The sequence below is a fragment of the Triticum urartu genome, chromosome 6A, assembly GCF_056163025.1.
Source record: "Triticum urartu cultivar PI428250 chromosome 6A, HENAU_Tu73, whole genome shotgun sequence".
In the NCBI taxonomy this organism is placed as follows: Eukaryota; Viridiplantae; Streptophyta; class Magnoliopsida; order Poales; family Poaceae; genus Triticum; species Triticum urartu.
Window position 1 is genome coordinate 410,376,458 of NC_141878.1, and position 72,089 is coordinate 410,448,546.

Consider the following 72,089-nt stretch of genomic DNA (forward strand, 5'->3'; position numbering starts at 1 on the left):
TGATGTATGTTTTGGTGATCAACTTGCGGGTTCCGCCCATGAACCTATGCATAGGGGTTGGCACACGTTTTCATCTTGACTCTTTGGTAGAAACTTTGGAGCACTCTTTGAAGTACTTTGTGTTGGTTTGAATAGATGAATCTGAGATTGTGTGATGCATATCGTATAATCATACCCACGGATACTTGGGGTGAAATTAGAGTATCTAGGTGACATTACGGTTTTGGTTGATTTGTGTCTTAAGGTGTTATTCTAGTACGAACTCTAGGGCTGTTTGTGACACTTATAGGAATAGCCCAACGGATTGATTAGAAAGAATAACTTTGAGGTGGTTTCGTACCCTACCATAATCTCTTCGTTTGTTCTCCGCTATTAGTGACTTTGGAGTGACTCTTTGTTGCATGTTGAGGGATAGTTATATGATCCAATTATGTTATTATTGTTGAGGGAACTTGCACTGGTGAAAGTATGAACCCTAGGCCTTGTTTCAATGCATTGCAATACCGTTTGTGCTCACTTTTATCATTAGTTACCTTGCTGTTTTTATATTTTTAGATTACAAAAACCATTATCTACCATCCATATACCACTTGTATGACCATCTCTTCGCCGAACTAGTGCACCTATACAATTTACCATTGTATTGGGTGCGTTGGGGGCACAAGAGACTCTTTGTTATTTGGTTGCAGGGTTGCTTGAGAGAGACCATCTTCATCCTACGCCTCCCATGGATTGATAAGCCTTAGGTCATCCACTTGAGGGAAATTTGCTACTGTCCTACAAACCTCTACACTTGGAGGCCCAACAACGTCTACAATAAGAAGGTTGTGTAGTAGACATCACGCCGCCAAGCCCTAATCTCTCTCGGGAGGGCTGATCTGGAGCCCGTTCGGGGCTCCGGAGAGGGGAATCCATCGCCATCATCAACATCAACCTTCCTCCATCACCAATTTCATGATGCTCACCGCCGTGCGTCAGTAATTCCATCATAGGCTTGCTGGACGGTGATGGGTTAGATGAGATTTATCATGTAATCGAGTTAGTTTTGTTAGGGTTTGATCCCTAGTATCCACTATGTTCTGAGATTGATGTTGCTATGACTTTGCTATGCTTAATGCTTGTCACTAGGGCCCGAGTGCCATGATTTCAGATCTGGACCTATTATGTTTTCATGAATATATGTGAGTTCTTGATCCTATCTTGCAAGTCAATAGTCACCTATTATGTGTTATGATCCGTTAACCCCGAAGTGACAATAATCGGGATACTTACCGGTGATGACCTTAGTTTGAGGAGTTCATGTATTCACCAAGTATTAATGCTTTGGTCCGGTAATATATTCAAAGGAGGCCTTAATATCCCTTAGTTTCCAATAGGATCCCGCTGCCACGGGAGGGTAGGACAAAAGATGTCATGCAAGTTCTTTTCCATAAGCACGTATGACTATATTCGGAATACATGCCTACATTACATTGATGAACTGGAGCTAGTTCTGTGTCACCCTATGTTATAACTATTGCATGAGGAATCGCATCCGACATAATTATCCATCACTTATCCATTGCCTACGAGCTTCACATATTTTGATTGCATGTGATGTTTATCTTTTATGCATCTTATTTTGCTTAGTACGACGGTAGCATTATAAGATGATCCCTCACTAAATTTCAAGGTATAAGTGTTCTCCCTAAGTATGCACCATTGCGACAGTTCGTAGTGCTGAGACACCACGTGATGATCGAGTGTGATAAGCTCTACGTTCATATACAACGGGTGCAAGATAGTTTTGCACGTGCAATATACTCGGGTTAAACTTGATGAGCCTAGCATGTACAGACATGGCCTCGGAACACTGAGACTGAAAGGTCGAACGTGAATCATATAGTCGATATGATCAACATAGAGATGTTCACCATTGAAAACAACTCCATCTCACATGATGATTGGACATGGTTTAGTTGATATGGATTACGTGATCATTTAGATGACTCGAGGGATGTCTATCTAAGTGGGAGTTCTTAAGTAATATGATTAATTGAACTTAAATTTATCATCAACTTAGTCCTGATAGTTTTTTGCATATCTATGTTGTAGATCAATGGCCCGTGCTACCGTTCCCTTGAATTTTAATGCGTTCCTAGAGAAAGCTAAGTTGATAGATGATGGTAGCAACTACATGGACTGGGTCCGTAACTTGAGGATTATCCTCATTATTGCACAGAAGAATTACGTCCTTGATGCATCACTAGGTGCAAGGCCTGCTGCAGGAGCAACTCCGAACGTTATGAACGTCTGGCAAGCTAAATCCGATGACTACTCGATAGTTCAGTGTACCATGCTTTACGACTTAGAATCGGGACTTCAAAGACGTTTTGAACGTCATGGAGCATATGAGATGTTCCAGGAGTTGAAGTTAATATTTCAAGCAAATGCTCCAGTTGAGAGATATGAAGTCTCCAACAAGTACTATAGCTGCAAGATGGAGGAGAATAGTTCTGTCAGTGAACACATACTCAGAATGTCTGAGTACCATAACCACTTGACTCAGTTGGGAGTTAATCTTCCTGACGATAGTGTCATTGAAAGATTTCTTCAATCACCGCCACCAAGCTATAAAGGCTTCGTGATGAACTATAATATGCAAGGGATGAACAAGACAATTCCCGAGCTCTTCGCAATGCTCAAGGCTGCGGAGGTAGAAATCAAGAAGGAGCATCAAGTGTTGATGGTTAACAAGACCACTAGTTTCAAGAAAAAGGGCAAAGGGAAGAAGGGGAACTTCAAGAAGAATACCAAGAAAGTTGCTGCTCCCAGGAAGAAGCCCAAGTCTGGACCTAAGCCTGAAACTGAGTGCTTCTACTGCAAAGGGACTGGTCACTGGAAGCGGAACTGCCCCAAGTATTTGGCGGATAAGAAGGATGCCAAAGTGAAAGGTATATTTGGTATACATGTTATTGATGTGTACCTTACTAATGCTCGTAGTAGCGCTTGGATATTTGATACTGGTTTTGTTGCTCATATTTGCAACTCGAAACAGGGGCTACAGATTAAATGAAGATTGGCTAAGGACGAGGTGACGATGCGCGTCAAAAATGGTTCCAAGGTCGATGTGATCGCCGTCGGCACGCTACCTATTCATCTACCTTCGGGATTAGTTTTAGACCTGAATAATTGTTATTTGGTGCCAGTGTTGAGCATGAACATTATATCTGGATCTTGTTTGATGCGATACGGTTATTCATTTAAATCAGAGAATAATGGTTGTTCTATTTATATGAGTAATATCTTTTATGGTCATGCACCCTTGATGAGTGGTCTATTTTTGTTGAATCTCGATCATAGTTATACACATATTCATAATATTGATGCCAAAAGATGGAAAGTTAATAATGATAGTGCAACTTATTTATGGCACTGCCGTTTAGGTCATATTGGTGTAAAGCGCACGAAGAAACTCCATGCAGATGGGCTTTTGGAATCACTTGATTATGTATCACTTGATGCTTGCGAACCATGCCTCATGGGCAAGATGACTAAGACTCCGTTCTCCAGAACAATGGAACAAGCCACTGACTTATTGGAAATAATACATACTGATGTATGTGGTCCGATGAGTGTTGAGGCTCGCGGCGGGTATTGTTATTTTCTGACCTTCACAGATGATTTGAGCAGATATGGGTATATCTACTTAATGAAACATAAATCTGAAACATTTGAAAATTTCAAAGAATTTCAGAGTGGAGTGGAAAATTATCGCAACAAGAAAATAAAGTTTCTACGATCTGATCGCGGAGGCGAATATTTGAGTTACGAGTTGAAGGAAATATGCCCTAGAGGCAATAATAAAGTTGTTATTTATATCTCCTTATATCATGATAAATGTTTATTATTCATGCTAGAATTGTATTAACCGGAAACTTAGTACATGTGTGAATACATAGACAAACAGAGTGTCCCTAGTATGCCTCTACATGACTAGCTCGTTAATCAAAGATGGTTAAGTTTCCTAGCCATGGACATGTGTTGTCATTTGATGAACGGGATCACATCATTAGAGAATGATGTGATGGACAAGACCCATCTGTTAGCTTAGCATACTGATCGTTCAGTTTTATTGCTACTGCTTTCTTCATGACTTATACATGTTCCTCTGGCTATGAGATTATGCAACTCCCGAATACCGGAGGAACACCTTGTATGCTATCAAACGTCACAACGTAATTGGGTGATTATAAAGATGCTCTACAGGTGTCTGCAATGGTGTTTGTTGAGTTGGCATAAATCGAGATTAGGATTTGTCACTCCGTCTATCGGAGAGGTATCTCTGGGCCCTCTCGGTAATGCACATCACTATAAGCCTTGCAAGCAATGTGACTAATGAGTTAGTTGCGAGATGATGCATTACGGAATGAGTAAAGAGACTTGATGGTAACGAGATTGAACTAGGTATTGAGATACCGACGATCGAATCTCGGGCAAGTAACATACCGATAACAAAGGGAACAACGTATGTTGTTATGCGGTTTGACCGATAAAGATCTTCGTAGAATATGTAGGAACCAATATGAGCATCCAGATTACGCTATTGGTTATTGGCCGGAGATGAGTCTCGGTCATGTCTACATAGTTCTCGAACCCGTAGGGTTCGCACGCTTAACGTTCGGTGACGATCGTATTATGAGTTTATGTGTTTTGATGTACCGAAGGTAGTTCGGAGTCCTGGATATGATCACGGACATGACGAGGAGTCTCGAAATGGTTGAGACATAAAGATCAATATATTGGACGACTATATTTGGACATCGGAATGGTTCCGGGTGAGATCGGGCATTTACTGATGTACCGGGAGGTTACCGGAACCCCACGGGAGGTATATGGGCCTTATTGGGCCATAGTGGGAGAGAGGAGAAGGGAGCAAAGGAGGGGGCATGCCCCCCCCAAGCCCAATCCGAATTGAGAGGGGTGCCGGCCCCCCTTTCCTTCCTCCTTCCTCCCCCTTACTTTTCTCCTAATTCAACTAGGGGGGGTCCTACTCCCGGTGGGAGTAGGACTCCCCTTGGGGCGCGCCTAGGAGGCCGGCCCCCTTCCCCTCCTCCACTCCTTTATATACGGGAAGGGGGGCACCCCATAGAGACACAAGTTGATCATTGATCTCTTAGCTGTGTGCGGTGCCCCCCTCCACCATAATCCACCTCGGTCATATCATAGCGGTGCCCCCTGTTTCGGTAGCATCATCATCACCGTCATCACGCCGTTGTGCTGACGAAGCTCTTTCCCGGCACTCTACTGGATCTTGAGTTTGTGGGACGTCACCGAGCCGAACGTGTGCAGATCGCGGAGGTGTCATACCTTCGGTGCTAGGATCGGTCGATCGTGAAGACGTACGACTACATCAACCGCGTTGTCATAACGCCTCCGTTTACGGTCTACGAGGGTACGTAGACAACACTCTTCCCTCTCGTTGCTATGCATCACCATGATTTTGCGTGTGCGTAGGAATTTTTTTGAAATTACTACGTTCCCCAATAGTGGCATCCGAGCTAGGTTTATGTGTAGATGTTATATGCATGAGTAGAGCACAAAGGAGTTGTGGGCGTGGGTATATACATATTGCTTGCCGTCACTAGTTGTTTCTTGATTCGGCGGTATTGTTGGATGAAGCGGCTCAGATCCGGGTGCGCCCCCCTTTCCGCGCCCCTTGGCCGGCCTCCTCCCTCTCCTCCTTTATATACGGGGGCAAGGGGGCACCCCAAAGCAGAACGGTTGTTTCTTACCCGTGTGTTGCCCTCCTCCAAAGTTTACTCCTTCGGTCATATTGTCGTAGTGCTTAGGCGAAGCCCTGCGCGGATCACATCACCATCACCGTCACCACGCCGTCGTGCTAACGAAACTCTCCCTCGACCCTTTGCTGGATCAAGAGTTCGAGGGACGTCATCGAGCTGAACGTGTGCAAAACTCGGAGGTGCCGTACATTCGGTGCTTGATCGGTTGGATCACGAGGACGTTCGACTACATCAACCGCGTTAAGCTAACGCTTCCGCTTTCAGTCCACGAGGGTACGTGGACACACTCTCCCCTTCATTATTTTGTTTCATTTTTCTGAATAGTTTTTTAATTAAAAATATTTTTGAATTTTATAAATTCCTGTTTTAGAAAATGAGAATCAATTTTCACACTCACAAATTTCCCAATTTCTTGATTATTTATAAAATTCGCAAAAGTTTTTAAAAATTATGAACTTATTTTTAAATTCCTGAAAGTTTTTCAACTTCATGAACATTTTTTAATATGTGAACTATTTTACAAATTCATGAACATTTTTTCCAATCCGTGAACTTTTTTCAAAACCATAATTTTTTCCCAAATAAATGAATAATTTTTCAAATGCATAATTGTTTTCAAATGGGTGAACACTTTTTTGAATTCGTAAATTTTATATAAATCCACGAAATTCTTTCAAATTTGTGAATTTTTTAAATTTTGGGAAGTTTTTAAAAATTTACATTTTTTTGAATTCACGAATATTTCATCAAACCTATGACCATTTTACAATTTTGCAAACATTCTTTTCAAATTCATGAACATTTTTTTATTCGTGATGATTTTAAAGTCTGTTTTTAAGTTCACTTTTTGCTAATTCATGTTAAATTTTCTGAATGTATCTTTAATATAGAACATCATATTCTGGTTTTTTCCAACCGTAAACAACAGCTGCTAAAAGCCCAGAAAAGAAATGAGCATTCAAACATACGAAATCAGCTGTAGTCATCGTTCGAGCACACTACTGGGTCGTGAGCGCCATAGCGACTTTTTGGCACCTGAAGCGCCAATTAGGAGCTCTCGTGTACTATATCCCTCAAAACTCATGAAGTGGTATATAGATCAATGAGAAATAGGAGGGCCACATGAGATGATCATCAAAGAAATTAGAACTCGTATAGCTAATTTTGATCTTTGTAATTATGTTGAGAGTGGGAGCTAGAACTATGAAAACTAAGTTTCCGATATCATTAGCTCAGGGTAGACATGTTTGGCTTTAGAGCCTCGTGATTCTTCCATCATCCCTGTATATCTTATCTTTGAGTAATAAAAAATCCCTAAAAATAGTGAGGTCTACTTGTCTCGAAAAAAGTGAGGTTATATTCTCCCGCATGTCTTCTTCTTTGTCATGCCGCTCTCTTCTGCCTTCTTTCTCCTCCCCCCCCCCCCATCAACATGTTTGTCACCATTGGCTGCCCATCTTGTCCAAGCCACTTGTTTCGTTGAGGTGCTATTGTCCTGACCATCCCTCTCCATCCCCCTTCTCAAGCGTTATGACCGTTCCGACACCCACACATGTAAATCTCATGTCTCGCCTTCATGGGTGATGCCACGACCTCCGCATCTGAGGCTCGGGGTTGCATAGTATTCGAAACAATTGAATTAAAGAAAAAATGTTGCATTACGAATAACAAAACCGAAAGGTAAATGTACGTGTCCAAAAAAAGTTATACACATGGACCATTGAAACGGAAGATGTCAGGGAGGCTCTTTGGGATGATGCGTGGATTGGGAAGATTGACACATGTGATGCCTTTACCATGGAGCATATTTGTCAATATGTTGACCTCTTGACCCTTTCGAGACATGTCAAGCTTCACGGGGAGATCGAGGATGATATCACTTGAGTTGGTTGGCAAACCAAGAGTACTCAACGGCTTAGACAAGAGATGTTGGGAGAATCGTCGGTTGTGCACCCTGTGCAGGAGAGCTAGTGAGATTGCGCCCCACTTGTTTTCAAGTGTCGTTACACTCAAAGTTTGGGGAACGATAAGGACTAGCTCAGGTTGACGATGTTGGACCCCTATAGTTCTTTTTTTATAGATTGGACCTCTCTAGGCGGGCGAGCCACGGGTCGGTCTATGTCTATTGGATGCCATGTCGGGTCCCAACGCGGCGAACCGGAAGGCGGTGGCCTCATTCACTATGCTTGTGAGCTGGGTGTGTGAAACCAGAAGAACATTGTGTCTTCCAGAAGAAATCTACACCGCCATACTATAGTTTGAAGTTCATCCAAGACGAGGCAAAGATTTAGATCAACGTGGGGATTAAGCATTTGTGTTCCATTATGCTGTCGGAGTTTTTTTAGAAATGGAGAAGGACCCCCGGCCTCTACATCTCGACGATGCATGCAGCTACTTTATTAATTATTCACATAAGACCTTACAAAGTCATACACCAGCAAGACTAAAGCCACCGTCTAGGCAACATCTGTCGCTACTCCTATCTAGTTGATGAAGGAATGATGATAGTCTGGACCTAATACCAAACAGACCTCGCAGCCAAACCTAACATCTAAGACCTGAGGTGTTGGGGAACGTAGCATGCAATTTCAAAAAAAAATCCTACGATCACGCAAGATCTATTTAGGAGATGCATAGCAACGAGAGGGGGGAGGGGGGAATATGCCCGAAAATACCGAGAAAAGACCATCTAAAAAAAGGACTGGAATGTTCTCAAATCCGGGCAGGAAGCTTCGAAAAAACAGGTAGCAAAAGGAAAGTAGTACGCTTAGAAGGGTCGGGCGTTTGAACATACGCTCGAGTCTGGTGTGCGATGTATACGGTGAAGGAACCAAAGAGAGCAACTAACTGGAGGTCACCCCTTCTGGGGACCTCCAAGGATCATTTTTTATGGTCCGGAGCACATCAAGTGGTGGGTTCAGCCAATGACACATGTCGAGTGATGGGTGCTTTCTTTGGATTTTATTTATTTATCTGTAAGCATTTTCAAGTTTTAGCTGAGTTTTTTTGGGTTTTTGGCCTTTTAGTCTTCGCCCAGTTTTCTCTAGGTTTTGGAGGGAAAAATGCCCGAAATCTTTTTAGCCAAAAAACAATTATGCTTCCACGAAAAGCACAAATTAACTTCTAATGAAGGAACATATTTGCTTCTGCGAGAAGCACAATTGTTTAGGTTAAGGGGAAAAAGAACGATGCTCCATGAGAAGCACCTATTTGCTTCTTATGGAGACATATATTTGCTTTTGCGAGGAAAATCTTATCTGAAAAAAGAATCACATATTTGCTTCTCGTGGAAGCACATGTTTACTTTTACGAGAAGCATAAAAATATGGACTTCTACGAGAATCACAGACTTGATGTCATGGTGGTGCGAATTTACTTTCTCAAGAAGCACAATATTATCATTTTTATTGTTTTTCGTTTCCGGTTTTTCTTTTGTTCTTGAAAAAAGTTTTTGAAAACCTAGTAGGATCTTGTTTCACAGATCTACGCTTGTGAACAGACATATTTTACCGGGAAAGCCCAAAATAAGGCTAGCCCATCAGAGCATCTACGGTGTAGTCTTTTTTCGCCTCTAAGCTTGCCTCTAAGGTCTTGGAGGCTGATGCTATGCATTGCAGTCCTCGCCTCTAACATAAAAATCGTTGATGTCGCCTCTAAGGTAAGAGACAACTACCCGTCAAAAAAAAGGTAAGGGGCAGCCTCCATTCACTTAAAAAATTCAAAAGAATCAACTCTTTGCATGGCTGGGTTCTCTCACGCATGTGAACAGCTCTAAACTCATGGAGGAATTACTTATTTACTTGTTGACTGGGACCTAGCTTAGACACTCCGTGATTTTCAGCTCAGCGCCTCAGCTTAGAGGTTTCACGTGGGTCCCAGCTTAGAGGCAGCATCGCCTCCAACACACTGCTGATGCCCTCAGTGACATGAATGAACGAGCTCTAAAAAAAAACTCTAGAGGCCCTTCACCAAAACGGGAGCGGAAAGAAACAAACAATGTCGCCTTCTCTATTCGCGCCCGCGCTCTCATGGTCCTCCCTAAAACACGCCATGGTCATCGAGATGCCGCTTGTCCATTGCCACTGCCCCTCGTCCTTCCCACGCGCACGCCCATGCATGCGCATCTGGCCAATCCTATCCCCGAATTGGAAAAGTAAAATGCAGCAAAAACGATTAATCCACAGCGTTGCATGACATGCGCACCAGCTCCATGGGCACCTCGGTCGCGGTCACCCTCGCCTTCGCGGTCGTCCTCTTCCTTGCGCGGGCAACCCATGCCGAGATCAGGACAACGCTCATCGTGTCGGACGCGCGGCCCCTGATCCTCTTCGAGCAGTTTGGCTTCGCGCGAGGCGGCAAGGCCGCCCTCTCCATCCGCCGCTCGGCATGGAACCTCCGGCCAGGGTCACGCCTCAACGGAGTCGACCCCACCCTCATGGGATTCGTCCTCATCTCGGGAGCGCAGTTCCCGAAGATCAACAACGCGTCCCAGTACGCCGCCGCCGACCCCGGAGGCGGCAGCTTCTGCGTGCTCACGAGCGGGTTCGCTGTCCCGATGATCCGGCTGAGCGACGTGCCGCCTGGAGGCGCCACCAGCATCCTGAGCATCGACGACCCCGACGAGTACGCGGTGGTGTTCAACAACTGCCAGGAGGGCGCGGAGGTGACCATGGACGTGCGCACCGAGATGTACAACGTGCGGGGCGGCGTCCCCGACGGGCTGAGGGACTACCTCCCCGTGGGGCTCCAGCCGCTGCCCAACATCTACACCGTGGTGTCGGTGGTCTACTTCGTGTTCCTGGCGGTGTGGGTGTGGACGTGCCTGCGGAAGCGCGCGGCGGCGGAGCGGATCCACGTGGTGATGGGCGCGCTGCTGCTGTTCAAGGCGCTCAAGATGGCGTGCGCGGCGGAGGACACGTGGTACGTGGAGTCCACGGGCACGCCGCACGGCTGGGACGTCGCCTTCTACGTCTTCGGCTTCTTCAAGGGCGTCCTGCTCTTCACCGTCATCGTGCTCATCGGCACCGGCTGGTCCTTTCTCAAGCCCTACCTCCAGGTCACTGATTTTTGGAATTCAACACCGATCATCTTTTCAATTCTCAATCACGCAATGCAGCATCGTTCATCTTTGAAATCTGATGATTCGTGAATTGGCATGCAGGAGCGGGAGAAGAACGTGCTGATGATAGTGATCCCGCTGCAAGTGATCGAGAACCTGGTGCTGGTGGTGATCGGGGAGACAGGGCCGACGGGGCGGGACTGGGTGGTGTGGAACCACGTGTTCCTGCTGGTGGACGTCATCTGCTGCTGCGCCGTCTTCTTCCCCATCATCTGGTCCATCCGGGGCCTGCGCGAGGCCTCCAAGACCGACGGCAAGGCGGCGCGCAACCTCCACAAGCTCACCCTCTTCAAGCGCTTCTACATCGTCGTCGTCGGCTACCTCTACTTCACCCGGATCATCGTCTCCGCCTTCCTCGCCGTGCTCAACTACAAGTACCAGTGGGGCGTCAATGTCGCCGTCGAGGCCGCCAGCTTCGCCTTCTATGTCTTCGTCTTCTACAACTTCCATCCGGTGGAGAAGAACCCGTACCTGTACGTTGGCGACGACGAGGAGGAGTCCGCCAGTGGACAGCTCGAGATGGACGAGCGTGCTTTCTAAGCTTTAGTTCATACTGTAGCAGTACTACGAAGCATGCACGTTTCCAAGTGTTGTACTATTAGCTAGCCTCCTGTATTGTATACAGTTAATCCGTTTCTTGCTCAGATGCTTGCGCATCATCATACATAATGCCGTCGTAGAGGCACATCTATTAGACCATATAGAGTAAATAGCATAAAACTACTAGTTTACAGACTAGGGTTACAAAAAACTATCACTTTTTAATTTTTCTTAGAAAGCTACCAGTTGCGTGGTTCGCTGTTTCAAAAAACCCAAAACGCCTGTGACTAGCGATTTAACCGTTTTTCTGACCGCCCGGACCCACATGTCAGGCCACCTGGCCACGCGCGCTCACGGCACGGCCATTGACGGCCGTTAGCCCGTGCGGTCCGGTCGGAACGAGAGGAGCTGGTCGGGCCGCACTCTCTCTCAGTCTCCCCCTCCTCTCCCCTCTCCCCCGCAGTGACCTAGGTTGGCGATGGCGGCGGCGCAGCCAAATGCCGTCGGCGGCGAGCTATTGAGCCAAGGCGTCACCAGCCAGGAGGGCGGTGGACATCCAGAGGTGGCCCCAGGGCGAGGCAGCTCGAGCTTCCCGGCGCAGCGGTTGTAGCAGCCATCACCGCCCGCGGCTGAGGTCGATCCGGCGTGCTCAGATCCGGCAGTCCGCGCGGCTAGGGCAGTGGCGAAGTCCATCCACGCGGATCCAGAAGGCGGCCACACTTGGGCTTCATCCTTTGGTGGAGTGAGGTAAGAAATTTCTGGCACTTCATACTTTTAGTTCAAATTACAAATTTCTGGGTCCTTTAGTTCAATTTAGAACTAGGGTTAGTAATTGTTTGTTCTTGGCATGATACATTGTTTTATTGGTTAAGTGAGTTCAGAAGAAAGTGCATTTGGTTAGTTCATTTGGTCAGTGCATTCACTGTAATTAGAAGAAAGTTCAGTAATGTTCAGTACATTTGGTCATTGTTTAAAGTTTTAGTGAGTTAAAAATTAATTGTTTGTCAATTTAATCCTACAGCTTAGATGATGAGATTTGGGACATGAGGCTACATTTTCAAGGAACAGATAACATGGAGAGAAAGTATTCAGTTTCTTCAAACATTAGTTATCTGACCATATTAGCATTGGCTGAGTTGGAGGGTTATGGAATGGATGCTTGTCTGACTTATGTAAAGGAAGAGGGAAAAGGCTTGGAGGGGGTGGAGGTCCTGGATAGTGAGGAGGCATTAGAGGACATGCTTGACTGGTTTGTTGATAAGAAGATCCTGAACATCACTGTCAGAAAGCCTACTAATCCAAGCCCAGTCGATGTTAACATGGATCACATCATGCTTGAGGAGCAGATCCCCATTGATCATGTTGGTGAACCTGTTGTGTATAGTGTTTCCCAACAAGGGGTCCTGTATCCACTCCCTAATGCAACTTTGGCAGCAGCAATCCCTGAGGAGCCCTATCTTAACACACAACAGAGTTGTAATTTCAACAAGGGGGAAAATGTTGTGGAAGAAGAAGAAGATGTAGAAGTAGAACATGATGAAGATGAAGATGAAGATGAAGATGAGATGGACAAATCCTCTTCAGATTTTGAGTTTTTTAGGAGTGATTACAAAGGGCAGAATATATCATACAAGTCTTGGTGTAGGGGTGAAGATGAGGCAGGCACAGGGACAAGCCATAAGACTAGGGGAGAGGAAGAACCTGCAGATCACTATTGTGGAGCAAACTCAGAACCTTCTGAGTTTTGGGAGGAAGACCAAATCCTTTCTGAACATGAAGAACCCTCAGTTGTACCAGAGAAAGGAGCAAAGAAGCTTAATCCTGTCAGAAATCCAGGCCCAACTAGCAAGTCACACAGTGAGCCTGAACACAACAAGTTTGAAGATTGGGTGCCTGAACCTGATGAATACTGCTTTCCAGGTGATTTTGGTCTTAGTGATGAAGAAGAAGTTCCAAGGTTGCCTTCTGGTAGGAAGAGAAGGTTGAAGAAGAGGAAGGAGAGGAGGTGGTATGATCCATCAGTCCCTGATGCACATGAGCAGCTTGCATTGCATTTGTGCTTCCTAAATGTTGTGGAGTTCAGAGAAGCACTAAGAAATTTCCATGTCGAGACACTTAGGAATTTTGAGTATCACAGAAATGAACCAACTAGGGTTATTGCTTGGTGCTCTGATAGAAAGCAAGGTTGTCAGTTTTATATAGTGGCCTCTAGAATAGCAAATGAGTCTACTTTCAGCATCAAGAAGATGAATTTGGATCACACTTGTGGAGCAAGTGGAGAGAGCACCAAAGTTACAGTAAACTGGGTTGCCAAGGTTTGTGAGGATACCATTAGATCAAACCCTGGAGCTGGTGTTGAGACAATTATGTCATACACAAAGAAAACATTTGGTGTTCATGTGCCTAAAAGCTTGGCATATAGGGCAAGGAGGCAAGCAGTTGAAGTTGTGCAAGGAGATCACAGACTCCAATATCACAGACTAAGGGACTATCTACAGTGTGTGTTAGATACTAATCCAGGCAGTAGATGCATAGTGACAACCAAAGAGGACCTAAAAAATCCAGCTCCTACCCCTAGGTTCCACTACATGTTCTACTGCCTTTTTGCATGCAAAGAGGGCTTTCTCAATGGATGCAGGCCATTTATAGGTACCTGATCCTTACACATATATCTAAGATGGTTGCATTCATGTTATTTACAACTAATGTGATCATATTTTCAGGTTTAGATGGTTGCTTCATCAAGCTCAGCACTGGACAGCAAATATTGGCAACTACTGGCAGGGATGGGAACAACAACATCTTCCCCATTGCATTTGGTGTTGTTGACAAGGAAGACACAGACAGCTGGACATGGTTTCTCACACAGCTGAGAACTGTTATTGGATGTGGGAACAAGTTTGGCAAATACACAATTATGTCTGACAGGCAAAAGGTATGTTGAATGCAATCAATGATGTATTCCCTGACTATCATACTTATCCATCATTCTAAGCCATCATTAATTCATAATTAACAGGGATTGTTGAATGCAATCAATGATGTATTCCCTGACTCCCCACAGAGGTTCTGTCTTAGACATATATATGCCAACTTTCAATCTGCTGGTTTTAGAGGGGAGGAACTCAAGAAACACTTAGATCAGGCTGCCTATTCCTTCACTAAGAGTGGTCATGAAAAAGGGATGGAAAATTTGAAGAAAGAAAGTTTTGAAGCTTGGCAGTGGTTGTCACAGATACCACACCATACATGGGCAAGATATAAAATGGATACTGTTTGCAAAACTGACCTGGTTGTTAACAACCTCAGTGAAGTCTTCAACAGAATGATATTGGATGTTAGGAACAAGCCAATCAGGACTATGCTGGAGGGCATAAGAACAAAGTTGATGATCAAGTTTCAGAAAACCAGAGAGAAAACAGAGTCATGTAGATGGGAGATTACACCAACCTACTCAGAAATTTTAGAAGAAGGCAAGAAGTGGGCTAAGTATTGTGATGCATACATGGCAGGTCCAGGCATCTGGCAGGTGACTAGTAGCTCTGAGAACACATATTGTGTTAACTTGAACAACCATACATGTGACTGTAGGAGGTGGGACATGACTGCTGTGCCTTGCAGTCATTCCATTGCTGCAATGCAGAAAGTGAAGCTACATCCTGAAGACTTTGTCAATGACTTTTTCAAAAAGCCCATGTACTGTGAAACATACAAGCATATAATTTTCCCAGTTCCAGGACCTGACCACTGGCCTCAAACACCTGGACATGACATATCTCCACCAGTGTTCAAAGAAAAGAAGGGCAAAAAGCAAACTGCCAGGAAGAAAGGTGTATTTGAGGTGCCAGCAAAAAAGGATACCTCAAGAATTGGTACTGTCACATGTAGCAACTGCAAGAAGTAAGGGCATAGGTTCAGCAACTGTGGTGACCCTTTGAAACCTAAGTTTCAGATGAGGATGAACAAGCACCAGGTCATTTGAGGCCATGTCTCATTTCATTGTCTCTTTTCATTGTTCATTTTCTTACAATGTTTCTTAATTGTGCAGGAAAATAGAGCAAATTACTCTCAAGCTGGTTCTTCTATGGCTACAAATGCTCAGAGGCCTCCAAGAGTACCTGCTGCTACTACACCTGAAGCAAGACCAGCTACAGCAAGAGCTACACCTTCTGCACCTTCACCAGCTCCAGTTGCTAATTCTAGGCCTAGGGCAAGAAAAATGGCTGCTTCAACTATTCCAGCAGCTACAGCACAAGCACAACCAGCTAAGAGGACCAGATCATCTACTTCTTCTCCTGCTAAGAACACCAGATCATCTACATCTTCTCTAGCAAAGAACACCAGATCTTCAAGTGCCCAGAGAAGAACTTTCATTGCACCAAGGCAATCAAATTCAACTGTTGTCCAGGAGGGGTCAAAGAGGATCAGGAAGCCAAGTGGGAGGCTGAAAGACTATTTTTATGCAAGTGGTAACTAGCTCTTGGATTTGGTTAACTTGAGTTCATTTGGCATGGTTCATTTGGCATGGTTCTGTTTGTTGAACTACCATGGTTTGTAACTTGAGCTCTTGGATGGATTTGGGTCTACTATGGTCTGTAATAACTACTATGGTTTGTAACTTTATTTTGTTTCAGAGATATTCAGTCAGTTGAACTACCATGGTTTGTAATAACTACTATGCAGTCTGTTCATTCAGACAAAGATTCCTTTGTTGAATCAGTCAGTACATTTCAGTGAGTGTATCTTCTGTCAGTGAATTCAGTCAATACATTTCATTGAGAGTAGCATAAATTCATTAAGAGTAGCATAAATACATAGATAGATTGGTTCAGAGTAGCATCAAACACCACTTATTACATAGAATAGATCTTACATAGTACACCAACATAGAAAGATAGATAGATAGGTATATAGATGGATGAGATGAGATTGACATATCAGTCATATTGCTCGAAGAAACGGACCCACTTGGCCCTAGTTACTGGATGAGGAGCCATGACTGCCCTCATCCTTGCCCACCTAATGATCTCCATGAACGACCTTCCCCTGCCACCAGTGAAAACCAGCTCCAGTTCTTCGTCATTGCACTTCTCCAGTACCTTGTCGGAGAGTCGGCGGTTGAACTCCTCTTGCCTGCACCTCCTCCTCCTTTGTGCCGCCTCTAGTGCCCTCTGCCTGCGCCTCCTCCTCTGTGCTGCTGTTGTCCTAACATCCACAGCCTCCCCCTCCTCCTCTGTGACATCTCCCATGTCAGGATCCATCTGTAGGGTTTCTTTTGGGTGGCGGCTGGTGGAGTGACTGCGAAAAGGTGGGGGTGGGGAGGGGTTTATATTGACAGATGGATGGGGTTGGGTTTAGTAGGCCTAGGGTTGCATTTGGTCAGAGAATAGTGGGCCACTAAGCCCAATTACCCATAGAAATAATATATGTAGGCTAACAAATAACATCTAAAAGATAGAAGATCAAGTTGAACACTTAATAGCATACAAGATCCATTTCCACAACTTAGTAGCATAAGAGATCCATTTTCCACTACATAATAGCATAGGAGATCCATTACAGCACTTAATAGCATAGATGATCCATTACAACTTAACAACATAGTAAATAAGGTTCTTACACTAGGTTAAACTTCACATTCCCCCAAAATGTACACCCATAATCACTTGCAGTCATGCCAGGCCACATCCTTATATAAAGGCCTTTGGATGTACTTACTTCACCAACATATCAAAGCCACTTCAAGACTCAAGGATGGCATTGATTTGCTCTAACTTCTCCTTGCTGCCATACCCTTCTTTCAGCAGCTCAGCAACAACAAGCTCAAGCTTTGCCTTCTCCTTCTTAAGAACATCTCTGTCAACTTGAACATCCTTCATAGCCTTCCTGGTGTTCTTGATGATATCAGCTTGGCTCTGCAAAATGCACCTCTGCTCTTTTGTAAGTTTGAGCTTTTCCATCTGCACCTCCAACATAGCTTTCTCCTCTAGCTCCTTCTTCTTCTTCTCAAGTTCTTCCTCCTCCACTTGTTTCTGGTGCACCTTCTTGTCCACCCTACCATCCTGCCAATCAAACATCTTGGATACATCATCAACAAGCTTGGTGTACTCAATGCAAAGCTTATCATTTTCAGTCCTAAGCTTGGCCAACTCCCTTTCATGTTCACTCTTAAGCTTGGCCAACTCCTTCTCAAACTTCTCCTTGTCCTGTACCCTTCCAAAGTTCTGCTCATGGAACATCTCCCATAGCTTGCACAAACATCTCTAAAGAACAGTTGGCCAAGGCCCATCAACCCACTCTACAACACCACAATTCACACCATTTTCCTGCATTTATAAATGTGATAAGTTATTACAAATGGACTAGGAGCTTATTTCAGTTCCATGATTAACTTGTATATACTTGATAATTTCTAACAATGAATAACATAAATGAGATATGATAAGTTATTATAATGCCATGATTAAGTTTCCAAAGTAACAAAAATACATAGCAGAAAAATGTTTATTGGCATCATATCAAACAAAGTGCTGCATCATATCAATCATCAGTGACCATACATAGCAGAAAAGTTTATTGCCATCTAACCTGGACTGGGCAGCCATAGAAACGCCTTCCTATTAAAGGCCCTTCAAAAGCAACACGCTTAATATGCCTCATTTGATGCAGAATGCACTTGGGATGAGCAAGCTCAAGTTGGCCACAGAAAAGGGGCTCCACAGTGGTGTCTGGTTCCTCCTGCAACCAAAATAACTAGCAAACACTAGTTTCAATCTGCACTCAACACCAGAATATACTTGCACGCTTCATTAAAAATGAACACTAAAAAAAAATCCCCAACTCAGCATGAACCCTAACACTGTACTGAGATGAACCCTAGCTTACATCAATCCTACAATCAAACCCCAGCCTCACTATTGAACAAGAATCCTACAACACCAACACTACATTTAGCAAGATCCATGGCGGTAGCCTAGGCCTACTAGCACCTAACCCTAACCCTAGGTGGCAAAGAACTTACCATAAGTCCCATGTCCACGCTGACGACCTCGCAGTCCTCCTCCGAGCTAGTTTCCTCGTCGTTCCAGGAAGGCATGATGGCAAGGAGGTCAACGGCGAGCCACCTCAAAGACGGCGAGCGGCGGCGAGCTCGTACTGGAGCAGGGGAGTGAGAGCAGGGGAGTGAGCGAGCAAGGAGAGGGTGAGTGAGCGAGCAGGGGAGTGAGCGCCCGCCCGACCGAGGGGGTTTATTTACCCCCGTTCCGACCGGGCCGCACGGGCTAACGGCCGTCAACGGCCGCGCCGTGAGCGCGCGTGGCCAGGTGGCCTGGCATGTGGGTCCGGGCGGTCAGAAAAACAGTTCAATCGCTAGTCACGGGCGTTTTGGGTTTTTTGAAACAGCGAACCACACGACCGGTAGCTTTCTGAGAAAAATTAAAAAGTGGTAGTTTTTTGGAACCATAGCCTGTAAACTAGTAGTTTTATGCTATTTACTCGACCATATACAATGAAAGATGCTTATAGAGATGCTCGTAAAAATAAACCAGCTTTTGTCTAACCACCAATGATTATTTTCATAGTAAGAGCAACTTTCCAATGCGCCGACCCAAATTATCCGCGTGTGTCCGTTTGGGTCGAAACAAACGAAAACGCTGGCCCAACGTGCCGATGCAAACCCAAAATCCGTCTGCTCCCTCTCTGTTTGAACACATCCTCAGTCCATATTTGCACCGGATTTGCGTCCACACGGACACGAGACGGACTCTCCGTGCGTCTGCTCGGTGTCCGCCTCTGCCTGCATGTCGGCCGACCAACTACCCACACGGTTGTAGTCAATGCGTCTATCTACCTTGGGTATGACAACGTCTGGAAGCCTCCGAAGTCCATGTTTAACCAGTGCATCAAGTTGCCTCTTCTGGGACATGTTTAACCACCGCACCAACCATTGAGTGACCAATTTTGAAGGCCGAGGAACTGCTCTAGTACTATCCAGCACCAACACAGGGGAGACCTTGATTTTGCCAGTAGCATCCACAAGTGGCAAGCCCAGAGCAGGAACAACATTAGGTCCCAAGTGTCTTTTCAGTTGACTCACATGAAAGACATTGTGTATCTGTACATTGGCAGGAAGTAGTAGTTTGTATGAGTTACCAATCTTCTGTAGTATTCTATATGGTCCATAGAATTTAGTGGCCAATTTGAGTCATGCCCTTATGCCAAAAGCTGCTAATCTGTAATGTTGCATTTTTAAGTATATCATTTCTCCTGTTTGTCCTATTTTTGTGTGCATATTTCTTCTTCCTCTGTTGAGCTACAAGTAAGTTGTGTTTCAACAGTTGATGTATTTGCACTTCCTGTTGTAGGAATGATAGTGCCTCTGTGTCAATGGGGCCAGGTATAGAAACCTCACCAATTTGGGGAGGAGAAAAGCCATACAAACACTGGAAAGGGGTGAATTTAGTAGCAGTGTGATAGGAGGTGTTAAACCACCATTCAGCCACATCCAGCCATGAACACCACTTCTTGAGTTCATTAAAAGCCATAGTCCTGAGATAAACCTTCAAACACTGATTCACTCTCTCAGTTTGGCCATCAAAGAACAACAGTTAGCCTTCACTCAATGGACTAATGGTAGTAACCTGAACAATACTATGCAGGAAACCGCACGAGTTGCAAATTCAGGAGGTGATAAAACATCAATGTACGGATTAATTCAGCCAAAACAGCTGGATGAAAACTATGCATTTTGTGAGTGGCGTACTACACACTTCATGACATGTCAAATACTCCGTATGTAGTCTCTTATTGGAATCTCTAAAAAGACTTATATTTACCGAAAAAGGCTTTCGCCCCGTTTTATAAATAAAGCAAACTGCCACAGAGCAACCATACAAGGACTAGTCCACAACTCACACACCCAAGTCTCACGACAAGAAGTACAAAAAGTTCTGCTGAGGGCACAGCTCAACAAGCCCAAACAAAAGAAAAAGAACGGCCGGGGGAGGCCGGAGAACGTGCCCAGCCCCTATCCGGCTCGGGGGGTGGCAGAGGAGGCGGCGGCGACAAACGAACAGCCATAGAGCGGAGGTCGGCGATGGAGGCAGAGATGGCATCCCGGTCCTGGGGGCGGCTAAGCGGTCGCCAAAGCTGCAAGTAACCAGACAGCGGGAGTAAGAGGGAGTAATTGCTAAATCTAAGTTCCAAAACTGAATTGCTTTATAAGAAGATCTCGGATGAATGATTATCATGGTACCTGCGAAGATGTGTACTATTAGCTAAAATCATTTGTATCAGGCAAAAAGACAAGCACCTTATTAAATAGAGCACACAACTTACTTGTAATTAAACAACAAGAATCCATGCAATGTTTTGGAAGTAATTAGAACTGAAATGGGAATAGAGAAGCATTGCATGACCTCACGGCAGATCAAAACCTCCATTATCTTCCTTACAGCCTTGCTTGGATTAGTATCTAGTTCAACGCCTACAGGGTTACACACTGCACTACTTTTGCAGATGAATGAAATTTACTTTTAGAGGCAAAATTAAGAGTTTATAGTACAGTCCCAGTAATAAATCTGCTGTTCAGAACAGCCCGAAACAATTGATCTCTTATCACAATCCGGAGTCAGTACTGGCTAAAGAAAATTGAAAAAAAGGCTTCCTTGATGAACATGGTTGGACCAAAATTTGAGTTACGTAAAATAACAATTTCATTTACAGTTAACATCAAGAAAGTGATAATTCCAGACTGCGGTAGTTAACAAATGGTTGGACCAAAATTCGTGTATAGATTATACCTATATAAGTTAGCCAAGGAAACGATAATTCCAGACTGATAGATGATATAAAAATTAAAGATGCAGGTGGAGAGGATTGAAAACCCAAACTACTGGCTCATAAATATAACAAAAGAGATTTGTTGCTTCCAAATCTTTGAGCTTCCTTGTTCCGATGGTACAGATGTTGCAATATTGACAAGACAAAATTTGCAAATTTATGCTTCTAAATATGCACACAGCTAGAAACATCAAGAAAGCATAGCTAATCCTCACAAGTCATGGTTTCCCCGATTAAAAGAACCATATTATGTGATCGGATCTTGCGTTATCATTGTCAAGAATGTGCTATTCTCTAAAATCCAGCACAATTTTTGCCTCACTCAAAGGAAATGACATACTGCTGCGCTTAATTGGCTAGAATTGTTCTTGATTTACACAACCTTTTTTGGCACACTGTGACTCACGTCAAGCACGGAGAGACAACACGCCGTAAGGGCCAAACTATGGTGAGAGGACGGATCCCCCTTTGTCATCCTGCTGCACTTTGAGGGGATGTCATGACTGGTGTGGACAAAGGTCAAAAGTGTGGCGGTCATCTTGGATGGCACCGGTCCTAGGGATGCCGATGCAAACAGCGTCGCGTTGTCATGGGAGATAAAGATCAGCAGAAAAAGAACATATGAATCAAACTATATAAACTAAACTGAAGATGACAGTCGATGCTAACATATCTAAACCAGCTGCATGGCTGGAAATACAGCACAGCTTTGTCTCTAGTTGTCGGATTTATCAAGACCATCTCTCCAAAGGAGTCTACCCATGTGCACCCAAATATCAAGTTGTTGATCTTGGCCAGCGGTGGTACCAGTTCTAGCACGACACCGGATTTGGCAAGTGTCACTCTAGTCCTGTGATGAAGAAACACGTTCAGGAGTTAGATAAACATAAATGGTTTCTATAGAACCTTGAAAACAATTTTATTTTGACCATCAGCTTTTACAGCAGCTTTCAGACACAAATATACCCATACAAATAATTACATCTCAATCAATAACCTTCCAAGATACACTGCCACATAGTTTTCCAAGAACTTTGTCTTCAACTTTGATGTGATGTCGTAAGTAAATGGATCGTTCTCACAGTGAGCTACACCCATCGGAGGATGTGGCTTACCTATGAAAATAAAATTGATGAAAAAAAAGACTAAAAGAAATACAGTAAACAAAATGCAGAATTAACATGGCTGATTAACAAAAAGGTAATAAGAGTGAGATGGTGCATCTGTACGTAAACCATACACTTGTTCATTGGTGGGCAGTGAAAAGGTAGCAACTGCAGATACAAAACACTTCCTAGTATGATGACCATCCCCAAAGTTAATTCAGCTTGTTTTTGCAATTGCAATCATCACTAACCTGCACAGCGATAAATGTAATACCCTGGTGTTTAACCATCTCATACGTCTCTTCAAGGATGGAATTGAAAGGCTTCCCCGTACGGTGGTAGGCTAAGTAGGCTGACAAGGCCCATGTAGCTGAAAAGTAGGGCTCAAAGCTCAGTCAGCCAGAATATTGCATTAGAGTAGAGTTGCAGGTGAGGAAAGGGACTTACAAGCATATACCATACACATGTGTGGATCCTCACATTCATCTGCTTTGTCTAACAGGTCGCAATATTCCATCAACTGCATTCAGTATAAACAGCTGAAATATTAGTAAATAATCGTTGTAAAGATGCAGAAAAGTTATTGCATGTAGACTCCATGTGATGCTTAGGCAAGAACGGGAAGAAATGGGAGAAAAATCAAAGAACGATTGACTATTACAGCTCTCCATGACAACTATCAATGGAATCTCACAAGACGATTTAGCTGCTGATTTTCAGTATTTAACCTACCACACTACAGAGACCAAACTCGCACAGTCAAACACCAAAATATATACACATTATGCAGTCTTGTCACTCTCCGTGGGGCTTCGACCTTGCTTGGTGGATCAATTGTTGCATTTTCACACTGCCCTGGTCACTGTTTCTGTGTGCTACAGCAACTAAGATGTACAGACATTGAGAGCTTTAAATCTGAACTTAACTCACTGGTGGGGAAAACAATGCAGACACAGGCTACTCTATACAGTTTGACGTGATATGTAGTGATATTTATGCAGACAAAGAATATAACTTAGCAATCTTATTTCCTTTCGTCCCCGGTGGGAAACATCATACCTCAAGAAGAACAGAGCTCCTCCTCCTTGCTAAGATTTACTGGTCAATGGTCAGCTCTGGTATCTGCTCTATTGGCCTCCTCCTTGCAATTCTTCATAGACTAAAGAGCCAAAAAAAAATGAGAGATTCGGAGCAGACTAAATGTGGGCAATGAATTATATATCAAACATTAAGCTTAGCAAGCGTGTACTTGTCCTCAACTGGACACTGCTTATGAGTAGCTAAAGATTGGGCTAATGCGTGCATTGGAGACCTTATATTGCCTAGTACGATCACAAATACAAAGTATCAAGGCTTGCCAAGGCTCCATCAAGAGAAAAGAAATCAGAATAAGAAACTGAGGCTCCATCAAGAAGAAACATCCCAAATCAGTTTCTTATGGATACCTTCTATCTATCTGCATATCATCAAATAGATAGTGTGCACTGAGCTCATCCTTCCTGGCCAGCTTCTTGCTCCAAATCCTATTCCTGTGACTATTATCAAATCCATATCCAAGTGGCAGGGAAAGGATAAGGAAGAGGGGAGGTCTCTCTCGTGGGTCGGTAGGCGAGGTCGGAGGTCGGGGGAGACTAGAGGCAGCACCGCATGGGGCGAGATGAGTCGCGGTGGGCGTGGCCGCACGAGGTCGCGGTTGGAGGAGAGGCGGCACCGCACGGAGCGATGTGAAGGGTCGCCGTAGGTACCGCCGCACGAGGCCGGGGTCGGAGGTGAGGTGGCGCCGCCGCCACGCCATGCGCCATTGCCATAATCTGTGGTAATACAACTCTTTTTTTTTTGGAGAAACTCACGTTGTACAACTGGACTGGGCGCCTTCTCTCGAGTAATCCTCGTGGGCAAGCAAAAAGGCCCAAGCAACCAGAGAGCTCAGTTGGGCCGAGAAATTTAACGCGTGGTGGAGGTCGGAAAAAACAGGCAGATCTGACCCACAAATGCACAGATTTTCTAGCACGCAGATCGTGCCGATAGATCGTTCATACAGGAGCTGAATCCGAGTAGAAGAGGGATCGCGCAGATGTCCGATCCGGTTCCCAATCAGACTTCGCCCCGGAGAGGGAAACCGCCAATCGCCCAATAACATACCAAATGACCGTGCGTTGCAACGGGAGAAAAAAATAAGCATGTTCATCAAAATATCCACCAGCATGGCACAATAACATACAAACGCTCCACTTGATGTCGGAACACACCAAGGTCTAGTAGAAATGCATATCAGTCATACATTAAGAACCATGTTGCACATATGATGTCCTTTTTGTATGATTTTCATATGTCAGTTATGATCCTATCATTCATGAATAAATCAACGTGCAGAAGAACCAGATTGAGTACTTCATCCGTCCGTTTTCAAAGGGCCTAACTTTGAAATCTTCTGGCATTATTTGAATTTGGGAGCAATTTTTGGAATTCGCACTGGGCTGTCAAAACAACTTAAAGGACGGACAAAACTAATCTGGAAAGAAAATGTTTAATAGAAGCATCTCTTGACACATAATCCTTTTGTTTTTCTAATCTAAAAACACAAGCATTTCTACCATAGAATCACAACTGAGCATTAAGGTCCACCAATCTTCCTAGGAGGCAGATTGAAGGAGTGATACGCAAGGCAGGGGCATAAAACAAATGAGACAGGATTCCACACACCAGGCGAGAAACAAAAACTTGCGAGCAAGGAAAGAGTTAGTTTGAAAAGAAATGATGCAAAGTCTACACAAAAACTGAAGGCGTCAAAAGATGGCTTGCATCACTCTCGAAAATTATAATTTGCATCGACTATACTCCCGATCAATATTAATTGAAGGTGAACCCAGAGACTCAATCCGTGCTTTATTATTAGGGAGATTAATATGGATCGGAGGGAGTACCGTTGTTGAAGCACCCTTGAGAACCCCTGAGCTTTACTAATCTTGGGTTCTCGATTTTAAAAAAATGCTTAGTAGTTTATCATGTATATAATTTTATTGTGTCACCTTTTCATCAAATAAAATGGAAGCATTAAATAGCTCTTCCAGATAAATAACACAGTACAACAGCGCATTATGTGAGGCATACACAGACACAAAGCTCAAAGATGCAAAACTGATAAGGTGGACTGTCCTATACGGTACAGTGAACAAGCAACAAATAAGTCCACACTTTACATGAACAAACAACTCAACTAAGTGTGAGAAATCTACTTGTCAGATTTAATTTCAGTGTTGAGAGTTCAATATATTTATGAAATCAGAAGAAAGTCTGACCTCAAATAACCTTGAGTCGCAGGATTCATGGATGGAAAAATTCAGCAGCAGCGACAATTGGATAAACCATGGCATAAAAAGTCAAAAGGAGTGATATATGTTATCTTTCATGTGCAGCAGTGACGAAACTAATCAAATATGTACTTATTGTTCCATGTGGGATAGAAAGAATATAAAATGCAGAATACCATGTTTCTGTCTAAATTTTGTTGTCTGCTATGCTCAAGTTCACATGCATTAAGTAGCTTATATTGGTGTACTTCTAAATATGCTAAGTGTTACCTGTCAATATTGAACACCAGTAGCAATTTGCACCATTCTATTGGGATGCAGATACTCCAGTTGCTAGCTAGCGAGCCGGGAGGATGGCGTTTTGAGCGTCGCCAACGCCGGCCATCCCGACCGGGTGGTGAGAGCAAGAATGACCTGCAGTGGCCATGTAATTCACAAACCTCACCGCTGGTATGCCTTTGCTTTGAGGCATTCGACAGCCTGAGACCCTTCCACTACACCATGCCCGCCAGCCTGATCCCATTGATTGTCCATGCCCAACTACAACCAAAGAGCAGTGAGTGTCTCAAGCAACTTCGATACACCATCGCGTAAAAAAATGCAATGAGCAGTGGGTGCAGAACTTGTCGCGGCAGCCGGCCCAATTGGCCAAACTGGCCGGCCCAGCTTCCCCGTTAACGCTTGGAGCCGCCTACTCGATCCCCACGCGCGCACCCGCCGCCGCCACGGCAGCGCGCCTCCTTTGCCCTATGCACACACACAGGAGCGCCCACCTCGCTTGATCTTCGTCCATCGGCGCCCATGGCTGGCCATCATCGTGTCGGCGACCTCCGTCTCCACAGCAGCACTTCGCCCCTTTGTACCTCCCCTCTGGCCACGGTGATCTCCGTCTCCGGCAACACTCCCGTCCTTTTTTACCTCCTCCTCCGGCCACGGCGATCTCCGTCTCCAACAGGACTCGTCCTTGCTTCATGGCGTCAATTCGTTCCATTTGCTTCGGCTCCTTTCCCACTTTTGGATTTTAATTCCTCCTTCACTCTATTTCCTTTCCTTTGATGCCTTCTCGTTTGGAAGGAAATTAATTTTTAATGCGGCTTGGTGATCCTCATGATACTCTGGAACATTATAAACCGGTGAAAATTGATGTAACTCATCGAGGCGGGACTAATATTGGTACGTGAATTTGGGATCGGAGAGAGACCTGTCTACGTGGCAAGGCCCAATACCAGCTGAATATAGGATACAGCGCCCACCAGCGAAGGCGGAACAAACGAACGAATCGTTATCTATAAAATAGCCACTTTAAAAAAAGGAGTGCGGGTTTAATATAAAAAGACGTAAGGATGTTTTTGCAAAAACGCCGCGACGTGAATCTAGAGACTCAATCCATGCTTTATTACGAGGGTGTGTCTAGGGCACATCTAGATGTGCTCTAGTTATTACACATCTAAGTGAATGAATCAAGCATAAAGAGAAAAAATTAAAAAAAATAAAATATTCATATAAATCTCAATGTTAGATCAATGACATAAGACTTAGATGTGCAATACTTATGGCACATCTAGATGTGCTTTAGCAAAACTGTTATTATTACGGACATATATATATCTGATCCGGTGCCTCTTCCGGATCCCCAAAACACACCCGGCGGGCGGCGTGAAGACAGTCGAAGGCCCCGGCCAGCGGCGACGCCAAGTCCCCGGCGGCGAGGCAAGGCCCGGTTTCCAACTAGATGGCTAAAGGCGGCAAGGCCAAAAAAGGCCCGGCGAGCGGCGGTCAGCCACCGCGTCAGATCAGCCACCTTGTTCTGTTTCAAGGTGAGGCCTACGAGCTCCTGTCAAGCTACACAACAACGCATCCTGCCCGTGTAGACACCGACCAACCGGTCGGCCAGTCGGCAGTCCCCGCCAAGGAACCAGAGCAGCTCGGCCCCTCGACACGCCGCCTCGTCTTTTCTCTGGCGGATGCTCTAGACGACCTGGTCAACTCCGCCATCTGCTTAGAGAAGCTCGAGGACACTCAAGTCGCCGTCACGCCCGATGGCCGGATAAAGTTTGTCAACGCCGTTTTCGTGGAGAGAAAGGATCTAAGTGAGTTCAAGATCATGGTGGCAGAGAATTACAACGACCTCGCCGGCATAATCACCCGCTACTTGTCTCCCGTGTCGCATTGCATCCCGGCGGAGGTCACGCATCTGCTCTACCTGATGAGGAACAGAGCGTGGGAGATGAGGTATCTGATCACCTACCACTCTGCCACAGTGCCTCTGGGGAACCGGTCGGACCTCTTTCTCATAATACATAGCTATGTGCGGGAGGTGCTCAGGAAGACTGACCCTGGGGGGTATGAGTATGTCATGGCAAGTCTTGAGTATGATCCTGATTGGAGGAATGCGGTCGTTAACAACGAGCATCTGCAGAAGTACTATGCAGGCGGAGGCGCGTTGTATGAGAGCAATGCGCAGCTGCGGGGAAGCGTGCGCGGCGCCATGGACGAGCATCGCCAAGTGATGAGGTTCAATCATGATGGCCAGAGTCACCCTCTCGAGCATGCCGCCGACTCATCAGCACCAAACGGGATGCGTTACAATCTGATGCAATTGGGCCACATGTATCACGCCAACTTCGCACGGCTTGCGTACTCGATGCAAGCAGCCCTGCATGCCATTGATCGCCTCAGGTGTGTTGGGATCAAGTCTCTCTTCTTCTCGAACAATTCAGAAAAGGAGTATCAAGAGATACGGTAGAGGGTGTCGAGCTGATGATGGATGGAGGTGCTACATCGTTTCGTCTGTAGCAAGTAACTCTCACAGTCTGTAATGTTGTGATGCTCTTGGTTTTAGTTTGTCAATTGCTACTGGTACGGATGTTGGCGACTGTCCTTTATTAACTAATTTGGTTGGCTTTTACTCTCGGAGTGCGTCCATTTCTGCTGCCTTGAAATGCTTATTTAATCTTGTAATGATGGGCTTGAATTGCTAGTTCTTTGGGTCTAAGAATGATGTGCGTTGATGGTTGTGACGTCTGATTAGCCTTAATGCGTTTGCTGGCGAATAGTTTCCTTTTTCATATGGTTGGCTTTTAGTTCAAACTCACTACAAAATGACAAGATGATCTGCTAACAGTCAAATCCAGAGATGAAGGTCCTCTGAAATGCCATGCTGGTTATCTGAACTCAATATTTCCAGGAATTACTTGACGACAGATATTTTTTCCATGGTTATGTGAATACAGACAGATCAGGCTAAAAATCAACCAACCCACTGATAATCTTGGCGGACATGACAAAATATTAATCCCTCTGTCTCAAAATTCTTGTCTTAAATTTGTGTAGATACGGATGTATCCAACACTAAAACGTAACTAGATACATCAGTATTTAGATAAGTCTAAGACAAGAATTTTGGGACAAAAGGAGTAAGTTAACAACTCTGCAATGTTAGTATACTAGAAGAACACCCGTGCGTTACAACGGGGCCACATTAATTTTAAGAGTTCAATATCAGTCATGTTAATATTACATTTAATATTCTCATACATATCAAGTGACATTGGCGATATTTTTTTGTTGAGGAACATAGTAATTTCAAAATTTTCCTACGCACACGCAAGATCATGGTGATGCATAGCAACGAGAGGGGAGAGTGTGTCCACGTACCCTCATAGACCGAAAGCGGAAGCATTAGCACAACGCGGTTGATGTAGTCGTACGTCTTCACGATCCGACCGATCAAGTACCGAACGCACGGCACCTTCGAGTTCTGCACACGTTCAACTCGATGACGTCCCTCGAACTCCGATCCAGCCGAGCTTTGAGGGAGAGTTCCATCAGCATGATGGCGTGGTGGCGATGATGATGTTCTACCGACGCAGGGCTTCACCTAAGCACCGCTACGATATGACCGAGGTGAATTATGGTGGAGGGGGGCACCGCACACGGCTAAGAGATCAAGAGAACAATTGTTGTGTCTTTGGGGTGCCCCTGCCCCCGTATATAAAAGAGTGGAGGAGGGGGAGGGCCGGCCCTCTCTATGGCGCGCCCTAGGGCGGTGGGAGTAGGATTCCCCCTTTCCTAGTAGAATTAGGAGCCCTTCCAAGTAGTAGGAGTAGGAGGGAAGGAAAGGGAAGGGAAAAGGAGAAGGAAGGGGCGCCCCCCCTCCCTAGTCCAATTCGGACCAGCCCATGGGGAGGGGTGCGGCCACCCTTTGAGGCCTCTCTCTCCTTTCCCGTATGGCCCATTAAGGCCCAATACGAATTCCCGTAACTCTCCGGTACTCCCGAAAATACCCGAATCACTCGGAACATTTCCGATGTCCGAATATAGTCGTCCAATATATCGATCTTTACGTCTCGACCATTTCGAGACTCCTCGTCATGTCCCTGGTCTCATCCGGGACTCCGAACTCCTTTGGTACATCAAAACACATAAACACATAATATAACCGTCATCGAACTTTAAGCGTGCGGACCCTACGGGTTCGAGAACTATGTAGACATGACCGAGACACGTCTCTGGTCAATAACCAATAGCGGAACCTGGATGCTCATATTGGCTCCTACATATTCTACGAAGATCTTTATCAGTCAAACCGCATAACAACATACGTTGTTCCCTTTGTCATCGGTATGTTACTTGCCCGAGATTCGATCGTCAGTATCTCAATACCTAGTTCAATCTCGTTACCGGCAAGTCTCTTTACTCGTTCCGTAACACATCATCCCGCAACTAACTCATTAGTTGCAATGCTTGCAAGGCTTAAGTGATGTGTATTACCGAGAGGGCCCAGAGATACCTCTCCGACAATCGGAGTGACAAATCCTAATCTCGAAATACGCCAACCCAACAAGTACCTTCGGAGACACCTGTAGAGCACCTTTATAATCACCCAGTTACGTTGTGATGTTTGGTGGCACACAAAGTGTTCCTCCGGTAAACGGGAGTTGCATAATCTCATAGTCATAGGAACATGTATAAGTCATGAAGAAAGCAATAGCAACAAACTAAACGATCAAGTGCTAAGCTAACGGAATGGGTCAAGTCAACCACGTCATTCTCCTAATGATGTGATCCCGTTAATTAAATGACAACTCATGTCTATGGTTAGGAAACATAATCATCTTTGATCAACGAGCTAGTCAAGTAAAGGCATACTAGTGACACTCTGTTTGTCTATGTATTCACATATGTATTATGTTTCCGGTTAATACAATTCTAGCATGAATAATAAACATTTATCATGATATAAGGAAATAAATAATAACTTTATTATTGCCTCTAGGGCATATTTCCTTCATTTTTACCATCAAATTCTCACACACACTCTCTCTCCCTCCCTCTTCCTCACTCTCTCTCTAACACACACACATATCCATCTTATTGGGTATGGGATCATAATCCATCTATTTCACACCCACACACGCTAGTGCATAACAATATGGATTATGTGTATTATATTTGCCACCACAACTTATATTTCCCCGAGGCGCGTCGCTACAGAGCCGAGCTCCCGCCCGACCACCTCGCCGGCATCGAAGGGGAATGGATAAGGGTGACGCCCTGCCTCCCCTGCCCCCATGGCCTCACTCCTCGATTCCCCCTCCCAGATCCACTTCTCCTCCTCACTCGCTCGATCCCGTCGATCTGGACGAAGTCAGACGCCACGGCCACCATGACTGACCCCGTCCACATAGCCACTGCCCTCCCTGCAGGCTAGGAGCTTGTCGAGGAGCTCTGAACTCCTCCGCTACTTCGTCTATGCCAACGAGATCAAGTCCAGCACCCCTGCATCGACGTCGCTGCCGTCTTCCTCAACCTTCAGCCACCGTAACATTGCCGTTCGATCCACGCCGCCCCGAGCTCCCCTGTCTTCCCCTAGGGCGCCATTGACACCGCTGTGATCGCCTCTTGACTCCCCCCCCGAGCTCCCCTGTCTTCCCCTAGGGCGCCATTGACACCGCCGTGATCGCCTGTTGACTTTCCCCTATTTCCCCTCTCGTTTGCTCTCGTTAGGTATTTCGCCGTGGCCGAGAACCGCCGTCCGCCATGGCCATTGCAGGGGTAGCCACCGAGCTCCTCGGATTGACCCTGTGGCACATGCCCGCTCCTATGCGCACCCATGCCCGAGCCCGCTGCTCTTCTTTCGCGCCCGCGGGGCCACTCCCTCTCCATGCCCACGCCTGTGCCACACCACGTCGATCGCGCCCGCCACTGTCGTCACGCTCGCCACAGCCACCGCACCACTGTGACCCGCGCGACGCACACCCTGGCCACGCACCACACTCTCGCTAGTTGCGCTCGCTCCGTCTGCTGCCGCCTATCCCTTCGCTCGCCCCACAGTTGCGCCCCTGCCTCGTGCCCCCTCCTGTCACGGCCATCTTCTGCTAGTCGCCCCCTCAGCCACGTCGGCCGCTTGCCTCACCTGCTGCGTGCTGCTTCCTGCTGCTATGCGCTGCTCTACCGCTGGTATGCTGCTGCGCCATGTCCTTTGAAACCGCCGTGGACAAACATGGCGAAGGGATTGTCAATGGAGTATGAGGAGGAGGTGGCGGAGAAGGTGTGGAGAGGCAGGAGGTCTGGGGTGGCGTCAGGTGGCTGTGGTGGAGGTGTTTATGCGAGAAGGAGCCGAAGCGGAAGGAGAGGTCACAATTGAAAAGAATCGCAAAAAAATCATAACCTGGAGATCTCATTCCAAAAAATGCTAATATCGATGGAGGGGGATTTCCTTCTATAGGTGGAGAACATAGGAAATATTGGTTGTTATCAAGGAAAGGTAAAAATTTAGGAAAGTTAGGATTTTGAACTGATTTCTATGCAAATGGGGTTTTATTGTTTGGTAACGTGATATCAGTACCTGCCCGTTTGTGACGTGTCTGTTATTTGTTTCCTAAAACAAATTTCACTAATGAGATAAATCGATTGATTTAGATAAGTTAGGAAAGTTAGATTAAAATATATTATTTGTTTCCTGAAAATCTGTTATTTGTTTCCTAAGACAAATTGAATCAATAAAATGAATCGATTGATTTGCATAATTTAAGAAAGTTAGATCCATGATTTGTTATACGTTAGGAAAGTTTTGGTTGTAATAAAGAGTGGAGAGAAAAATAAACCGATGGACCAGGGTGGGAGGAGAGACGAAAAAACCCAGCGAAAAAAACCCAGCAAAAATAAACCGTGGAAACTATTCACCAACTGCTCCATTAGAAGTAGAGATACCTATTACAAAAGAACTATAGTTACCATTTCCCCAGTTCACGGCGACAGTTTGCATGCTAAGTACAATAATAAAATCAATTACTCGATGTGCCAGTGTCCATGGCACCTAGATTTAACTCTTCATCAAAATCAATTATGTCTTCGAAACCATAATAAGGATGCGCGTGCACATAGAAAACTTAGTTCATTTATTTCCCATATACCCCTAAAGAGTACCATACTAAACTGTGTTGAAGATATTTTTAAGAAGAATGGTTCATCTTACATTAGAATCAAAATACTATTCAAGGCATAAACTTTGCAAGATTAGGAACGAACATATATCAGGAGTGGCAAAATCAGGTGGATTGAAACTATATATATATATATATATATATATATATATATATATATATATATATATATATATATATATACATACATATATATAGTGATACTATTCATCACCCAGGGTGCGTAATAAGTTATTCTTCATGCGAGGTAATCTTACGATCATTTCATAATTAAATTACGTTTGGAATTCAAATATTTACATTTCTATTGATTCATAACGTAAAATTTGGCACACAAAAATAAAAATATAGGTCACAAGACAAGAAAATTTACAGTTTATGTGTATTTTACACTATGTTTTTACGTTGTAATTTTACATAACATAAAATATTTTTTACGACGATTATATATTTTTTTACGGTCTCTTTTTACGTCGGAAATAAGACAAAACTTACGAAACATAAAATTATGATGCATTGATGGTAAAATAGAGGGGGGTGAAGAATAAATATTCCTTACCCAGGATGACGAATAGCGCGATATATATATATATATATATATATATATATATATATATATATATATATATATATATATGACTCCTTTTCTGTACTCTTGGAAGTATGTACTCCCATCCTCAATATACCTCATATACGCATTAATAATACCTCTTTATTATTCTCAATATACTTTATTAAATATTCTAAGATACCCCAATATGAGTTTAGTTAAAAAAATATCATCTGCGACGTACTTTTTGTAATATACCTTTTCACGTACAAACACATCAGTATATACGTAAATATTTAAAAATATATAGACTCACATGAATTTTTTCATGAAACTCATTTTGGGGTATCTAATAATTACTAATGAAGTATATTAAAAATAATAAAAAGGTATAAAAGATTCATCTATATGGTATATGAGGAGCGGGAGTACGTATTCCCAGGAGTACACAACCATTATATATATATATATATATGAATATATATATATATATATATATATATATATATATATATATATATACTCCAGAATTGTTGTAACGGTCCTCTAAAGCCTATACCGTAATCAGATATTGACTGTTAGATTGTACAAAATCTTTTCTGAGAATACTGAGTCAAACAAAACACAAAGTACAACTTTACATTAGTTGTAAAGTTAATCATTTAGAAAGGATCCACTTATGAAACTTGTATCAAAGAACAAAAGGGTTGTATATAATCTTCTCAGGAAATAAATTAATAAGGACGTTAGAGATTCTTGGTGTCCATTGGAAGGCGTGTGAGACATGATGGCCAAAAGAAGAATAAGTCTTCACTCCTACAGAGTATGAGTTTTAGGGGCAGTTTAGTTCGCTTCCACAGCTCTGGACACCTGGCTTGGGAGCCTTCCTCAGAGTTGCCTCGTTCGTGTTTGGTGCATGTCCGCAACATGGTGGCGTCGGCTTAGCCTGGATAATGGGACAAAGTGGTTAGTCTGGCTTGCAACACGTGGCACGTGGTTAGCCTGGTCCAGGCAATCGATTCTGGATGCCTGGTGCTACTTCTTGAGCTTGCATTGGTTTTTTCCTTGAAGAAAAAAGGGTGATGCAACAAAATAGAGATAAGTATTTCTCTCAGTTTGAGAATCAAGGTATCAATCCAGTAGGAGACAACACACAAATCACCGAATACCTGCACAAACAATCAAACAACTTGCACCCAACTTGATAAAGGAGTTGTCAATCCCTTCACGGTTACTTTCAAAAATGAGATCTAATAGAGATAGATAAACGATAAAGTAATTTTTTTTGATATTTTTGGTTTATAGATCGGAAAGTAAAAGATTGCAAAATAGTATATCGGAAACTTATATGATGGAAAATAGAAACTTATATGATGGAAAATATACCCGGGGGCCATATGTTTCACTAGAGGCTTCTCTCAACATAGCAAATAATATGGTGGGTGAACAAATTATTGTCGAGCAATTGATAGAAAAACGGAAAGTAAAAGAACATGCGATGCCCCATGTTTGGTTTTGGTAATTGATGACAATCTCTATGGACTAATGGTTGACTTGAGTCATATTTGAAGGTTTTGTCCATAGGATTTTCTTGGAGTACATGTGTTGGTTTCAACTTTCAAGGAGAGTTTGTGTCGACCAAGGTGCTATTCAAGGAATTACCTAAAGATTGGTCTTGTGAGAGGTTGATCAAGACTAAGTCAAAGAGTGATCAAGTTGATCAACCCACAAAGCGTAGAAGATGTACCGAGAGGGATCAAGTGATCCCATGGTATGGTAAGCACTGTCAATTACACTTTGTGTACTAACCCATGGTCTTCGTGAGAGTTCTTTGTGGGGTTAGGTTGCGGTGTGCAAGTTCAAGTGGAGCATCATGAAGAGACCAAATGCTTGAAGCTTGCCGTCCATTGTGGTAACAATGGATTTATGAAGATGTGCGGAAGAGTGGCTCACCCATAGTGGAGTATGGGGAGCAATCAACTAGTCTTCATCGAGCCAACGCAATCAAGAAAGGCGGTCCAACTTGAGGGAGTAAAGATCATCATCATCTAGCTCAAGTGGACCATGTGCAAGCCAAAGGTTTGCCCTTCATAGGTTTTCTATTTTTCTGGTCTCATGGTGGTAGTTGGGAGATCGAGTTATAGGATCGATTGTCGTACTATCAAGGAGGGCTCTCAATGAGTAGCTTGATCGTATCGTCCGTAGAGAGCTCAAACCATTGCATCCTTGCATCATCCTTCTTGTTTCTTCTTTGGTTCTCTTTGTCAGTTTTGGAGCTTATGGACATCTTGATGACAAGCTCGAGTTCATCGAAAACAGAGTTCACTTGCATCTTCTATGATGTTTTCAATGTTGGAGGTTATGCCCGTTCTTCTCTGTTGGAGGTTATGCCCGTTCTTCGCTGTTTTGATGCTACTCGTCGTCTTGTTTCCAACAAGCTTGAGTTTGCTCAATTCAGAGCTCACTTGCAGAAGTTATGGCAGTTCTGATTTTTCGTGGATTATACTTGTTTTCATGGAAGTGGCATATGTTTGGTGCCAGCGGTAGTACCGCGGGGCCAGAGCGGCAGTACCGCGTATCGCCACAAGCGGTAGTACCGCTGTCTCACAACGGTAGTACCGCCTATGGCCATAAGCGGTAGTACGACTCTGGTTCCGCGCTGGTACCGCCTCGACTCGAGACGTGGTCATGTCGGGTTCAGCGCCAGTAGTAGCGGCAGTAGGAGCAGTTGTGCCGCTCGTGTGTGGTAGTACCACTGGGCCAAGTGGCAGTACTGCCGCTGCCAATGGTAGTACCGCTGGCCCCAGCGGTAGTGCCGCTCATACGGCTCTGCCTCGCCCTCTATTTTGCTCCGCTCTCTGTGTTCTACCGCCTGGGCGGTAGTACCGCTCCCCTGAGCGGTAGTACCGCTCGTGCGTGGACTGAGCACATAACAGTTGGATTCGGGAGCTCCTATAAAAGGGGGTCTTCTTCCCCATTGAACCTTATCTCTTGAGCTCGTGTTCTTCCCCCATTGTTGACCTTCTTGCTAGTTTTTGAGGGAAAAGAGAGAGGAGATCTAGATCCACATTTCCACCAATCACTTTCTCCTCTATGTGAGGGGAACCCCTTGGATCTAGATCTTGGAGTTCTTTGTGTTCTCCTTCTTATTCTTCCTCTCATTTTCCTCCCTAGCATTAGTTGCTTCGGTGGGATTTGAGAGAGAAGGACTTGGGCACTCCGTGTGCCCTTGCCATTGCATTTGGTGCATCAGTTTGAGTTCTCCACGTGATACGTGGAAGTTACAAGTTGAGAAGCTTATTACTCTTGGGTGCTTGGTACCCTTGAGCTTGTTCCTCTTGGGTGCTTGGGCGCTCTAAACGGTTGGTGGTGTTTGGAGCTCAATCATTGTGGTGTAAAGCTCCAGACAAGCGTCGGGGTCTCCAATTAGGTTGTGGAGATCGCCCCAAGAAATTTGACGGGTTTCGGTGACCGCCCCCAAGGGTTGCCAAAGTGTACGGGTTCGGTGACCGCCCCCAAGGGTTGCCATTTGTACGGGTTCGGTGACCACCCTCAAGGGTCCCTTAGTGGAATCACGACATCTTGCATTGTGCGAGGGCGTGAGGAGATTACGGTGGCCCTAGTGGCTTATTGGGGAGAATTGTGCCTCCACACCGCTCCAAACGGAGATTAGCATCCGCAAGGGTGTGAACTTCGGGATACATCGTCGTCTCCGCGTGCCTCGGTTATCTCTTACCCGAGCCCTTTACTTATGCACATTTCTTTGTGATAGCCATATTGGTTCTTGTCATATATCTTGCTATCACCTAGTAGTTTATCTTGCTTAGCATAGGTTGTTGGTGCACATAGGTGAGCCTAGTTGTTGTAGGTTTTGTGCTTGACAAATTAACCGCTAGGTTTATTCCGCATTTGTTCAAGCCTAAACCGTAATTATTTTAAAGCGCCTATTCACCCCCACCCCTCTAGGCGACATCCATGATCTTTCAGAAAGTTATGACGATATCTAAGGCAATGATCATGAATATAGACATCACGTACGTGTCAAGTAGACCGAAACGATTCTGCATCTACTACTATTACTCCACACATCGACCGACTCCTGCCTGCATCTGAAGTATTAAGTTCATGAAGAATAGAGAAACGCATAAAGTAAGATGACATAATGTAGAGGAAATAACTCAAGCAATATAATGAAACCACATCTTTTTATCCTCGATGGCAACAATACAATACGTGTTTTGCTGCCCCTACTGTCACTGGGAAAAGACATCGCAAGGTTGAACCCAAAGCTAAGCACTTCTCCCATTGCAAGAAAAACCAATCTAGTTGGCCAAACCAAACCAATAGTTCGAAGAGAATTACAAATATATCAAATCATGCATAAAAGAATTCAGAGAAGATTTGAAAGGATCGAGAAGAGGTGTCTAGAGGGGGGGGTGAATAGACTCTAATCAAGAAAAGTTGCAGTTTTTAATTCTTTAGGTTCATGTGGAGTATTAGCACAAGTTTAAACATTCACAAAACATATCAAGCAAGCATGCAAGCATACAAAGAGTATATGAGTAGCGGAAAGTAAAGCATGCAAGTTGCAAGAATGTAAAGGGAAGGGATTGGAGTGTGCAAACGCAATTTGGAGACACAGAGATTTTTGGCGTGGTTCCGATAGGTGGTGCTATCGTACATCCACTTTGATGGAGACTTCAACCCACGAAGGGTAACGGTTGCGCGAGTCCACGGAGGGCTCCACCCATGAAGGGTCCATGAAGAAGCAACCTTGTCTATCCCACCATGGCCGTCGCCCATGAAGGACTTGCCTCACTAGGGTAAATCTTCACGAAGTAGGCGGTCTCCTTGCCCTTACAAACTCCTTGGTTCAACTCCACAATCTTGTCAGAGGCTCCCAAGTGACACCTAGCCAATCTAGGAGACACCACTCTCGAAGAAGTAACAAATGGTGTGTTGGTGATGAACTCCTTTCTCTTGTGCTTCAAATGATAGTCTCCCCAACACTCAACTCTCTCTCAGAGGATTGGATTTGGTAGAAAGAAGATTTGAGTGGAAAGCAACTTGGGGAAGGCCAGAGATCAAGATTTATGTGGTTGAAATGGAATATCTTGACCTCAACACAAGTGTAGGTGGTTCTCTCTCAGAAAATATGTATTGGAAGTGTAGGCATGTTCTGATGGCTCTCTTCACGAATGAAGAGTGGGTGGAGGGGTATTTATAGCCTCCACACAAATTCTAACCGTTACACACAAATCACCAAACTCGGTGGGACCGATCCAGAGAACTCGGTCAGACCGATTTGGTTCATAATGTGACCGTTAGGTGTTTCGGTGGGACCGACTGGATCAACTCAGTGGGACCGATGTGCTAGGGTTAGGGTAAATCCAAAACTCGTTTTGACCGATTACTCAAACTCGGTGGGACCGATTTGGGTAATAAGCAAAACAGAGAGTTGGCCAAGCAAACTCGGTGGGGGCCGATTGTATATCTTGGTGGGACCGAAAATATTGCAATAGGTAATAGAGAGTTTGCAAGCCCATCTTGGTGAGATCGAGATCCTATCGGTGAGATCAAGCTGATTAGAGTTTCTGGCACTGGCTATGTCAACTGAACTCGGTGGCACCGGATAGAAAGAATCGGCGGGGCCGAGTTGGATATTTGGTGTGGGACATATTTGGAAGTGAGAAAGTGGTTAAGGGCTTTGGAGCATATCACTAAGCACTTTGAGCAAGCAAGCCATTAAGCAACACCTCATCCCTTCTTAATAGTATTGGCTTTCCTATGGACTCAATGTGATCTTGGATCACTAAAAAGAAAGTGTAGTGTCGTGAGCTTTGAGCTTGAGCCAATTCTTTGTCCTTAACATATTGAAGGGGTTCCACATCCTCTAGTCCATGCCACTCCATTGTTGAACTTGTCTGAAACATACTAGGTAGAAACATTAGTCCAACAAGAGATATGTTGACATTAATTACCAAAATCACCCAGGAAGCACTTGTGCTTTCAATCTCCCCCTTTTTGGTAATTGATGACAACATACATCAAAGCTTTAGATAAAGACATAGAGAACAACAAGTAAAGCTTTGGAAAGACATGTAACATGCAAAGGCTCCCCCTATATGTATGCAATCATATAAATATGAAACATAGGAGCATGTGAAAGCATAAGCATGACAGAGTAAGCCATGTGTCACATGTATCTTGGCTATATGCATCAGAGTGAAAGATGTAAATATAGGAAATGTGCCTTCATGCTCATGAGTCCTTCTTGCAAACAATATGTACATTAGCAAGAAATCCTCATGCACATGACTGTGATGCATATACTTACTTTGTGGTCTTGAGTTGGCTTAGAAGGCAATGGACCTGAGTAAACAAGGTTAGATAACACAGATACATCTACTAGCCAGAGCAAACAAAAGAACCACAAAGGTACCAAGACTGGGATGACATGTAGAGCGTGAGTACTAAGTACTCTATTGGATATAGACATGTCCCCAAAGGTAAAGATGTGTAATAGAAACAGAGATTTCCTCCCCTTAGATTTCTTGCTCCCCCTGAATCTTGAATGGGATATTGGGAGAAGATAGGGACCAGAAAATCAGAGCAAAATAAAAGACAACAGAGCTAATGCAAGCAGTCAAATATGATCAAATATGAACATGTATTTCCCCTCTTAAAGACATGTAACTTCTCTCCTCTTGAACACCACGCATCTGGGTTTTCTTACTCTCTTCCCCTTAAGTGTTCTCTCCCCCTATAGAGAAATGATTAAGCATAGAGCTTTGATGTGATCTCTCTCTCCCACTTTGACATTAATTTCCAAGAAGGGCTCTTCTGGATTTTTGTTTTATTGCAGAAGGGTTTGGTCATTGAGTCACAAAGCAAGTCGAATACGATGCTGGTAGAGGACAAGAGTCATTGAGTGGAGCTGGAGCAAAAATGAATGCAGGAATAAGTGGCAAGTTGTCTTTCCTGTAGTGAAATCGGTAGCACCGAGTTGTTTGGTTCGGTGGCACCGTGCGAATTCGGTTGGGCCGAAGGAAACAAACCGGTGTAACCGAGTCCATCACAGAGAAAACACTTATTTCCTCAACTCACTAGGCACTTACGATCTCACAAGGATTTTCAAGGAATTTTCTGAAAGATTTGCAATGAATTGGATGCAGAAAATGCAGAAAGACAAGAAAGAAAAGAAATAAAAGGATCTAGATGAAGTTTTTTGAAAGGGGAAAACACATATGCATGAGACAAATGCAAGAGGAAACATAAGAGAACTTCATCTAGAATTGGGCGGTGACAAAGTCACCTATGTTAGAGTATATTGACTTAGGAGTCAAGTGAGGTCACTTGATCTTTGATCATACTCATTGTTTAAGCTTGAAAATGGGGTTACCATTTTTCGTTTAAGCATCTTGATATATTCACATCTTGTTGAGTTGCTTTAACCCATGACTTGGAGTAAAGCTTCTCTAAGATGGAATGACATGTCTTGGGTGGTGGTGTTGATCTTGATCATGTAGTTGAACTTGTGTGGGTTGCTCAAGGTTGATGTAGCTCATCAAGAGTTGGGAGCACCACCTTGGAATTTTGAGTTCATCTTCCTATATGGGTTAGCTTTGCAAGGAAGAGCACTTGTGTATCCAAAATGACAATCATAAATCTTAATGTAGAGTGTGTCAAAGGATATGTTTGAAGAGTTTTGTGCTTCCCTGTCTTCAACCACTATTATGTAGAGACTTGATAATGTAGAGATTGCTCAAGATATGAGTGAGTTGCAATCTCATGGATTTAGATTCATCCAAGTACCTACAAGGGTTAGATAGCATGCAAGGGTGCAAAAATATCCAAGACATATAAATAGCATCGTGAAAGAAATATCAAGGATTATCAAAGGCTCATGCCTTGCATGTATTCAAATGGAGTTCCTACTCCAAGTTTGAAGCATCAATGATGTTCAATTCACCTCTCAAACGGAAAAATACTTTCTCATCAAGCGGTTTGGTAAATATATCCGCGAATTGCTTATCGGTGCGAACATGCTTAAGATCAATGTCCCCTTTGGCAACATGATCTCGAATGAAATGATGATGAACTTCAATATGCTTAGTTCGAGAATGTTGCACGGGATTGTGAGCAATCTTAATAGCACTTTCATTGTCACAAAGCAATGGAACATATTTCACATATATCCCATAATCTTTAAGAGTTTGGGCATCCAAAGTAGTTGAGCACAACATGATCTAGCAGCAATGTATTCCGCTTCGGCGGTGGATAAGGATACCGAGTTTTTTTTTTGGAGGACCAAGACACAAGAGATCTACCAAGAAATTGACAAGTACCCGAAGTGGACTTTCTATCAACCTTGTCTCCGGCATAGTCCGAATCGGAGTAACCAACAAGATTGAAAGAAGACCTCTTAGGATACCAAATGCCAAAATTTGGTGTGTGTATTAAGTATCTCACTATCCTTTTCACGGCCTTAAGATGACATTCTTTAGGGGCCGCTTGATATCGTGCACACATGCACACACTCAGCATAATATCAGGACGAGAGGCACATAGATATAACAATGAAGCAATCATAGAGCGGTAAACTTTTTGATCAACCGGTTCACCATCTTTGGTCAAATCAAGATGTCCACTAGTAGGCATTGGTGTAGACATACCTTTGCATTCTTGCATATTGAACTTCTTGAATAAGTCCTTGGTGTACTTTGTTTGAGAGACAAAGGTACCTTCCTTAGTTTGATTGATTTGCAAGCCAAGAAAGAATTTAAGTTCACTCATCATAGATATCTCAAACTTCTCCGACATTAGCTTTCCAAACTTCTCACTAAAATGAGGGTTAGTTGAACCAAATATAATATCATCAACATAAATTTGGCACACAAATAGTTCTCCATTAACCCTTTTAGTAAAAAGAGTAGAATCAATTTTACCAATTTCAAAGCCTTTTTCAATAAGGAACTTGGTCAAGCATTTATACCACGCTCTAGGGGCTTGTTTAAGACCATAAAGGGCTTTGTGAAGTTTGTAAACATGATTAGGTTTATTAGGATTGACAAAGCTGGGAGGTTGCTTAACGTAAACTTCCTCCTCAATTTCACCATTTAGAAAAGCACTTTTAATGTCCATTTGGTACAAGGTGATATCATGGTGATTAGCATAAGCAAGTAAGATGCGAACGGACTCAAGTCTAGCAACAGGAGCATATGTCTCACCATAGTCCATACCTTTGACTTGAGTGTAGCCTTGGGCGACTAGGCGAGCTTTGTTGCAGACGACTTGACCATCTTCATCTTGCTTGTTGCGAAACACCCATTTGGTACCAATTATGTTGTGGTTGTTGTCGGGCTTCTCGACCAATGTCCACACTTGATTTCTCTCAAAGTTGTGTAGCTCTTCATGCATAGCGTTAATCCAATCCGGATCTTCCAATGCTTCTTCAACCTTCATAGGTTCAATGCTAGAGATGAATGAGTAATGTTCACAAAAGTTAGCCAAACGAGTTTTAGAGCGAGTGATTCTCCTGGTTTGGATATCATTGTAGATTTGCTCGACGGGATGATCTTTAGCGATTCTTGCTCGAACTCGTGGAAGCTTTGGCTTGGCTCGGGGTGGAACATCCTCTTCATCTTGATCTTCTTCTTGGCCTTCTACATTGTTGACATTGTCATTCTCTTGTCGTGGTGGAGAAGGAGGTTGTTGATGTTCATCTTGGTGTACTTCCTCGTTTTCTTCGTCTTGGTGTGCCCCACTTGTGGATGCTTCCGTATCAATTCTTGGTTCACCTTGTCGTGAGGTGGAAGCTTCCACTTGGATGGACGAGGTACTCTCCTTCACCTCCATTGGACGAATCTTGCCAATAGACAAGTCTTGGATTGCTTCCGAAGGGTCTTTGTCTCCTACATCAATTCGCAATTGCTCTACTTGGGAGCCGTTAGATTCATCAAACTTCACATCTACCATCTCTTCAACCTTTCGGGTGAAATTGTTGTAGACACAGTAAGTGTGAGAGTTTGAGCCATAACCAAGTAGGAAACCTTCATGAGATTTAGGAGCAAATTTAGAACGACGATGCTTATCAAGAATGTAGCACTTTGAGCCAAATAATTGAAAGTATCCAACTTGGGGTTTGTTACCGGTCAGGAGCTCGCATGCCGTCTTGCCGAGTAGCTTGTGAAGATACAAGCGATTTGTTGCATGACAAGCTGTCTCAACCGCTTCCGCCGAAAAGTGTTTTGGAGTCTTGTACTCATCAAGCATCGTTCTTGCCATCTCAATAAGAGTCCGGTTCTTCCTCTCAACAACTCCATTTTGTTGAGGTGTGTACGTAGCTGAGAACTCATGTGAAATCCCCTCTTCATCAAGAAAGGTATCCACATTTGCGTTCTTGAACTCGATTTTCACATCAAATTGATTTTGGGCCTTCCTAGTGAAGTTTTTGAAGATCTTTTGGACCTGCGATTTGTCATCAAGAAAGAACACCCACGTAAATCTTGAAAAATCATCAACTATGACTAGACCAAATGAGGTACCACCGAGACTCCTGTAGGCATTGGGACCAAAGAGATCCATGTGAAGTAGCTCGAGTGGTCTTCTCGTGGTCATGATGTTCTTCGCGCGATGACTTCCTCCAACCTGTTTTCCTGCCTGACAAGCACTACAAAGTCTATCCTTGTCAAATATGACATCTTTTATTCCAAGGATATGATTGATACGTCTCCAACATATCTATAATTTTTGATTGCTCCATGCTATATTATCTACTGTTTTGGACATTATTGGGCTTTATTATCCACTTTTATATTATTTTTGGGACTAACCTATTAACCGGAGGCCCAGCCCAGAATTGCTATTTTTTTTTGCCTATTTTAGGGTTTCGAAGAAAAGAAATATCAAACGGAGTCCAAACAGAATGAAACCTTCGTGAACGTGATTTTCTCACAAAACATGATCCAGGAGACTTGGACCCTACGTCAAGAAATAAAGGAGGAAGCCACGAGGTAGGGGGCGCCTACCCCCCCCCCCAGGAGCGCCCTCCACCCTCATGGGTCCCCTGTTGCTCCACCGACGTACTCCTTCCTCCTATATATACCTATGTATCCCCAAACGATCAGATACAGAGGCAAAACCCTAATTCCACCATCATAACTTTCTGTATCCACGAGATCCCATCTTGGGGCATGTTCCGGAGCTCCGCCGAAGGGGGCATCCATCACGGAGGGCTTCTACATCAACACCATAGCCCCTTCGATGAAGTGTGAGTAGTTTACCTCAGACCTTCGGGTCCATAGTTATTAGCTAGATGGATTCTTCTCTCTTTTTGGATCTCAATACAATGTTCTCCCCCTCTCTTGTGGAGATCTATTCGATGTAATCTTCTTTTTGCGGTGTGTTTGTTGAGACCGATGAATTGTGGGTTTATGATCAAGATTATCTATGAACAATATTTGAATCTTCTCTGAATTCTTTTATGTATGATTGGTTATCTTTGCAAGTCTCTTTGAATTATCAGTTTGGTTTGGCCTACTAGATTGATCTTTCTTGCAATGGGAGAAGTGCTTAGCTTTGGGTTCAATCTTGCGGTGCCCTTTCCCAGTGACAGCAGGGGCAGCAAGGCACATATTGTATTGTTGCCATCGAGGATAACAAGATGGTTTTTTTATCATATTGCATGAATTTATCCCTCTACATCATGTCATCTTGCTTAAGGCGTTACTCTGTTTTCATGAACTTAATACTCTAGATGCATGATGGATAGCGGTCGATGAGTGGAGTAATAGTAGTAGATGCAGGCAGGAGTCGGTCTACTTGTCTCGGACATGATGCCTATATACATGATCATACCTAGATATTCTCATAACTATGTTCAATTCTGTCAATTGCTCAACAGTAATTCGTTCACCCACCGTAAAATACTTATGCTCTTGAGAGAAGCCACTAGTGAAACCTATGTCCCCCGGGTCTATCTTCATCATATTAATCTTCCAATACTTAGTTATTTCCTTTCCTTTTTACTTTGCTTTTATTTTACTTTGCATCTTTATCACAAAAACACCAAAAATATTATCCTATCATATCTATCAGATCTCACTCTCGTAAGTGACCGTGAAGGGATTGACAACCCCTTATCACGTTGGTTGCGAGTAGTTATTTGCTTTGTGCAGGTACGAGGGACTCGCGCGTAGCCTCCTACTGGATTGATACCTTGGTTCTCAAAAACTGAGGGAAATACTTACGCTACTTTGCTGCATCATCCTTTCCTCTTCAAGGAAATCCAACGCAGTGCTCAAGAGGTAGCAAGAAGATTTCTGGCACCGTTGCTGGGGAGGTTTGCGCAAGTCAAGATTTGACTCCTGACAACGAGCCATTTCTGGCGCCATTGCCGGGGAGTCTACGCAAAAGTCAATATACCAAGTACCCATCACAACCCTTATCTCCCGCATTACATTATTTTCCATTTGCCTCTCGTTTTCCTCTCCCCCACTTCACCCTTGCCGTTTTATTCGCCCTCTCTCTCTCTATCCCCCCTCTCTTTCTCTATTTGCCTCTTTTTGCCCGCTTGCTTCTTGTTTGCTTATGTGTTGGATTGCTTGCTTGTCACGATGGCTCAAGATAACACTAAATTGTGTGACTTTACAAATACCAACAACAATGATTTTATTAGCACTCCGATTGCTCCTCTTACCGATGCTGAATCTTGTGAAATTAATGTCGCTTTGCGGAATCTTGTCATGAAAGATCCGTTTTCCAGCCTTCCTAGTGAAGATGCCGCTACCCATCTAAATAGCTTCGTTGATTTGTGTGATATGCAAAAGAAGAAATATGTGGACAAGGATATTGTTAAGTTGAAACTATTTCCTTTTTCGCTTAGAGATCGTGCTAAAGCTTGGTTTTTGTCTTTGCCTAAAAATATTGATTCTTGGAACAAGTGCAAAGATGCTTTTATCTCTAAGTATTTTCCTCCCGCTAAGGTCATCTCCCTTAGAAATGATATTATGAATTTTAAGCAACTTGATCATGAACATGTTGCACAAGCTTGGGAGAGGATGAAATTAATGATACGTAATTGCCCTACTCATGGTTTGAATTTGTGGATGATTATACAAAATTTTTATGCCAGACTGAATTTTGCTTCTAGAAATCTTTTAGATTCGGGCGCGGGAGGCACTTTTATGGAAATCACTTTAGGAGAATCTACTAAACTCCTAGATAATATTATGGTTAATTATTCTCAATGGCATACTGAAAGATCTACTAATAAAAAGGTGCATGCGATAGAAGAAATTAATGTTTTGAGTGGAAAGATGGATGAACTTATGAAATTATTTGCTAGTAAGAGTGTTTCTTCTGATCCTAATGATATGCCCTTTTCTACTTTGATTGAGAATAATAATGAATCCATGGATGTGAATTTTGTTGGTAGGAACAATATTGGTAACAACGCGTATAGAGGAAATTTTAATCCTAGGCCTTATCCTAGTAATCCCTCTAATAATTATGGTAATTCCTACAACAATTCTTATGGAAATTATAATAAGATGCCCTCTGATTTTGAATCTAATATTAAAGAATTTATTACTTTGCAAAAGAATTTCAATGCTTTGATTGAAGAAAAATTGCTTAAGATTGATGAGTTGGCTAGGAACGTTGATAGAATTTCTCTTGATGTTGATTATTTGAAACTTAGATCTATTCCTCCTAAGCATGATATCAATGAGTCTCTCAAATCCATGAGAATATCCATTGATGAGTGCAAAGAAAGAACTGCTAGGATGCGTGCTAAGAAAGATGCCTTTATAAGAGCGTGTTCTTCTAGTTCCTATGAAAATAAAGATGAAGATCTAAAAGTTATTGATGTGTCCCCTATTAAATCTTTGTTTTGCAATATGAATCTGGATAATGATGGGACTGAATATGATCCACCTTTTCCTAGAAGGCGTTCCAAAAATTCGGAGTTTTTAGATCTTGATGCTAAATTTGATGAAAGTGGGACTGAAGAAATTAAAACCCTAGATGTTGCTAAACCCACTATTTTAGATTTCAAGGAATTTAATTATGAAAATTGCTCTTTGATTGATTGTATTTCCTTGTTGCAATCCGTGCTAAATTCTCCTCATGCTTATAGTCAAAATAAAGCATTTACTAAACATATCGTTGATGCCTTGATGCAATCTTATGAAGAAAAACTTGAGTTGGAAGTTTCTTTCCCTAGAAAAATTTATGATGAGTGGGAACCAACTATTAAAATTAAGATTAAAGATCATGAATGCTATGCTTTATGTGATTTGGGTGCTAGTGTTTCCACGATTCCAAAGACTTTGTGTGATTTGTTAGGTTTCCGTGATTTTGATGATTGCCCTTTAAACTTGCACCTTGCGGATTCCACTATTAAGAAACCAATGTGAATAATCAATGATGTTCTTATTGTCGCAAATAGGAATTATGTGCCCGTAGACTTCATTGTTCTTGACATAAATTGCAATCCTTCATGTCCTATTATTCTTGGTAGACCTTTCCTTAGAACGATTTGTGCAATTATTGATATGAAGGAAGGAAATATTAGATTCCAATTTCCGTTAAGGAAAGTCATGGAACACTTTCCTAGAAACAAAATTAAATTATCTTATGAATCTATTATGAGAGCCACTTATGGATTTCCTACCAAAGATGGCAATACCTAGATTTATCCTTGCTTTTTATGCCTAGCTAGGGGCGTTAAACGATAGCGCTTGTTGGGAGGCAACCCAATTTTATTTTTATTCCTTTCTTTTTACTCCTGTTTAGTAATAAATAATTTACCTAGCCTCTGTTTTGGTTTTGTTTTTTGTGTTTAATTAGTGTTTGTGCCAAGTAGAACCGTTGGGAAGACTTGGGGAAAGTCTTGATATCTTGCTGTAAAAAACAGAAACTTTAGCGCTCACGAGAACTGATGCCATTTTTATTTGGAAAGTGCTATTTAGTTGATTATTTTTGAAGATGATTAATAGATAAATTCCTCACTTCCAGAAACTTATTTTAGAATTTTTGGGGTTCCAGATCTTGCTCTAGCTACAGATTACTGCAGACTGTTCTGTTTTTGACAGATTCTGTTTTTCATGTGTTGTTTGCTTATTTTGATGAATCTATGGCTAGTAACATAGTTTATAAACCATAGAGAAGTTGGAATACAGTAGGTTTAACACCAATATAAATAAATAATGAGTTCATTACAGTACCTTGAAGTGGTGTTTTTTTTTCGCTAACGGAGCTCACGGGATTTTCTACTTTAAGTTTTGTGTTGTGAAGTTTTCATGTTTTGGGTAAAAGATTTGATGGATTATGGAACAAGGAGTGGAAAGAGCCTAAGCTTGGGGATGCCCATGGCACCCCAAGATAATCTAAGGACACCTAAAAGCCAAAGCTTGGGGACGCCCCGGAAGGCGTCCCCTCTTTCGTCTACTTCCATCGGTAACTTTACTTGGAGCTATATTTTTATTCACCACATGATATGTGTTTTGCTTGGAGCGTCTTGTATGATTTGAGTCTTTGCTTTTTAGTTTACCACAATCATCCTTGCTGTACACACCTTTTGAGAGAGCCATACATGATTTGGAATTTGTTAGAATACTCTATGTGCTTCACTTATATCTTTTGAGTTATATAGTTTTGCTCTAGTACTTCACTTATATCTTTTAGAGCACGGTGGTCGATTTGTTTATAGAAACTATTGATCTCTCATGCTTCACTTAGATTATTTTGAGAGTCTTAAATAGCATGGTAATTTGCTTAAATAATCCTAATATGCTAGGTATTCAAGATTAGTAAAAAATATCTTATCAGTGTTTTGAATACTAAGAGAAGTTTGATGCTTGATGATTGTTTTTAGATATGGAGGTAATAATATCAAAGTCTTGCTAGTTGAGTAGTTGTGAATTTGAGAAATGCTTGTGTTGAAGTTTACAAGTCCCATAGCATGCACGCATGGTAAACGTTCTGTAACAAATTTGAAACATGAGGTGTTCTTTGATTGTCCTCCTTATGAGTGGCGGTCGGGGACGAGCGGTGGTCTTTTCCTACCAATCTATCCCCCTAGGAGCATGCGCGTAGTGCTTGGTTTTTTATGACTTGTAGATTTTTGCAATAGGTATGTGAGTTCTTTATGACTAATGTTGAGTCCATGGATTATACGCACTCTCACCCTTCCATCATTGCTAGCCTCTTCGGTACCGTGCATTGCCCTTTCTCACATTGAGAGTTGGTGCAAACTTTGCCGGTGCATCCAAACCCCGTGATATGATACACTCTTTCACACATAAACCTCCTTATATCTTCCTCAAAACAGCCACCATAGCTACCTATTATGGCATTTCCATAGCCATTCCGAGATATATTGCCATGCAACTTTCCACCATTCCGTTTATCATGACACATTCATCATTGTCATATTGCTTAGCATGATCATGTAGTTGACATAGTATTTGTGGCAAAGCCACCGTTCATAATTCTTGCATACATGTCACTCTTGGTTCATTGCATATCCCGGTACACCGCCGGAGGCATTCATATAGAGTCATCTTTTGTTCTAGCATCGAGTTGTAATCATTGAGTTGTAAATAAATAGACGTGTGATGATCATCATTTTCTAGAGCATTGTCCCAAGTGAGGAATTAAAAAGGGGGGGAAAGGCCATAAAAAAAGAAGAGAATGCCCAAAAAAAGGAGAGAAAAAGAGAGAAGGGACAATGTTACTATCCTTTGCCACACTTGTGCTTCAAAGTAGCACCATAATGTTCATGATAGAGAGTCTTTTGTTTTGTCACTTTCATATACTAGTGGGAATTTTTCATTATAGAACTTGGCTTGTATATTACAACAATGGGCCTCCTCAAGTGCCCTCGGTCTTCGTGAGCAAGCAAGTTGGATGCACACCCACTTAGTTTCTTTTGTTGAGCTTTCATACATTTATAGCTCTAGTGCATCCATTGCATGGCAATCCCTACTCCTTGCATTAACATCAATCGATGGGCATCTCCATAGCCCATTGATTAGCCTCGTTGATGTGAGACTTTCTCCTTTTTGTCTTCTCCACATAACCCCCATCATCATATTCTATTACACCCATAGTGCTATGTCCATGGCTCGCGCTCATATATTGCGTGAAAGTTTATAGGTTTGAGATTACTAAAGTATGAAACAATTGCTTGGCTTGTCATCGGGTTGTGCATGATGAGAGCATTCTTGTGTGACGAAAATGGAGCATGACTAAACTATATGATTTTGTAGGGATGAACTTTCTTTGGCCATGTTATTTTGAGAGGACATAATTGCTTAGTTAGCATGCTTGAAGTATTATTATTTTTATGTTAATATGAACTTCTATCTTGAATCTTTCGGATCTGAATATTCATACCACAATTAAGAAGAATTACATTAAAATTATGCCAAGTAGCACTCCGCATCAAAAATTCTGTTTTTATCATTTACCTACTCGAGAACGAGCAGGAATTAAGCTTGGGGATGCTTGATACGTCTCCAACGTATCTATAATTTTTGATTGCTCCATGCTATATTATCTACTGTTTTGGACATTATTGGGCTTTATTATCCACTTTTATATTATTTTTGGGACTAACCTATTAACCGGAGGCCCGGCCCAGAATTGCTGTTTTTTTGACTATTTTAGGGTTTCGAAGAAAAGGAATATCAAACGGAGTCCAAACAGAATGAAACCTTCGGGGACGTGATTTTCTCACCGAACATGATCCAGGAGACTTGGTGAAGGAAATATGCTCTAGAGGCAATAATAAAGTTATTATTTATTTCCTTATATCATGACAAATGTTTAGTATTCATGCTAGAATTGTATTAACCGGAAACATAATACATGTGTGAATGCATAGACAAACAGAGTGTCACTAGTATGCCTATACTTGACTAGATCGTTGATCAAAGATGGTTAAGTTTCCTAGCCATTGACATGGGTTGTCATTTCATTAACGAGATCACATCATTTGGAGAATGATGTGATTGACTTGACCCGTTCCGTTAGCTTAGCACTCGATCGTTTAGTATGTTGCTATTGCTTTCTTCATGACTTATACATGTTCCTATGACTATGAGATTATGCAACTCCCGTTTACGGGAGGAACACTTTGTGTGCTACCAAACGTCACAACATAACTGGGTGATTATAAAGGTGCTCTACAGGTGTCTCCGAAGGTACTTGTTGGGTTGGCGTATTTCGAGATTAGGATTTGTCACTCCGATTGTCGGAGAGGTATCTCTGGGCCCTCTCGGTAATGCACATCACTTAAGCCTTGCAAGCATTGCAACTAATGAGTTAGTTACGAGATGATGTATTACGGAACGAGTAAAGAGAATTTCCGGTAACGAGATTGAACTAGGTATTGAGATACCGACGACCGAATCTCGGGCAAGTAACATACCGATGACAAAGGGAACAACGTATGTTGTTATGCGGTCTGACCGATAAAGATCTTCGTAGAATATGTGGGAGCCAATATGAGCATCTAGGTTCCGCTATTGGTTATTGACCGGAGACGTGTCTCGGTCATGTCTACATAGTTCTCGAACCCATAGGGTCTGCACGCTTAACGTTTCGATGACAGTTATATTATGAGTTTATATGTTTTGATGTACCGAAGGTTGTTCGGAGTCCCGGATGTGATCACGGACATGACGAGGAGTCTCTAAATGGTCGATACATGAAGATTGATATATTGAAAGCCTATGTTTGGATATCGGAAGTGTTCCGGGTGAAATCGGGATTTTACCGGAGTACCGGGAGGTTACCGGACCCCCCCCCCCCGGGAGGCTAATGGGCCATAGTGGGCCTTAGTGGAAGAGAGGGAGGCGTCCAGGGCAAGGGCCGCGCCCCCCCTAGTCCGAATAGTACAAGGAGAGGGGGGGGGGCGCCCCCCTTTCCTTCTTCTCCTCCATCTCTTTCCCCCCAAGTCCTAATCCAACTAGGAAAAAGGGAGGGAGTAGGACTCCTCCTGGCGCGCCCCTCTCCTGGCCGGCCGCACCACCCCTTACTCCTTTATATATGGGGCCGGGGGCACCCTAGAGACACAACAATTGATCATTTGATCTTTTAGCCATGTGCGGTGCCCCCCTCCACCATAGTCCACCTTGATAATACTGTAGTGGTGCTTAGGAGAAGCCCTACGTTGGTAGAACATCATCATCGTCACCACGCCGTCATGCTGACGAAACTCTCCCTCAACACTCGGCTGGATCAGAGTTCGAGGGACGTCATCAGGCTGAACGTGTGCTGAACTCGGAGGTGTCGTGCGTTCGGTACTTGATTAGTAGGATCGTGAAGACGTACGACTACATCAACCGCGTTGTGCTAACGCTTCCGCTTTTGGTCTACGAGGGTACATGGACAACACTCTCCCCTCTCGTTGCTATGCATCACCATGATCTTGCGTGTGCGTAGGAATTTTTTTGAAATTACTATGTTCCCCAACAGTGGCATCCGAGCCAGGTTTTATGCGTAGATGTCATATGCATGAGTAGAACACAAGTGAGTTGTGGGCGATATAAGTCATACTGCTTACCAGCATGTCATACTTTGGTTCGGCAGTATTGTTGGATGAAGCGGCCCGGACCGACATTACGCGTACGCTTACGTGAGACTGGTTCTACCGACGTGCTTTGCACATAGGTGGCTGGCGGGTGTCAGTTTCTCCAACTTTAGTTGAACCGAGTGTGGCTACGCCCGGTCCTTGCGAAAGTTAAAACAACACCAACTTGACAAACTATCGTTGTGGTTTTGATGCGTAGGTAAGAACGGTTCTTGCTAAGCCCGTAGCAGCCACGTGAAATTTGCAACAACAAAGTAGAGGACGTCTAACTTGTTTTTGCAGGGCATGTTGTGATGTGATATGGTCAAAACATGATGCTAAATTTTATTGTATGAGATGATCATGTTTTGTAACCAAGTTATCGGCAACTGGCGGGATCCATATGGTTGTCGCTTTATTGTATGCAATGCAATCGCCATGTAATGCTTTACTTTATCACTAAGTGGTAGCGATAGTCGTAGAAGCATGAGATTGGCGAGACGACAACGATGCTACGTTGGAGATCAAGGTGTCGCGCCGGTGACGATGGTGATCATGACGGTGCTTAGGAGATGGACATCACAAGCACAAGATGATGATGGCCATATCATATCACTTATATTGATTGCATGTGATGTTTATCTTTTATGCATCTTATCTTGCTTTGATTGACGGTAGCATTATAAGATGATCCCTCACTAAATTATCAAAGTATAAGTGTTCTCCCTGAGTATGCACCGTTGCGAAAGTTCTTCGTGCTGAGACACCACGTGATGATCGGGTGTGATAGGCTCTACTTTCAAATACAATGGGTGCAAAGCAGTTGCACATGCGGAATACTCAGGTTAAACTTGACGAGCCTAGCATATAACAGATATGGCCTCGGAACACGGAGACCGAAAGATCGAGCGTGAATCATATAATAGATATGATCAACATAGTGATGTTCACCGTTGAAACTACTCCATCTCATGTGATGATCGTACATGGTTCAGTTGATATGGATCACGTGATCACTTAGAAGATTAGAGGGATGTCTATCTAAGTGGGAGTTCTTAAGTAATATGATTAATTGAGCTTAAATTTATCATGAACTTAGTACCTGATAGTATCTTGCTTGTCTATGTTGATTGTAGATAGATGGACCGTGTTGTTGTTCCATTGAATTTTAATGCGTTCCTTGGGGAAGCAAAGTTGAAAGATGATGGTAGCAATTACACGGATTGGGTCCGTAACTTGAGGATTATCCTCATTGCTGCATAGAAGAGTTACGTCTTGGAAGCACCGCTAGGTGTACCACTTGCGCCAGCAACTGCAGACATTGTGAATGACTGGCAGTCACGTGTTGATGACTACTCGATAGTTCAGTGTGCCATGCTTTACGGCTTAGAACCGGGACTTCAACGACGTTTTGAACGTCATGGAGCATATGAGATGTTCCAGGAGTTGAAGTTAATATTTCAAAAGAATGCCCGGATTGAGAGATATGAAGTCCCCAATAAGTTCTACATCTGCAAGATGGAGGAGAATAGTTCTGTCAGTGAGCATATACTCAAGATGTCTGGGTACTGCAATCACTTGATTCAACTGGGAGTTAATCTTCCGGATGATAGCGTCATTGACAGAATTCTTCAATCACTGCCACCAAGCTACAAGAGCTTCGTGATGAACTATAACACGCAAGGGATGGATAAGACGATTCCCGAGCTCTTCGCAATGCTAAAAGCTGCGGAGGTAGAAATCAAAAAGGAGCATCAAGTGTTGATGGTCAATAAGACCACCAGTTTCAAGAAAAAGGGCAAAGGGAAGAAGAAGGGGAACTTCAAGAAGAACAACAAGCAAGTTGCTGATCAGGAGAAGAAACCCAAGTCTGGACCTAAGCCTGAGACTGAGTGCTTCTACTGCAAGCAGACTGGTCACTGGAAGCGGAACTGCCCCAAGTATTTGGCGGATAAGAAGGATGGCAAGGTGAACAAAGGTATATGTGATATACATGTTATTTATGTGTACCTTACTAATGCTCGCAGTAGCACCTGGGTATTTGATACTGGCTCTGTTGCTAATATTTGCAACTCGAAACAGGGGCTACGGATTAAGCGAAGATTGGCTAAGGACGAGGTGACAATGCGCGTGGGAAATGGTTCCAAAGTCGATGTGATCGCAGTCGGCACGCTACCTCTACATCTACCTTCGGGATTAGTATTAGACCTAAATAATTGTTATTTGGTGCCAGCATTGAGCATGAACATTATATCTGGATCTTTTTTGATGCGAGACGGTTATTCATTTAAATTAGAGAATAATGGTTGTTCTATTTATATGAGTAATATCTTTTATGGTCATGCACCCTTGAAGAGTGGTCTATTTTTGTTGAATCTCGATAGTAGTGATACATATATTCATAATATTGAGGCCAAAAGATGCAGAGTTGATAATGATAATGCAACTTATTTGTGGCACTGCCGTTTAGGTCATATCGGTGTAAAGCACATGAAGAAGCTCCATACTGATGGACTTTTGGAATCACTTGATTATGAATCACTTGGTACTTGCGAACCGTGCCTCATCGGCAAGATGACTAAAACGCTCCGGAACTATGGAGAGAGCAAAAGATTTATTGGAAATCATACATACAGATGTATGTGGTCCGATGAATATTGAGGATCATGGCGGATATCATTATTTTCTCACCTTCACAGATGCTTTAAGCAGATATGGGTATATCTACTTAGTGAAACATAAGTCTGAAACGTTTGAAAAGTTCAAAGAATTTCAGAGTGAAGTTGAAAATCATCGTAACAAGAAAATAAAGTTTCTACGATCTGATCGTGGAGGATAATATTTGAGTTATGTAACATCCCAAATTTTCAATTTGAAATGTTATACATTAGATCATCATTGCATATCATATTTATTTGCATTTTGGTTGATCCTAGAAATTCTACGCAACTCAAGGACCCTCGGAGAGAGTTGGGGTTTCGTTATTTTCAGATTTGAGTTTTCTCAAATTTTGAAAATAGGATCATTTGATTTTATTTATTTTATCTTCAAGTATTTCTATTATAAAAATATGAGAGAGGGGATAAAATGAATTTCCTAAAATAAAGAAATATTGAGGATTTAATAATTAAATCAAATAAGATGTTATTTTGGATTTATTTGCTAGTTTATTTGAATTTAGGAAAAATGCGTGTTTTTCAAAATTGCATTTAGGCCCCAAATAAATGTTCATCCTGTGCGGCTTGATTTTAGAAGGCAGGAAAAATTTATTTCGGGATTTTTGGAGTCCGTTTAGTATTCCTTTTGTTTGTTTTTCTCCGCGTAATAATTTAAAAAAAAGTGTGAACCGACTTCGGGCCGTGTTTGGCCCAGACTCCTGGGGGGGGGGCTTTATATAGCGGCCCCGGGGCCCGAATCAGCCCAAGCCGCCGCCGCCCTAACCGTAAGCCGCACCCGAGCCCGCCGCCGTCGCAGCTGCCGCCGCCGACGAGGTCGATCCCGCCGTCGCCGCCATTTTTTTTAGAAAAACCGTTCGTTTTTTCCGTCGGGCTTTTAGATCCATTTTTTAGATAGATCGGTTTTTTCGGTTTAGTTAATTAGCAAGCATTCGCTCGTTCGTTCGTTTTAACGAACGCGTTCATCGTTTAGATCCAGATAACGAACGTTCGTTCGTTAATCTATTCGGCGTTTTTCTTTTTCTCAGATTTATTCCGTGATTTTTCTGATCGCGATTTCTGATCCGATTTTCGTTCTAGTATAACTTTTCGCTCGTTTATCAGAATCAGGCGATTCAAGTGCCTGGAGTTTCGTCTCGAAACCCTCTTTCCGTTTAACCAACTCAAACAAGTTTTTGCTTCAGTAAAATTTGACCTAGATCCAGAATAGTAAACGAAGCTTGTTCTTTTGCCGTTTGTCTTTCGTTGCTTCGGTCGATTTGATTCTTTTTGCCAACCGGAGTTCTTAAATTGAACTTTCTGGTTAGATCTCTTATTTGAGTTTTACCTTTGCATTATTCAAGTACTTATTATATGCTTGTTTGTTTGCGATAGAGTATCCAGAGTGCACCGCTTGCTACTTCGAATCGCTAGGTTTTGCGGATCATCAGCAAGGCAAGTAACACTTTGATCATACCTCCCACTACCCAGTTTTATTGCATTAGATCAATCCTCAAACATTGCATGATTAGGATCTAATTAAATTGTGGGTTTGGGAAGTAGTTGAGGTAGTACCTATTACATGTTTTATTATCAAACCCTGGGAGTTACTTCTAATTTGCTTATACTGCCATGCTATGCTAGTAGACGTGGATTGGGTGAGTGTATCCATGAAAAATGTGAGATTGTTAATTAATGGTTTATTTAAGGTGGCAACTTAAACACACATCTGGGTGGATTGAGGCACCTGGGTATTCCAACGATTGCTTGTTTTTCTTTTGGACCGCCACCCAGGCTCAAAGGGATCATGAGATTATTCATACTAAAAACTTCCGTGTGCAGCCACAAGCTACTATGGGCTCTAGCATAGTTGATTAAGTCGTGCGAACTCTTACAGTGGTAGACTAGTAGATGTAGGGGAAATTAGGTGTAACGGTCTACCCGATCATAAGGTGCTAGCACTTCTAAAAGACTATGTCTCGGTCATCCGTTTCTCAAACACCTTGTAGTGCGAGAATTCCAATGGAGGAGATCGAGTCTTGTGGGGAAAAGTGCGCAAACCTCTGCAGAGTGTATAAACTAATCATGGTTAGCCGTGTCCCCGGTTATGGACAACTTGAGTATCTAGTACTTGGATTATCATGTGAATCACATCATGTTACTCTAATTAATTTGTTGGGTTTTTAATGATGATGTTTAATTGGGATTGAGAGGGTGTCTACACTCTCAATGTTTAACAACCACCATGATAGTTAAATAAAATTTATTCCTTTGCAGTAGAGAAAAATTGGCTTTACGCAAAGCTGTAACCATAGAGCTTTTCACCAGCCAAATATGCATGTACTATAGTTTTATTCTTCCATTATTCTCTATGTGTTACCTTGCCAGCATATTCCATGTGCTGACCTGTTTCGGGTTGCAATGTTCATGTTGCAGACTTTTCAGACGACGAGTAAGGTGCTTTTAGGTCGTGGTTCTATACTCAGTGATACCGTTGGAGTTGATGGACTCACTTATCTTCCAAGCCTTCCGCTGTTATCATTATTAGATGTCCTTATGTCATATTTATTGTAATAAGTTCTCTTTTGAGACACTCGATGTAATAAGTGTGTGATTGCTACTCTGTTATAAATCCTTCAAGTACTGTGTGGTGTCAGCATTACTGATCCAGGGATGACACTGGAGCACAGAGATTGGACCGTCTGAGGTCTGGTCGCTACAAGATGGTATCAGAGCCCACGCTGACTGTAGGACACGACCACTAAGCTAAAGCCCTAGATCACTACTCACTCTTCTCATTCTGACTTCTCATCTTTTCTACTCTTTTAGGATGGCAGATGCAAGGAACAAGTTCATGCAACCGGATGAAGATACACCCTTTGGACGTCATTTGAAGGAAGTCACTAGATACCTGAACATCGGAGTACCAAGCTTCACCGGAACCTACAACACCACTTTACCTGAAGAGGAGCGCTGGATGATTCAAGTTCAAATTCCAGGAAGGATGTACATGCCAGTCACTGAGCCCATAGAGTTTTCCTTTGATGCACCAACCTGGAATGTAGGAAAGAGCATGGCAGCTCACATCGCCATGGGACGTATTGGAGAAGTTTACCGCAATGATCTCAAGGATACTATCTACCAGATTTGTGGGAGCCGAGATGAGCAATGGGAGATGATCAGCACCAAGAAGGATAGATCAATCGCAACTTTTATCCAGGAGTTAAACCAGCACATTCGACGTTAGGAGAACCAGATGTGCACAGACATGATAGATCTGAAAAAGGCGAGGACAAGAATCACGGAACTGGAGGAAGAACTCAAGGCTACACGTGAAGATTATGAAGAGAAAATTGAAGTACTAGTGGAGAAGAATGACGACCTAATCAAGAAGATCGGAATATTCATGGGAGGCCCTACACCAGTAGAAGAAGACGAAAAACCCAAGGAGATTCGCCCGGAAGACTACATCATCATCGATGACACCGACTCAGACCCAGATGATAGTGATGATGACTATGTTGATGAAGCTGGAGCAGATATCATGGAGTCTGCAACCGAAGAATATTTCTAGTAGACCACCCCAACAGTAGTAGTAGTCCACCATGTAAATATAGTAGTCCGAGCACTTTTGCGATAGTTAGACCGATTGTATGCCCTTGTTTGATTGAATGAAGTGAATTGTTTGCTTTTGCCTCATGTGCATATGGGTAGTGTTTTCTCTTTAGACCCCTTCTCTATTCTTAAATCTCATCTTTTCTAAACCCCTCAGATGCCTCCGAGACGTGACCCCGGATTTACCTTCCCACCGGAGCTCACTCAGTTGATCCAGCAGCAGAACACATTGATGCAGTTGCTAGTCCAGAATCAGAATCAGGGGAACAACAACAACAACAACAACAACAACAACAACAACAACAACCCACCACTACCACCACCACCTGTTGACCACTTAGCCTGTTTTCTTAGGCTAAACCCGCCAGTGTTCTCCAGTAGCACCGAGCCTATAGTAGCAGATAATTGGCTCCGTAAGACAGCAAGGGAGTTGACCACGGCGGGATGCATAGATGCGGAAAAGGTGAAGTTTGCCGCACATCAGCTTGACGGACTCACAACATCATGGTGGGAGAATTTCACAGCCACTTTCCCTATCGAGACTGTCACATGGGACCAATTTCAGCAGGCTTTCTGTACTGCCCATGTTTCAGCAGGAGCTATGGCCATGAAGAAGCGTGAGTTTCGCAACTTACGCCAAGGAGGACGGACAGTTGGCCAGTATGTGGAGGACTTTAGTAAGCTAGCACGTTATGCCCCAGATGACGTTGCTACGGATGCAGCTAAGCAGGAGAAGTTTATAAGGACTGAATGATGAGTTGAGCATGCAGTTGATGGTAGCAATCTTCAACAACTACCAGGAGTTGGTAGATCGTGCTCTTATGATTGAAGGGAAGCAGCAGCAGATTGAGAACCGCAAGAGGGAGTATGGACAAGGGAAGTACAATTCTGGAGCTCAGCAGAAGCCATGTTTTACCCCTAGATCGGGAGGACATTTTCAGCATACCCATGGAGGAGGTAGCTCGCACAATCATAATGGACCCAAGAATGGTAATGGGAATGGAGGAAGCAACGGCCAGAACTGTACCAACCCATCAACCCCAGCCAAAAGAGACCTGAGCCAAGTCACTTGCTTTAAGTGCCAGAAGACCGGACATTATGCCAATGAATGTCCTGAATCCCAGAATGGAAATGGCAATGGAAGCTCTAGGAAGAATCCGAACCCTTTCAATAGGGGATAGGTGAACCACGTTAACGTGGAGGAGGTTGAAGAGCAGTCGGATGCAGAAATCGGTAAGTTTTTGGTTAAGTCATTTACTGCAATCGTTCTTTTCGATATTTGTGCATCGCATTCATACATATCAAGGGGATTTGTGGATAAGTATAACCTGCCCACCAAAGTACTTAGAACACCCATGTTAGTAAGCTCACCAGGAGCGGAGTATATGGCCAGTAAAGGGTGTTTTCAAGTGCCATTGAGTATAGGTAGGCATGTGTTTCCCTCAGATTTAATCATTTTGGAATCACAAGGTTTGGATGTAATTTTGGGTATGGATTGGCTGTCGATGTATGGAGGAAACATCGATTGTGCCAGTAAGTCAATTTTGCTTACCACCCTAGAAGGAAGAAGGATCAAGTATGTATCCCGACATGTGCCTAAAAGGACTCAAGTAAATTCGTTAACAGGAGTTGTGCAGGAGGAAATACCAGTGGTAAAGGATTTCCCTGATGTGTTTCCAGAGGAATTGCCAGGCATGCCACCGGATAGAGACATTGAGTTTTTAATTGAGCTTTTTCCAGGCACAGGGCCAATATCTAAGAGACCATACAGGATGCCTGCAAATGATTTGGAGGAGATTAAGAAGCAGATTAAAGAGTTACTGGATAAAGGTTATATTCGCCCAAGTTCTTCACCTTGGGGATCGCCAGTACTTTTAGTAGAGAAGAAGGATGGATCGTTAAGGATGGTTGTTAATTATCGAGGATTGAACGAAGTAACAATCAATAACAAGTACCCACTACCGATGATCAATGATCTGTTTGATTGATTGCAAGGAGCTAAGGTATTTTCCAAGATCGATCTGCGATCAGGATACCATCAGTTGAAGATCCGAGAACAGGATATACCTAAGACGGCTTTTACCACCAGGTATGGGCTGTACGAGTACACCGTTATGTCATTTGTACTAACTAACGCACCTGCATATTTTATGAGCATGATGAACAAAGTATTTATGGAGTTTTTGGATAAGTTCGTCGTAGTGTTCATTGATGATATTCTGGTTTACTCGAAGAATGAAGAGGAACATAAGGAACATTTGCGTTTGGTACTTGGGAAGCTTAGAGAACATCAGTTATATGCCAAGTTTAGCAAATTTGAATTTTGGTTGAAGGAAGTTGGATTCCTAGGACACGTTATATCCGGAGAAGGTATAGCAGTGGATCCCACCAAGGTTGATACTGTGACAAACTGGGAAGCCCCAACAACAGTTGGAGAGATCCAGAGTTTTCTCGGACTTGCAGGATACTACCGTAGATTCATTGAAAATTTCTCGAAGATTGCAGAACCCATGACGGAGTTGTTGAAAAAGGATACCAAGTTCAAATGGACTGAAGAATGTGAGAGCAGTTTCCAGGAGTTGAAGAAACGTTTGGTTACATCACCTGTGTTGATTTTGCCGGATCAGAACAAAGATTATGAGGTATATTGTGACGCTTCACATAGAGGACTTGGAGCAGTGCTTATGCAGGAAGGAAGAGTTGTTTCGTATGCTTCATGACAACTTAAGCCTCATGAGTTGAATTATGCTACGCATGATTTGGAGTTAGCAGTCATAGTGCATGCATTGAAGACTTGGAGACATTTTCTCATTGGAAACCATTGTAAGGTGTACATGGATCATAAGAGTTTGAAGTATATTTTCACGCAGAAGGAGTTAAATCTCAGGCAAAGGAGATGGTTGGAGCTCATCAAGGATTATGATATGAGATTGCATTATTACCCTGGAAAGGCTAATGTAGTAGCCGATGCGCTGAGCCATAAAAGTCATGTCAACACCTTAATGACGGGAGATTTACCAAGGGAGTTAGACGAAAATCTTCGTGAGCTATGTTTGGAGATAGTTCCGAGAGGCTATGTAGCAGCATTGGAGATTCAGTCTACCTTGATGGATAAGATCAGAGAAGCCTAGAAGACTGACAAGGAGATTGCTTCTATTAAGGAGAAAATGAGCAAAGGAAAAGCTAAAGGATTTCGTGAGGATGAGCGCGATACCTTATGGTTTGAAGACCGTGTTTATGTGCCCAATGACCCGGAGATCAGGAAGTTAATTCTGCAGGAGGCCCATGATTCACCATATTCGATTCACCCAGGAAATACCAAGATGTATTTGGATTTGAAGGATACTTTCTGGTGGACTGGAATGAATAAGGATATTGCGGAGTATGTAGCAGTTTGTGATGTATGTCAGAGTGTGAAGGCAGAGCATCAGAAGCCAGCAGGATTGCTACAGCCATTGCCAATACCCGAATGGAAGTGGGATAAGTTAGGCATGGATTTTATCACAGGATTGCCCAGAACGCGTTCAGGCTATGACTCAATTTGGGTTGTAGTCGATCGTTTGACAAAGGTAGCTCATTTCATCCCAGTGAAGACTACCTACACTAGTGCCAAGTTGGCAAAGATATACATGACCAGGATCGTATGTCTGCATGGAGTTCCATGGAGCATTCTATCAGATAGAGGAACCCACTTTACCTCAAAGTTCTGGAATCAGTTGCATGAAACTTTGGGTACCAGGCTAGAGTTCAATACAGCTTTCCATCCATAGACAGATGGACAGACCTAGAGAGTCAATCAGATTTTGGAGGATATGCTGAGAGCTTGTGCGCTAGATTACGGATCTAGTTGGGACGAGAATTTGCCATACACAGAGTTCTCTTACAACAACAGTTATCAATCCAGTTTGAAGATGGCCCCTTTCGAAGCCTTGTACGGAAGGAGGTGCAGGACCCCGTTGTCGTGGGATGAAGTTGGAGACCGCCAGTTGTTTGGACCGGATTTGATTAAAGAATCTGAACAGAAGGTGAAGTTGATACGCGATAGACTCAAGGTAGCCCAGTCCAGGCAGAAGAGCTATGCAGATTCTAAACGCAAGGAGACAGTTTACGAAGTCGAAGACCGAGTTTAACTTTGAGTATCTCCACTTCGAGGAGTTAAGCGCTTTGGAGTTAAGGGAAAGTTAGCGCCACGTTTTGTAGGACCATACAAGGTTTTGGAGCGTATGGGAGAAGTAGCCTATAAGTTGGAATTGCCCGAAGGATTGTCAGGAGTTCACGATGTATTCCACGTTTCCCAGTTGAAAAGGTGCCACACAGAGATGGCTGATATACCGCTGAGAGATACAGTGCCGCTGAAAGCGATTCAGTTGGACAGTGATTTGACCTATGAGGAGAAACCCGTCAAGATTCTTGAGTATGCTAGCCGAGTCACTCGCAACAAGGTTATCAAGTTTTGCAAAGTTCAGTGGAGCCACCACACGGAGGATGAAGCCACCTGGGAGCGAGAGGAAGATCTGCTGAAGGACCACCCTCACCTATTTTCTAGCCAACCCGAATCTCGAGGGCGATATTCATCTTAAGTGGGGTAGGTTTGTAACATCCCAAATTTTCAATTTGGAATGTTATACATTAGATCATCATTGCATATCATATTTATTTGCATTTTGGTTGATCCTAGAAATTCTACGCAACTCAAGGACCCTCGAAGAGAGTTGGGGATTTCATTATTTTCATATTTGAGTTTTCTCAAATTTTGAAAATAGAATCATTTGATTTTATTTATTTTATCTTCAATTATTTCTATTATAAAAATATGAGAGAGGGAATAAAATGACTTTCCCAAAATAAATAAATATTGAGGATTTAATAATAAAATCAAATAAGATTTTATTTTGGATTTATTTGCTATTTTATTTGAATTTAGGAAAAATGCGCGTTTCTCAAAATTGCATTTAGGCCCCAAATAAATGTTCATCCTATGTGGCTTGATTTTAGAAGCCGGGGAAAATTTATTTAGGGATTTTTAGAGTCCGTTTAGTATTCTTTTTGTTTGTTTTTCTGCGCGTAATAATTGAAAAAAATGCGAACCGACTTCGGGCCGTGTTTGGCCCGGACTCCTCAGGGGGGGCCTTTATATAGCACGCCACGGGGCCCGAATCAGCCCAAGCCGCCGCCGCCCTAACCTTAAGCCGCGCCCGAGCCTGCCGCTGCCACGCCGCCGCCTGCCGTCGCCGCGCCGCCGCCGGAGCCTCGCCGCCGCCGACGAGGTCGATCCCGCCACCGCCGCCGCCGTTTTTTTAGAAAAACCGTTCGGTTTTTCCGTCGGTTTTTCGTCATTTTTTTAGATCCGTTTTTTAGATAGATCGGTTTTTCGGTTTAGTTAATTAGCGAGCGTTCGCTCGTTCGTTCGTTTTAACGAACGCGTTCATCGTTTGGATCCAGATAACCAACGTTCGTTCATTAATCTGTTCGTCGTTTTTCTTTTTCTCGGATTTATTCCGCGATTTTTCTGATCGCGATTTCTGATTCGATTTTCGTTCTAGTATAATTTTTCGCTTGTTTATTGGAATCAGGCGATTCAAGCGCGTGGAGTTTCGTCTCGAAACCCTCTTTCTGTTTAACCAACTCAAACAAGTTTTTGCTTCGGTAAAATATGACCTAGATCCAGAATAGTAAACGAAGCTTGTTCTTTTGTCATTGGTCTTTCGTTGCTTCTTTTGATTTGATTCTTTTTGCCAACCGGAGTTCTCAAATTGAACTTTCTGGTTAGATCTCTTATTTGAGTTTTACCTGTGCATTAGCCGAGTACTTATTGTATGCTTGTTTTTTTGCGATAGAGTACCCGGAGTGCGCCGCTTGCTACTTAGAATCGCTAGGTTTTGCGGATCATCAACAAGGCAAGTAACACTTTGATCATACCTCCTACTATCCAGTTTTATTGCATTAGATCAATCCTCAAACATTGCATGATTAGGATCTAATTAAATTGTGGGTTTGGGAAGTAGTTGAGGTAGTACCTATTACCTGTTTTATTATCAAACCCTGGGAGTTACTTCTACGTTTGCTTATACTGCCATGCTACGCTAGTAGACGTGGATTGGGTGAGTGTATCCATGACAGATGTGAGATTGTTAATTAATGGTTTATTTAAGGTGACAACTTAAACACACATCTGGGTGGATTGAGGCACCTGGGTATTCCAGCAATTGCCTGTTTTTATTTTGGACCGCCACCCAGGCTCAAAGGGATCATGAGATTATTCATACTAGAAACTTCTGTGTGCAGCCACAAGCTACTATGGGTTCTAGCATAGTTGATTAACTCGTGCAAACTCTTACAGTGGTAGACTAGCAGATGTAGGGGAAAGTAGGTGTAACGGTCTACCCAATCGTAAGGTGCTAGCACTTCTGAAAGACTATGTCTCGGTCATCTGTTTCTCAAACACCTTGTAGTGCGAGAATTCCAACGGAGGAGATCGAGTCTTGTGGGGAAAAGTGCGCAAACCTCTACAGAGTGTATAAACTAATCATGGTTAGCCGTGTCCCCGGTTATGGACAACTTGAGTATCTAGTACTTGGATTATCATGTGAATCTCATCATGTTACTCTAATTAATTTGTTGGGTTTTTAATGATGATGTTTAATTGGGATTGAGAGGGTGTCTACACTCTCAATGTTTAACAACCACCATGATAGTTAAATAAAATTTATTCCTTTGCAGTAGGGAAAAATTGGCTTTACGCAAAACTATAACCATAGAACTTTCCACCAGCCAAATATGCGTGTAGTATAGTTTTATTCTTCCATTATTCTCTATGTGTTACCTTGCCAGCATATTCCATGTGCTAACCCGTTTCGGGCTGCAACGTTCATGTTGCAGACTTTTCAGACGACGAGTAAGGTGCTTTTAGGTCGTGGTTCTATACTCAGTGATGTCGTTGGAGTTGATGGACTCACTTATCTTCCAAGCCTTCCGCTGTTATCGTTATTAGATGGCCTGATGCCATATTTATTGTCATAAGTTCTCTTTTGAGACACTCGATGTAATAAGTGTGTGATTGCTACTCTGTTATAAATCCTTCAAGTACTGTGTGGTGTCAGCATTACTGATCCAGGGATGACACCGGAGCACAGATATTGGACCGTTTGAGGTCTGGTCGCTACAAGTTATGAGTTTGGTCTTCATTTGAAACAATGCGGAATAGTTTCGTAACTCATGCCACCCGGAACACCATAGCGTAATGGTGTGTCCGAACATTGTAATCGTACTTTACTAGATATGGAACGATCTATGATGTCTCTTATTGATTTGCCGCTATTGTTTTGGGGTTATGCTTTAGAGACGGCTGCATTTACGTTAAATAGGGCACCATCAAAATCCGTTGAGACGACGCCTTATGAACTGTGGTTTGGCAAGAAACCAAAGTTGTCGTTTCTGAAAGTTTGGGGCTGCAATGCTTATGTGAAAAAGCTTCAACCTGATAAGCTCGAACCCAAATAGGAGAAATGTGTCTTCATAGGATACCCAAAGGAGACTGTTGGGTACACCTTCTATCACAGATCCGAAGGCAAGACTTTTGTTGCTAAATTCGGAGTTTTTCTAGAGAAGGAGTTTCTCTCAAAAGAAATGAGTGGGAGGAAAGTAGAACTTGATGAGGTAACTGTACCTGCTCCCTTATTGGAAAGTAGTTCATCGTAGAAACCGGTTTCTGCGACACCTACACCAATTAGTGAGGAAGTTAATGATGATGATCATGAAACTTCAAATCAAGTTGTTACTAAACCTCGTAGGTCAACTAGAGTAAGATCCGCAGCAGAATGGTATGGTAATCCTGTTCTGGAAGTTATGTTACTAGACCATGATGAACCTACGAACTATGAAGAAGCGATGGTGAGCCCAGATTCCGCGAAATGGCTTGAGGCCATGAAATCTGAGATGGGATCCATGTATGAGAAAAAAGTGTGGACTTTGGTTCACTTGCTCGATGATCGACAAGCAATTGAGAATAAATGGATCTTCAAGAAGAAGACTGACGCTGACGGTAATGTTACTGTCTATAAAGCTCGACTTGTCGCGAAAGGTTTTCGACAAGTTCAAGGGATTGACTACGACAAGACCTTCTCACCCGTAGCGATGCTTAAGTCTGTCCAAATCATGTTAGCAATTGCCGCATTTTATGATTATGAAATTTGCCAAATGGATGTCAAAACTACATTCCTGAATGGATTTCTGGAAGAAGAGTTGTATGTGATGCAACCGGAAGGTTTTGTCGATCCAAAGGGAGCTAACAAAGTGTGCAAGCTCCAGCGATCCATTTATGGACTAGTGCAAGCCTCTCGGAGTTGGAATAAATGCTTTGATAGTGTGATCAAAGCATTTGGTTTTGTACAGACTTTTGGAGAAGCCTGTATTTACAAGAAAGTGAGTGGGAGCTCTGTAGCATTTCTAATATTATATGTGGATGACATATTGCTGATTGGAAATGATATAGAATTTTTGGATAGCATAAAGGGATACTTGAATAAGAGTTTTTCAATGAAAGACCTCGGTGAAGCTGCTTATATATTGGGCATCAAGATCTATAGAGATAGATCAAGACGCTTAATTGGACTTTCACAAAGCACATACCTTGACAAAGTTTTGAAGAAGTTCAAAATGGATCAAGCAAAGAAAGGGCTCTTGCCTGTGTTACAAGGTGTGAAGTTGAGTAAGACTCAATGCCCGACCACTGCAGAAGATAGAGAGAAAATGAAAGATGTTCCCTATGCTTCAGCCATAGGCCCTATCATGTATGCAATGCTGTGTACCAGACCTGATGTGTGCCTTGCTATAAGTCTAGCAGGGAGGTACCAAAGTAATCCAGGAGTGGATCACTGGACAGCGGTCAAGAACATCCTGAAATACCTGAAAAGGACTAAGGATATGTTTCTCGTTTATGGAGGTGACAAAGAGCTCATCGTAAATGGTTACGTTGATGCAAGCTTTGACACTGATCCGGACGATTCTAAAATGCAAACCGGATACGTATTTACATTGAACGGTGGAGCTGTCAGTTTGTTGCAGTTCTAAACAAAGCGTCATGGCGGGATCTACGTGTGAAGCGGAGTACACAGCTGCTTCGGAAGTGATACGTCTCCAACGTATCTATAATTTTTGATTGCTCCATGCTATATTATCTACTGTTTTGAATGTTTATGAGCTTTATTATACACTTTATTTTTGGGACTAACCTATTAACCCAGAGCCCAGTGCCAGTTTCTGTTTTTACCTTGTTTTAGGGTTTTGAAGAAAAGGAAAATCAAACGGAGTCCAATTGACCTGAAACTTCACGGAACTCATTTTTGGAAGGAAAGAAGCCCAGAAGACTTGGAGTGCACGTCAGGGGACCTACGAGGAGGCCACGAGGTAGGGGGCGAGCCCACCCCCCTAGGGCATGCCCTCCACCCTCGTGGGCCCCTCGTGGCCCCCCTGACGTACTTCTTCCACCTATATATCTCCATATACCCTAAAAACATCCGAGAAGACAATAGATCAGGAGTTCCGCCACCAAAAGCCTCCGTAGCCACCGAAATCCAATCTAGACCCATTCCGGCACCCTGCCGGAGGGGGCAATCCTTCTCCGGTGGCCATCTTCATCATCCTGGTGCTCTCCATGACGAGGAGGGAGTAGTTCTCCCTCGGGGCTGAGGGTATGTACCAGTAGCTATGTGTTTGATCTCTCTCTCTCTCGTGTTCTTGATTTGGCACGATCTTGATGTATCGCGAGCTTTGCTATTATAGTTGGATCTTATGTTTCTCCTCCCCCTCTTCTCTCTTTTAATGAACTGAGTTTTCCCTTTGGAGTTATCTTATCGGATTGAGTCTTTAAAGATTTGAGAACACTTGATGTATGTCTTGCCGTGAGTATCTGTGGTGACAATGGGATGCCACGTGATTCACTTGATGTATGTTTTGGTGATCAACTTGCGGGTTCCGCCCATGAATCTATGCATAGGGGTTGGCACACGTTTTCGTCGTGATTCTCCGGTAGAAACTTTGGGGCACTCTTTGAGGTCCTTTGTGTTGGTTGAATAGATGAATCTGAGATTGTGTGATGCATACCGTATAATCATACCCACGGATACTTGAGGTGACATTGGAGTATCTAGGTGACATTAGGGTTTTGGTTGATTTGTGTCTTAAGGTGTTATTCTAGTACGAACTCTAGGGCTGTTTTGTGACACTTATAAGAATATCCCAACGGATTGATTGGAAAGAATAACTTTGAGGTGGTTTCATACCCTACCATAATCTCTTCGTTCGTTCTCTGCTATTAGTGACTTTGGAGTGACTCTTTGTTGCATGTTCAGGGATAGTTATGTGATCCAATTATGATATTATTGTTGAGGGAACTTACACTAGCGAAAGTATGAACCCTAGGCCTTATTTCCTATCATTGCAATACCGTTTACGCTCACTTTTATCATTAGTTACCTTGCTGTTTTTATTATTTCAGATTACAAATACCTTTATCTACTATCCATATACCACTTGTTTCACCATCTCTTCGCCGAACTAGTGCACCTATACAATTTACCATTGTATTGGGTGTGTTGGGGACACAAGAGACTCTTTGTTATTTGGTTGCAAGGTTGCTTGAGAGAAACCATCTTCATCCTACGCCTCCTACGAATTGGTAAACCTTAGGTCATCCACTTGAGGGAAATTTGCTACTGTCCTACAAACCTCTGCACTTGGAGGCCCAACAACGTCTACAAGAAGAAGGTTGTGTAGTAGACATCAAGCTCTTTTCTGGCGCCGTTGCCGGGGAGGTGAGTGCTTGAAGGTATATCTTTAGATCTTGCAATCGAGTCTTTTAGTTTCTTGTTTTATCACTAGTTTAGTTTATAAAAGAAAATTACAAAAAAAATGGAATTAAGTTTGCCTCATACGCTTCATCTTTTTAATATTTTTCGTGAGTATGATGGAAAGGAAAATTGTGCTCAAGTGCTAGAAGAAGAATGCATTAGAATGTTTGGAACTAAATATTTGAATGATGAGCATGATTGCAATGTTGTTAGTATGAATTCCTTGAATATCCATGATGCTAATGATATGCAAAGCCATAAGCTTGGGGAAGCTATGTTTGGTGAAGATGATATTTTTTGTCCCCCAAGTTTTGATGAGCAAATTTATTATGATGAAAGCACGCCTCCTATCTATGATGATTATTGTGATGACACGTATGCTTTAAAGAATAATGATAACCATGAAACTTGTCATCTTGATCTTAATTTTCAATCACATGATAGTTATTTTGTTGAGTTTGCTCCCACTATTATTCATGAGAAGAATTTTGCTTGTGTGGAGAGTAGTAAATTTTATATGCTTGTAGATCATGAAAAGAATGCTTCAGGTGCTGGTTATATTGTTGAATTAATTCATGATGCTACTGAAAATTATTATGGGGGAGGAATATATGCTTGTAGGAATTGCAATAATATCAACTTTCCTCTCTATGTGCTTAAAGTTTTTAAGTTATGCTTGTTTTACCTTCCTATGCAAGTTGATTCTTGTTCCCACAAGTTGTTTGCTCACAAAATCCCTATGCATAGGAAGTATGTTAGACTTAAATGTGCTAGTCATATTCTTCATGATGCTCTCTTTATGTTTCAATTCTTATCTTTTATGTGAGCATCGTTGAAATCATCATGCCTAACTAGGGGCGTTAAACGATAGCGCTTGTTGGGAGGCAACCCAACTTTATTTTTGTTCCTTGCTTTTTGTTCCTGTTTAGCAATAAATAATTCATCTAGCCTCTTTTTAGATGTGGTTTTATGCTATTAATTAGTGTTTGTGCCAAGTAGAACCTTTGGGAAGACTTGGGTGAAGTCTTTATGATCATGCTGTAAAAAAACAGAAACTTTAGCGCTCAAGAGATTAGCTGCCATTTTTATTGGAGAGTGCTATTTAGTTAATTCTTTTTTCAGATGATTAATAGATAAATTCCTCACGTCCAGCAATTTATTTTAAAATTTTTGGGGTTCCAGAAGTTTGCGTTAGTTACAGATCACTACAGACAGTTCTGTTTTTGACAGATTCTGTTTTTCGTGTGTTGTTTGCTTATTTTGATGAATCTATGACTAGTAAAAGAGTTTATAAACCATATAGAAGTTGGAATACAGTAGGTTTAAAACCAATATAAATAAATAATGAGTTCATTACAGTACCTTGAAGTGGTGTTTTGTTTTCTTTCGCTAACGGAGCTTACGAGTTTTCTGTTAAGTTTTGTGTTGTGAAGTTTTCAAGTTTTGGGTAAAGATTCGATGGACTATGGAACAAGGAGTGGTAAGAGCCTAAGATTGGGGATGTCCAAGGCATCCCAAGGTAATATTCAAGGACAACCAAGATCCTAAGCTTGGGGATGCCCTGGAAGGCATCCCCTCTTTCGTCTTCGTTCATCGGTAACTTTACTTGGAGCTATATTTTTATTCGCCACATGATATGTGTTTTGCTTGGAGCGTCAATTTATTTTGTTAGTATTTTCTTGATGTTATTTAGA

General features: G+C 42.9%; 4 protein-coding genes and 1 long non-coding RNA gene across 6 annotated transcripts; 3 read left to right on the top strand and 2 right to left on the bottom strand.

Annotated features, from left to right (window-relative positions):
- Positions 1 to 9,840: 9,840 nt before the first annotated feature.
- On the top strand, positions 9,841 to 11,648 carry LOC125517618 (protein CANDIDATE G PROTEIN-COUPLED RECEPTOR 7-like). The gene is made up of 2 exons (XM_048682829.2): positions 9,841 to 10,839; positions 10,945 to 11,648. Exons 1-2 carry the CDS (start codon positions 9,979 to 9,981, stop codon positions 11,440 to 11,442), a joined length of 1,359 nt encoding a protein of 452 aa, XP_048538786.2. The 5' UTR covers positions 9,841 to 9,978; the 3' UTR covers positions 11,443 to 11,648.
- Positions 11,649 to 12,361: 713 nt separating this feature from the next.
- On the top strand, positions 12,362 to 15,346 carry LOC147965458 (uncharacterized). The gene is made up of 3 exons (XM_087530469.1): positions 12,362 to 14,091; positions 14,166 to 14,377; positions 14,462 to 15,346. The coding sequence occupies exons 1-3, from the start codon at positions 12,486 to 12,488 to the stop codon at positions 15,344 to 15,346; spliced, it is 2,703 nt and encodes a 900-aa protein (XP_087386595.1). The 5' UTR covers positions 12,362 to 12,485.
- A 48-nt stretch (positions 15,347 to 15,394) lies between these two features.
- Positions 15,395 to 15,919, top strand: LOC147965459 (uncharacterized). The gene is made up of 2 exons (XM_087528003.1): positions 15,395 to 15,415; positions 15,491 to 15,919. Exons 1-2 carry the CDS (start codon positions 15,395 to 15,397, stop codon positions 15,917 to 15,919), a joined length of 450 nt encoding a protein of 149 aa, XP_087384129.1.
- Positions 15,920 to 17,183: 1,264 nt separating this feature from the next.
- LOC147965460 (uncharacterized) lies at positions 17,184 to 17,681 on the bottom strand. Its single transcript, XM_087526789.1, has one exon. It carries the CDS (start codon positions 17,679 to 17,681, stop codon positions 17,184 to 17,186), a length of 498 nt encoding a protein of 165 aa, XP_087382915.1.
- Positions 17,682 to 21,614: 3,933 nt separating this feature from the next.
- Positions 21,615 to 24,271, bottom strand: LOC125513578 (uncharacterized). Of its 2 annotated transcripts, XR_007286026.2 has the most exons (5): positions 23,448 to 24,271; positions 22,836 to 22,908; positions 22,640 to 22,758; positions 22,280 to 22,397; positions 21,615 to 22,132 (listed from the first exon to the last, which is right to left on the bottom strand). It is a non-coding gene; the product is annotated as an uncharacterized LOC125513578 (long non-coding RNA). The 2 variants fall into 2 exon arrangements; XR_007286025.2 differs by having other exon boundaries at positions 21,615 to 22,397; positions 23,448 to 24,268.
- Positions 24,272 to 72,089: the final 47,818 nt, after the last annotated feature.

Coding starts and splice junctions, on each gene's coding strand:
- LOC125517618 (XM_048682829.2), top strand. CDS start 9,979: ATGCGCACCAGCTCCATGGGCACCTCGGTCGCGGTCACCCTCGCCTTC. Junction 10,840..10,944: donor TTCTCAAGCCCTACCTCCAG/GTCACTGATTTT, acceptor ATTGGCATGCAG/GAGCGGGAGAAGAACGTGCT.
- LOC147965458 (XM_087530469.1), top strand. CDS start 12,486: ATGAGGCTACATTTTCAAGGAACAGATAACATGGAGAGAAAGTATTCA. Junction 14,092..14,165: donor TGGATGCAGGCCATTTATAG/GTACCTGATCCT, acceptor TCATATTTTCAG/GTTTAGATGGTTGCTTCATC. Junction 14,378..14,461: donor TTATGTCTGACAGGCAAAAG/GTATGTTGAATG, acceptor CATAATTAACAG/GGATTGTTGAATGCAATCAA.
- LOC147965459 (XM_087528003.1), top strand. CDS start 15,395: ATGAGGATGAACAAGCACCAG. Junction 15,416..15,490: donor TGAGGATGAACAAGCACCAG/GTCATTTGAGGC, acceptor TTAATTGTGCAG/GAAAATAGAGCAAATTACTC.
- LOC147965460 (XM_087526789.1), bottom strand. CDS start 17,681: ATGTTCCATGAGCAGAACTTTGGAAGGGTACAGGACAAGGAGAAGTTT.